Raw genomic sequence first — 72,089 nt, 5'->3', positions numbered from 1 at the left:
AGGCCCCTGTGCCTCGAGAAGGTGTGGCCCGTGCGCCCGTCATCGACCGGCGGCCCGTGCGCCCACACAGAAGAAGTCTGCGCACCTCGAAGGAGCGACGCCGGTGTGCCGAAGAAGAGAGTGAAGAGCGCCGGAGGACCAGAGCGGGCCCGTGCGCCCAGGAGAGAAGCGCCCACGCCGACGAGAAGACTGGCACCGTGACGACCACTTCAAGTAAGGAGGGGGGGAAAAGAAAGCCTCGCGTCTCCCGACTGTGATAGGCTAAAGCAGTCTGGAAAGACCGCACCTGCGGGAAGGAACCCCGTGCCCCCCCACACGTGACACTCACAAAGACCACGGGAGAAGAAGAACCCCGTGTCTCCCCATGTGACATTTACAGTTGATACGCGGAAACCACAATCTACACAAGGAGGCTCCCACAAAAGAACCCAGTGTCCTCCCACGTGACATTTACAGTTGATACGCGGAAACCGCAATTTACACAAGGAGGCTCCCACAAAAGAACTCCGTGTCTCCCCATGTGACATTTACAGTTGATACGCGGAAACCGCAATTTACACAAGGAGGCTCCCACAAAAGAACCCCGTGTCTTCCCACGTGACATTTCCAAAAAAAAAAGAAACAAATCAACGAGAAGACACGATTACCGTGCCACGCAGGAAAAGGAAACCTGCACCCACGTGGAAACGGTACAAAAGGACCATAACGCCATAGTTAACCACCACATGCACCCAAGTGCCACCAACCAACAAAAGGAATTTTAGTGACACCATCATGTCGGCTTCAGACGCCGCAGACCCCAATGCACAGCCAGCACCACTAGAGGTACCATCCTCATACGCCAGCCTAATGAGGAGACCCGCGCCGTTCACTCTAAACCCACACCATGACCAGGGCCAACAATGGGAAGAGTGGATGGAAGAATGTGAGGATTTTGTAGGTGCCATAGGAACGCAACAACCACCCAACATACTAAGCATCTTCGCAAATGTAGCTGGCAGAGAAATTAAGAACATCATACGCACGATCCCGTTACAGGACCGTTCCACATATGCAAAATTACGACAAGCCATCAATGACAAAATTGTCATCTCACCCAATCGCGACTACGAGAGATACACGTTCAACCAATGCAGTCAATTACCCCACGAGTCAATGGGGGAATTTGTCATTCGCCTTCAGAGGAAAATATCGAAGTGCAACTTCGCCAACTTTAATGATGAGGAAGCCATCAGGCTACGTATAATAGAAGGCTGTGTATCGTCGATGTTCCGGAAACACCTCCTAAAGAAGCCCTTATCCCTAAAGGAGGTATTAGACCTAGCCAGAGTTTACGAGAGAGTGGACATCCAAGCAGCGGCCATCGAGAACCCCAAGAAGGGTGAAGTAATAGCAGCAGTACATCCCTATGCCGGAAACACAGCACAACAAACAAGGATGAACACGAGGTACCCGTCACAACGGACGCAAAGTGACCGCCAATGTTATTGCTGTGGATTTGAATACCCACACAGAGGTCCCTGTCCGGCCATCGGCCAACGCTGCATGAGATGCGGCATGGAAAATCACTTCCAAGTGATGTGTAAAGAACTACTACCGGAAGGAGGATCATCACGCCCGAGACCTGTCACTCGCACGATGGAAACCCACACAGACCAACCGCGCCAGACGGACAGAAACACGCCAACCTCCCCGAGTGGTTATCAACGCCCAAACACTATAAGAGCCCTCGAAGGTCTCCAGATCGAGCCAGACAAAAAAAATCATGAACTATATGACACGCACAGGAGTAACATCATGCAAAACGTGGAGTATGAAGTGACCCACAGGGGAGAGACCACAAGTTTATGTGAGCAAGACAGAGACCCATACCTAAACTCCCCCCCCCAACATCACTCAGGAGAGAATGACCACACTCAATACCTGCAAGATGGCTACGACAGAGAGTACGTATGTCTCCTCAGTGTTGAAGATGAAGACACGTCGGCCCCCAGAGTAACGGTCCAACTGGGCAACATCAGAAACAGATTCATCATTGACACGGGAGCGACAGTAAATGTCATGAATGAAGACATCTACCGCAACATAGCGTCATCATACCCCCTACAAGAATCCAGAACACACATTTTTCAATGGGGAGCGACACAACCCATGTCTTCTAAAGGAAAGTTCCAATGCAACCTACGGCACAGAAACATCACAATACCAGCCACGATACACGTCATAAGGAGCCCATCCGTCGGCCGCTGCCTCCTCAGCTACCAAACAGCTAAGGCCCTTGCCCTAATTGACCTACACTATGACCCGTCAGAAGAAATAGAAGGACTACCACTGCCTCACGGACTCATCAGATCAATAACAGACAAGCCCCTATCGAAAGAAGACCTCAAACGCCAATTCCCCAGGCTATTTGAAGGGGTGGGCATGCTAAAAGACTCGTGCATCAAGCTGCACATTGACAACAACATCAGATCGGTCCCACAACACCCGCGTAAAGTGGGTTTTCACCTTCAAGAACAAGTATTAAAAGAAATACAATTTCTTCTCTCAAATGATATCATAGAGAAAGCAGATGGTCCAACACCGTGGGTATCGCCCATAGTCATCGTCCCCAAGGATAACGGCCATCTCCGCATATGCGTTGACATGCGCATCCCAAACACCGCTATCCAAAGGGAAAGGCACCCGGGCCCAAGCTTAGAAGACATGCTGATCAGGCTTAACCAAGCCAGATTCTTCTCGAAGCTTGACCTCAACCAAGGATAAAACCAACTTGTTCTGGATCCAGAGTCACGGCCCATCACTACATTTGCAACGCACGATGGGCTATTCCGATACAAAAGGTTAAATTTTGGCATATCGTCCGCCGCAGAGATCTTTCAGGAGACCATCAGACGGCTCATAGCATCGGAGTTGAATGCACTAAACTATAGTGACGACATCTTGATATTTGGGAGAGATCAGGACCAGCACGACAAAGCCCTAAGAACCGTCTGCTCCATCCTACAAGACGCGGGACTGACCCTCAACGAGCCCAAGTGCGACATTAACAAGACAAGCTTAAAGTTCTTCGGGCACACTTTCTCGAACAAGGGCATAACAGCCGACCCGGACAAAATAAAAGCAATAACCGAACTCCAAGCACCTACGACCGCTGCTGAACTACGCTCCCTGTTGGGAATGGCAGGATACTGCGCGCGCTACCTCCCAAACTATGCTTCAACAACTGACCCGCTCCGCAACCTCCTAAAGAAAAATACACCATTCACCTGGACGCACCTTGCCAGGAAGCGTTCATGGCGATTAAGGAAGGCCTCTCCAACAACCGTCAACTGGCATATTTTCATCCAGACTGGCATACCATTATTACGGTCGATGCGAGCCCGGTGGGACTAGGAGCCATCCTATCCCAGACCGACCCCTCGGACAGTACTCATCACGCAATAGTTGCATATGCCAGCCGTGCCCTGTCACACACTGAAAAAGCTTACTCTCAAGCGGAGAGAGAAAGCCTAGCCGCTGTATGGGCATGCGAAAAGTACCACCATTTCATCATCGGTCGAAACTTCACTCTGGTCACGGACCACCAAGCCCTGCTGTCAATCTTTGGAAACCCCAGGACGAAAATGCCTCCCCGCATTGAACGGTGGGGGATAAGACTACAAGAGTACGATTACTCCATTATCCACAAACCAGGGGGAGGTGCCAATCCAGCGGACTACCTATCCAGGCATCCTCTAAGGGACAAAAAGGACACACTAGAACACGAAGCCACTGAATACATCTCATACCTGTCAGCAAATGCCACGCCACCCACCATCTCCTTAACAACATTTGAGGAAAGAAGCAAAGCGGACCCGACAATCAGAGCCGCGATCTCCCTCACCCGCTCCAACAAATGGAGAGAGCATCGCACAAGGAGAACGGAAATGGAGGAGGTAGACCAGAAAGAACTCGACCGGCTGTCCAAGATACACGAAGAACTCATAGCAATCGACCAAGGACTCCTGTTACGGGGGAAGAGACTAGTAGCACCCAGAGACCTGAGAAAGACCCTAGCAACCCTAGCTCACGAAGGCCACAGAGGCATAGAGAACACCAAACGATTCCTCAGGAACTACATTTGGTTCCCATACATGGATGTGATAGTAGAAGACATGCTTAAGCACTGCAGACCCTGCCAACTAGCAGCGCAAGGACCGAACCCAAATCCTCTGCAACTAACAACGCTCCCGACAAGACCGTGGCAAAGAGTCGCAATGGACTTCTACGGACCCCTAGAAGAAGGGGGCTATCTACTAGTAATAATAGATGAGTATTCAAGATTCCCCTTTGTCAAACAAACGATGTCAACATCATTCAAGGAAACCGCACCCATAGTGGATGAACTGTTCAGCGAATGGGGCATCCCCAACGTTGTCAAAACCGACAACGGGTCTCCATTCCAAGGAAGGGAATTCGCAAACTTTGCAAGCCACCTAGGATTCCACCACCAAAAGATCACCCCGCTGTGGCCCCAAGCCAACGGGATGGTGGAACGATTTATGGCTACCATCAAACTGACAAGACAAAAGGCAGTGGCAGAGCAGACGCCACATCCGAAGGCCATCTGCAGCATGCTCCGGGGCTATCGGAATACCCAACATGACGCGACAGGAAAACCACCAGCCGAACTCATGGTGAGATACCAACCCAGAACGCATATTCCCCGGTGGGGAGATTATACACCTGAAGAAGACCTAGCCATCAGAGAACGAGACGCCGAAAAGAAGAGGAAAGCAAAGCAATGGGCCGACACGAGAAGGAGAGCGAAAGAACAACAGCTAGAGATCGGACAAACTGTCCTCGTGCGACAAAAGCAGCGCAAGAAAACAGACACCCGGTACAGTCCCGAACCGCGAATAATCACGGCCATCAAGGGACCCATGGTCACAGCAACTGGAGACCTAGGAGACATTACCCGCAATCCCTCATTCTTCAAGAAACTGTATCTAGAGGAACCCGAGACACAAGGAACACCTACCGAGGACCGCAGTGAAGAAGAAGAAACAGAGCCCCCAGTGGAATCAACTGGCGAGAGCCGCGAATCACCAGGAAGACCCCCTCGGACAATAAAGAAGCCAATGAGACTCGTCGAACAGATGTAATTGGGCTTTCATGTTAAGCACGGGGGAGGTGTTGTATAGGGAAAGGGACATGGCCCCTTTAAGAGGACCAAGGCGAGGGAAGCGGGAGAAAGGCGGAAGGGGAGGGGTAGAGGGGGAGAAGGCAGAACGTGTGAGAGTGGGAATAAAGGAGGTTGACAGGACCCCAGGCTCCATGTCTTTATTCCGGCGTATGCATGAGCGGGTGTACGGCAGGCCTAACAGGTTCCTTCGGTTCCACAGAGCTCCTGCTCATGGGCCTCTCTTCCCTGAACAATAAACGTGTTGTACACAGAAAGTGCCTTGCTGTTCTTCTTGGCCTCTCTGCTGCAAATTCACCATTACTGCTCCTGTCACCATTCCCTCCTTCAAACTCATTTGGTGGGGCTTTCTATACACTTGTAACAGGCTGCAGGTGTGAGTTCACAATTAGCCCTGCCTGACCATCATTAAAGGGACATGCCTGACCTATATTTCTCTCAGTAGGCCTCTTCGTCCCAATACCTAAGTGGTGAAAGCAACTAGTCCTCATTGCTCTTGGTTGCCTCTTCCTCATCTCAGTACTTTTTGTGGTCATGTGTGAAAAATGCATGGAAGTTGTTTTGTAATACCGCATAAAGAAGAGAGATGGGTTGGTTTGGACTTTATTAGTGAAAGAGGGATACCATGTCTCTCCCAAGTCACTTTTAGCCCACACAGACCCTCCACCCATGTGATCCTCCCTTGCTTGTCCAACCCTAGGGTCGGGATCCAAGAGCGCTGGCCTTTCCCTGGCCACCTGCGCAGAGGATCCATGGGAAATAGGAGTGAGAACACCCTCAGGTTTCTCACAGAGGAAATGTTGTCCTCGGCTTTGTCATTGTCCTTCCTTTGTGATAAGAGGAGGAATCAGATGAAGTAATGAATCATTTTGTAGCACAGTTCCCTGAGCAGTCCCGCAGGGGTCTGCAACCTTTGGCTCCCAGATGTGTTTGGACTACCATTCCCATCCGGCCTGTACAGCATAGTCAATGTCAGGAGATCATGGGAATGGTAGTCCAAACACATCTGGGAGCCAAAGGTTGCAGACCCCTGCGTGGTGCTTGAGAGTCAAGAGGGACTCCGGGAGCATCTTCGTCTCCCCAGTGGGGGCCGGATGAAGAGTATAAAGAAAGCGAAATGTGTTGATACTTCCTTGAAGGGACTGCAAGTTTTGCTGAAAACTATGAGGAACATTGGGGAACCTGCTAGGAGAAGGGAGTCATTCTCCTAGCACCATGAGGATCCTGTAAAGGTGTTTGTTTGTTACAAAAAGCTTGGAACCTTAATGTAATTTTTACTTTGAGAAGACTGGCGTCTTTGCAACACTTTGTGTTCATGAGAAGGAAGTAATTCTCCTAGGTCACGATCAGAACCCAAACTGTATCATTGTTTATTTGTAGTGACAGGGATAGCGTAGGGGATTTTGGATTTGGACGGTGCCTTTTAGATTTGGACCTTCACGTATTCCTGACGAGTACCCAAGTTTATCTAGTTTAGGTAGGGAAACCCCATTAGAGTTAAGGACTGATAGGTTTATCTTTTTTTGTTAAAAAGTGTAAAACAATCACAATTGTGTCTATCCTTCCCTGCCTGCAGTCTGCTGTCCTTTGGATATTACTACCAGCTCTACCACCAGCCAGGCACCTGTTGGAGTAGCAAGTCTGCCTTCATCATGAACCTTTTTCATCAACGTTCATCAACTTATTGGCTCCACTGCCAGTGTTTTACACTCTGCCAAGGCTACAGGAGAAGCCAAACCATGGTACTGGGAGGGGTCCCAGGAGGATCCTGAGTCCTCATTCAATCAGGAGCCCTTTTCGGGGACTCCTCTTAGTGCCGTCATCATGACAACCGAATCGGAAAGATCCTGGTGATCCATTGCCAAAGAAAAAGGTAAACAACACAAGCTTGATACAGTCCTCGACAGATTGAGATGCCTTAACGAAGAACCAGTAATGGATCCACTTAAGGAACTTCATTAACAAGTACAGGCCCTTTGACTGGAAATTGCTGTCCTGCAATAAGAAAATACTGTCTCACGGCAAGCCCTGCATCATGGATCAGCCTTAGAGGTTTCCAAAGCTGCTGTGCCTCCTACAGCATCCTTAATAATTGATGGGGACCCACATCGTGTATCTGAATTCTGCAACCATTGCAAGTATATTTCATGTTCCAACCTATGCACTTTAAACTAGAAAAAGCCAAAATTAGGCACATACTGGGGAATCTTACAAGGAGCACCCTGGCTGGGCTGCACCTTACATTTCTTCAAATAGTCCCATCTTATATGATTTCACTGAATTCGAGAAGACATTTCTGGAGGCTTTCTGATCACCGAATCTGGATCGCTTGTGCACAAAACCAGCTGGTAGACATTTCAGAGGGTTCCTAGGACCTACTTATGTATAACAAGCAGGTTTTTACAATTGGCTACGGACTCACAATGGCCAGAGATCTGTTTCGGTGTGGCCCGTTCAGTACCAGGATTTCAGCACAGTGTTTGCAGATCCTGCTCTCATCCTGTTACCTCGACATTGCAGCATGATTGCACCATCAAGCTCATTCCTGGATCTAAAGTACTGCATGGCAAGATATATCACGTGACTCTGCGAGAACGTCTGGAACTCTGTTGGTACTTGGATGACAGTCTTGAAAAAGGATCCATCGCTCTATCTGGCTCTCCGGAGGGGGCACCTCTGTTTTTTGGCTCAAATAGGAAGCGCGCTTAGACCATGCACAGATTACACAGGTCTCAACAACATAACCGAAAAGGATCAGTACCCAATTTGATATAACATGGAATCACTCCACACTACAGCAGTCTTCACTAATCTTGATTTGTCAGGGGCTTACTATCCGGTGTGGATAAGGCCCAGTGATGAATGGAAGACCGCGTTTAAAACACCCCTCGGATACTGCGAATATCGTGTAATGACCTTTAATCTGGGTAATGCCCCTGCTAGAAAAAAGTGCCTTTTTTTACCAGACACAAGGTGAATTTCTGGGTTATGTAATTGGGAAAGTTGGCATACACACGGATCGCGCGAAAAATACAAGCCATCCACGAGTGGCATGCACCTTAGTCAGTGAAAGCATTACAATGATTCATTGGCTTTGCTAATTTCTTTCGTTTTGCTCATCCTTCAGTTGACTTGACAAGGCTTGTTAGTACCAAGCACCCCTTTTTATGGGATCAAAAGGGGGAATATGTTTTCTGATCTCTGAAGGCTGCGTTTACCAAAGCTTCAGTGCTATGTCACGGCAAACTGTTCTTGATCGAGACCGATGCTTCCAACACAGCCATAGGAGTGGTGCTGTTGCAGGAAGGTGACATTACACATGATGAGCATCCGCAAGCATATTACTCCAGCAAGATGTCTACTAGTGAACTAAATTATGCGATCATCGAGAAGGAGTTGCTGGCCATAAAGGAAGCTTTTACAGAGTGAAGACATCACCTTTTCGGGGAGCCTATATGGCCGGAGGTGCGTAGTCACCACTGGAATTTACAGTACATCCATTCCTTGCAATGCAAATCCAGCCGTCATGCCAGATGGGTGTACTTCTTCGGCCAGTTTAACTTTCACATAACCTATATCTCTGGTACCAACAACATCTGTGCTGACACGCTATCCCGTTCCCTGGGGAACAGTGATGTCAAAGAGAGGACTTTGGGTCCCATCATTTCGGCCTGTCACTTCGCTGTACTATAGCAGTATGATCTACATGCCATCCAGTGGCAAACGCCGACCAATCCTACATTTCCTCTTTTGACTAAATGTGATGATATCGTCAACAAGGACGGTTTACTTTTCTTTGCTAACAGGCTGTGTCTCCCCACAACAGAAATGTGAACTCAAGCACTGGCTGAATACCATGATTTGTATCCAGGAGGTCATAGAGGGCAAAAAGCAACACAGCAACTTCTTGCCAGACAATATTTATGGCCTGGTATGGCCAAGCAAATCAAACAATATGTGTCCCCTTGTCCTGTCTGTGCTCAGGTGAAGGTTGGGAGACGAAGGCCCGTTGGATTATTGCATCAACCCGAATTACCATCTCGGCCCTGGCATACCAACGCCACAAATTTCATCACAGACTTGCCTGCTTCTCGAGGGAATACCAGTATTATGGTAGTTGTGGACTGTTTTACTTTTTATACTGCTGACGAAACTGCCTACAGCGGTACATATGGCTTGATCATTTTTTCATGAGATCTATCGACTGCATGGCTTTCTGGAGAAGATCATCTCAGATCATGGCTCTCAGGAGGTCTCCTGTTTTTGGTCAGCCTTATGCCGACTCATTAGGATCCTGTGAGCTTTGAGTTTGGGTAACCATCCTCAAAGCAATGGCCAAACCAAGAAGACAAACCAGACCTTAGAACATTATCTGTGCCTTTCCATCTGCACTGTTATGCCAACGCCAGGCAGGATAACTGTGCCCAGTTTCTGGACATTGATCAGGTTACTTACAATAACACCACTCATTCAGCCATCATATTCAGTCCTTTTTTCTGTTTTTATGGTCAGCACTCTACCCTGATCCATGGACAGATCTCGGCTAGTTCTGTTCCATTGGCCGATGTCCTGCTCACGTGTCTACAAGTGCAGCATCAGATGGCAGCCTGACTGTTGTAGGAGGCACAGGATGGCTACAAGACACAGACTGATGTGAAACTGACCCCCAAATCCACCTTTCAGATGGACTCCCAAGTCCGGCTTTCCTCTAAGAACCTGCCTTTGTCTAACCTGCCTACTAAACTCCCCCCTCGCTACCTAGATCCAATTCACATTACCCACTGCATCTCCTCTGTGGCTTTCCATCTGCACCTTCCTGTGTTTCATGTGTCCCTTTTTCAGCCTTATCTCCCAGACACTTATGGTCGCTCTCCTCCACTCCTAATCCAGGACCACCCAGAATCCAGGCCGTGTGTGATTCACAACAGCACAGAGGGTGTCAACTGTCTTATCGACTAGAAGGGTTACACCCCCTGTGATCACTCCTCGGAACAAGCTTCCCTTGTCCATACTCCCTGTTTGGTCCGGCTTTTCCATCTACATTATCCCTGGAAAACTAGGGCCCTTGGGAGTGGATGTAGTGTCATGCCCGCCACACTGTGCACGGGAGTCCACCTACCTGCTGCGGGTGGCGCCTGTACTCTCACTGTCGTTTTTGCCGAGAGGCTTCTGCTCCTCACAGGAGCACACAGACTTAGTTGAGGGATGCCGGGTGTAGTGCTGCCGGTTGCTCTGTGGCAGACATGTTCGTGGAAGCACAGCAAGGGAGAGGCCAACCAACCGTCATAAAAAAAAAAAACCATTGGACAGGCACTCCTTACTCTGAACATGGTTCTCCCCGTTGTTCTGACCCTCAGACTAGTGTTTGTCCTATCTGCCTTATTCTTGTCCTGCTCCCTGGTGTAGCTTTCCCTTGTCATTTTTGGTCCTATTCTGCATTCCCTTGCCTGCCCTTTGGCCTTCTTCTGCTTAATGACTGTTCTTATCTCCTTCTCTGTCTGCCTGCATGTAATCTGCCTTGTCCCACCCTGCATCCTGCCTGCAGTCCAGCCAGGCACCTGTTGGACCGAGTCTGCCTTCATCATGAACCATCTTCACTGTTGATCGGAATCGGAAAGAGCCGGGTGATCCATTACTGAAGATAAAAGGTAAACAACACAAACGTGATACAGTCCTCGACAGTGGAGTGAGCTTCTCCTCCGCACTTCACCTCCCAGACTGCGCCTGACATGCACAAGCCGGAAGGACATTTTATAAGGGCCTGCCTCGCTGGCCACAAAGTGGGCCATCAGATGCAGGCAACCTGGTCTTAGCCTCCCCCCATAAGCAGCCCAGGTTGGGCTGATCTTCATTGGTCCAGGCAGCACCTGGCACGCTGCCTGGACCCTGGATACTGCTGGGTCCATCTGGTCTGGCCCCAGGTGGGCCGACAGGTGCCACGGCTCAGGGCGGCCAAGCTGCCCCTTGCATTAGCAGCTCGGTCCTCTTGCTCTCTCTCTGGGGGCAGCTCCCCACAAACCGTCTGGCACCGTTGTTGGAATGTAGGCCCTGGGTGGGCTGTTCGAGGCAGCAACCTCCCAGGTAAGTATCTCTCTTCTGTATGTTTCAACTGATTCTTTTCTCCCCTTCCCATCCCATTCTTGGGCATGGGAGTTCTGTCCTATTGTTCCTTTCTTCTTTTCTTTTATTTTAACATTCCATTCAGCCCCATGGTGGGATGGATGGATTCCTCCAAAACACACACACAGGACATATAAATGAATAAAACACATACTATACATTTAATTAAAACCTTTTTTATCCCTGATGTCTGCCTCTTTATTTGTAGGTGTTCCTTCAGGAGCCAAGCATGTTGCCACAATAACCAGGCTATTTGGTGCCATGGGCTACTCTGCACCCATATATGCTAGTTTTACTATATGAGGACTCCTAGTCAGTAAATAATGCCAAGACACAGATAGAAGTATATCCAGACTGGCCATTCCAAGATAGGCCAGTGTACCAAGTAATCACACTTATGTTTCCTTGTACCCTTGATGCAAAGTACAAAAATGCCATTACATACAAACAATATCTGGCTTGACCTGAGCCACCAATGTAAGCCAGTCTAGCTACATAATAACACTTGTCATGTTTTCTTTACCCCTGATGTTGTGTAAAAAGTAACAAATGCAGTGCCACTGTAAGAAAGTAAATGCACACTGACACCATAGGCCAAGCCAGCCACATAATATGCCCCAGGCCCCGGAGGGCCTGGGACTTTAGGCGCGGGGTGGGGGGAAACGGCGCGAAAGCAGTAGGGAGGGGCGTCCGAACGGCGCCACAAGAAACAAAAGCCCATGAAAGGGCAAGAAACAGCACCTGGGGAAGGTGCGAAATATAACAGCAATGGGCCGGTGGGGAAACCCGGCCCCCAAGAAGGAACAAAAGGTCTTGGGTGTATAAGTAAGCCAGGAAAAGGAGAGGCGGCATAAACCAGGTAAAGAGCTCACCTCTCTCGGGTAGGCTCTTAGTGCCTGGATAAAGGGGAAGGAAAAATGTTTGCCACCCTACCCACCCTACAAGAATAACGGAAGAAGAAGGGAGCAGGCAGGAGCCGGAACGCCGAGTACTCTTTCGGTACACGGTCCAAAAAGAAGGAGCAGGCAGGAGTGGGAACGCCGAGTACTCTTTTGGTACACGGTCCAAAGCATATCGTAGGCGGCATGTGCTCAGGAATGAAGGCCCAAGGGTAACAAGGACTCGGGAGGAGCCTTGGGCAACTTCGAGACTGGACACAAGGTTCCCAAAAGCATATGGCAGTGTATTGATTTTTGTTGTTTTGTATTTTCTGTAAGAAAATAAAATGCCTACGGCCTACAACTTTTCCATAAACATAATTGGTCCGTGATTTATTATTTAGGTAGGGATCTGGTAAGAAGAGCAAAGCGAGCCCACACTACTCAGCCTAACACTTATCATGTTTGCTTTACATTCCAAGTAATAAATGTCATGCACATTAAGAAAGTTAATGCTAAGTGTAATGATAAGTGTTACTTTGTGGCTAGACTGGCCTACATTCATTGTAGTAGGAAAGTAGACAAAGGACTCCCCATTCCCTAAGTTATATATGGGGAATACATTAGACATCAAAACCCAAACAATTATTCAAACCTATCAATTCATACTACTTATGAAAAATCTTGACAATTCAAGTTATTAAATTCATTCCAAACTTTTAACAGCTATCCCTAACTTTCCCTACATAGTAAAAATATACATAAAACACAAAAAATATTAAATTTCAATTCATATATATAAACAATTCTTCACATTAATTTTCCACAAATATATCCATATGAATGAATCATTCAACTTATGTGCACACATCTAGTCCCCTCTTTTGACGTATTCTCCAATTACTCCTACGTCCTGGCCCCTTTCCCCTATACTGTGTGGGCGTCCCAGTGCAGGGATGGGACCAGTACCATTTTGCCTTGTAAAAATGCTTCCCCTTTAAATTTAGAGCTTGCTGGGATACGGCTGTGGGTGTAACCATGCACTGCTAGCCCCACCCACCAGTGCCTCACCTCAGTCCTCTTTTCAACCCGGACGGGATAGGACCTACCTCATGCAGCATGTACATTTTTTACTGTGTAAACGTTTTTCCCAAAATAATTTTGTCTCTTCTCTGGCTTCCGGTGCCAGGCTCCCCTGGCGTATGTCGGCATAGAGTGGGTTCTCAAGATGCTAATCCTGCGAGAGGTCCTTCCCGGCTTCAGACTCTCCTTTGGTCTGTTTAGAGTGCCTGGGACCTGAACAGGTATGTTGACCATATAAACGGACACATTGGGGCGTGCCCCAGGGGAAGACTCACAATGGTCAGTGTGTTCCTTTCCCTCAGAACGGGCCTCACAGCCAGGCAGTCATCCACCTTTAGGGATTCATGAGAAAGGCCTCCTTTGGTGTGGTGTACAGCATATCCATGGCCATCCAGGCATTGGGCTGAGTATGCAGGTTATGACTCAATGCAAACTTCTGACAGGCCCGCTGCCACCTATACTCCAATGTCTACACCCATTTACCCACCAACGGCTTCCACCACTTATACTCCAGCAGCTGTGACAGAAGCGTCATAGATCCATTTGGCATTTCAGGTAGCATCTCAGGAGTGATTCTTTGATAATTTGATGTTATTGATGAAGTCCCCGCAGTTGAAGCGCATATTAAAGAATTTGATCAAGGAGGTGGTTCCTCAGGGTCAACGACCAGTTACTCCTTTAGATCCAATGTCCCTTGTTCATCCACCTCTGCCTCATCCTGCATCTCCTCCGCCTCATCTGCATCCACCTACACTGCCACCACCTCCTCAGGAACCGTTTGCAGCTCCAGTACCACAACCTGCGCTTTCTGCGCCCATTGATCACCTGATTCGCAAGGGGTAAATTCTCCCCACAGAGATACAGATGAGTAGGATGAAGAAGACATGTCAAGCTCTGTAAAGTGTAAAGGCATTTCATGACCGCATGGCTGGTCTTGCAGAATTTGTAGGGGTACATGTACCTCTCCAGGAGCAGCAAGAGGCAGGGGTTATGTTAGAGATCTTATCCCTTCATCAAACAAATCGTTTGGGCATTCCTTTACAAAAGGATATCTTAGCACAGGCAAAGAAGCTGTGGCTTAAGCCCCAGTCCGCCTTGGCTACCAACAAGCGTTTGGACACCAGGTTCAGACAATTGGAAGGTAACACTGTGTTGTTGGCCTAGCACCCCCAGCCACATTCTTCGGTGGTAGCCAACGCCTCCTTGTATTCAAAACCATCAGCAGGAACCTCTTCATCAGCAGCTCAGCTACAGCCTGCTTATCCAGAGAGGATAAGATTCTGAAATCTTTTGGTAAAAAGGTTTATTTAAATGCAGGTCTGCACATCAGGCAAGACGCATTGCTTGTTGCAGCCAACCAGAAGCTATGGCGGCAAATAGGAGACTTCCTCACTGATCTGCCAGTAGAACAGAAAGCCTCATTTAAAGCAGGTCTTTCTGAGTCTAAGGTGATTGCCCAGGATATGCTTGAGGTATCGGTATTGCACATCGATACCAACAGCAGCGCCATGTGTCTGGCTTCAGATATGAAGCACGCCACACAATTCACCACTGATGTGCAGGACAGGATTTCAGATCTCTCTTTTGAGGGAACATACCTATTCCATTCCTCACCAGATGCAGGATTGACTAATAAAATAGCAAGTGCCTTCACAATTATTCTAACATCAGTCACTATTCACAATTCATTATTAAAGCTCACATCCATGATCTCAATCTGTAAAAAACAACTAGCACCAGTGGTATATTACAAAATTCTTTGCACCCATTAAAACAACATACAGTGTTTTTTTTACTGATTGAGTTCCTGGATGTGAGCTTTAATACTGAATTATGAATAGTGATTGATGTTAGAATAATTGTGTAGGAATTTTCTTTGAATTTGAATTGATGTGTATATTAGACATATTATACATTTGATTGTATATGATCAATCGGAGAGTTATGATATTTCCCTACTGCACATATTGATAATGATCCAGGCCCTTTTGCAGTTGGTTGTAAGTAGTGAGTCCGGTGTAGGACTGGATCAATAACATAACTTTATTTGTAGTGCTCTCCCGGGTGTCTCGCTTTGAGTATCATGTTATTGCGGCAGGATTTGTTGCGACACATTTGTTTTCTGATTTCACTGAACCAATCCAAGCCAGGATGTCAGATAAAAGAAATCTGGCCTTTAGTGAAGACTATGAAATGACATTAATGTCCACTGTCTCCATTGTGAATGATAATGACTCTTTAAATACTGCTCTTGGGCCAAATGACTGGGATAAAATCACTCATCTTAAAAAAGGATAGATCCGTACTGAATTGCACGGAACAATCATGCTCGAGTGTTTGAAAAACAAGGCACTTCCACGGGGGCTCTTGGTTAGAAATGAGCCAAGAGTATTTTTAGACAACGAGAAGTTCGAATTTAAATAGAGCTATGTGGCCAACAAGTGCGCTAGGGACAGTCCCATCCTCATTATAGATACGGCTAAAGAAGAAGTCCAAAAAATTGAATTGGACCTTACAGAAAATGGAAGAAGACATTAAGAATATGAACTTATTTGAAATATTCAGAAAAAGATTAGGCGAGATCCAACAGGGGAGCTCTGATTGTAAACAATTTACCACGGCAGATAGGATTAAAAGTTTTCGAAAAGATTTCAGTTAAAGAGGGTTACCAGAGAGATTTTGGACAATCATTGCGAGGGCAAACAACAGGTTCGATTGCGCAATACATCCTACAGCACAAGTGAACATAGCAGTGAGGCAGAAATAGTGGTTGAGGGATCCTCTAACAGTAGAGCACATGCCAATAGAGGTTGGCCCCCTCACAAAGGGGACTAAGTAGTAGAAATAGAGGCAGAGCAAATAGGCCTTTTTTACAGCAGGGCCAAACTCGAGGAGAGTGGTAATTCAAACCGAGACAGACTCGGAGTGGGATGCACTCTTAGTCAACATCTTGAACTACACCTTCTCCAATATAGAAGCCAAAGCCTTCAATAAAGGTTTGGGATATGTTATCACAAAACACCATGACCCTCTTGAATTTCACATTCAGTTCAAGGAATTCACGAAAAAACTACATATAAAAGAATTATTTGCCAAGGAAGATTCACATTTTAAAGAGAATCCTATGGGACTCAGGAGACTTTCCACTTTTTGCCCTCTACCCCATTCTTTCTCACCAGAATCCTTGATTTTTGAGAAAAGAGTTTTGTTTTAGGTGGCCAAATTGGAAAAGACTCATTTAAGTCCTATTGTTACCATAGTCGTGAAGGGAGACTTGCCCTAAATCATGATGATTATGGTGATGACTATGACACTGAATGCCATCGCCAACTACAGGATCTGAACAGCTATAGACAAGTAGAAAAAGACCCCACAGAGGATTTGAAACATGTATTAAGATGAAGGTCCAAAATACAGCAGAAATAAAGTGGATAACAAAACAAGAATCTGACTTTCTTGTGAATGACAATTCAAGTATACCCTACTTGTATTGTCTGGCAAAAATCCATAAGAAAATGATTTTGAGTTCATGGGTCCTTTTTTTCACCATGTGGAAAGTACCGCCATGGGCGCCACTATGGCTCCCAGTTTGGTGAACCTGTATGTTGAAAACTTTGAAAAGGCTATGATTTATCCAGAGACCAACTCATATTGCAAAAACATTATGAAGTAGAGGCGATATATTGACAACATGATCACCATTTGGAAAGGCACACAAGAGGAAGCAGAGGCCTTCATTGAATGGCTCAATGTACAAAATGTACACTTGAAATTCACACATACCCTTAACAATGATCACCTTCATTTCATTGATGTCACGATCTACCAACAAGACGGTTGTCTATTCATCAATCCATTCCATAAAATTACCAACAAAAACTCCCTTCTTCATTATTCAAGTCATCATATTAAACATCTTTGTGATAACTTGCCATTTAGCCAATTTCTCTGACAAAAAAGAAACAGCAGTAGCAAAAATACATTTGAAAGTGAAGCAAATATTTTCACTGAGAAATTATCCTAGAAAAAGGTTCGAAAATCAGCCAAAAGGGCATATAATAACAACAGGGACGCACTGTTGGATCAATGCCAGAAGGAACACACAACTGCCCAGTTGGTTTGCATTACAACCTTCACGGATTTGAGTTGGCGCATTAAAAACATCATATGCAAAAATGTGAGAATCTTCCATAAAGAAGGGGAGGAGAACAATAGACCAATTTTCGCTTATTTAAAATAATCCATCAATTGGTAACAAGGTTAGAAAAACCAAATTGAGAAAGAAAAAACAATTGGATGTATCTTTACCACAGATGTGGGGGTTTCCAAGTATCACAGGACATGACCCCTGTGATAAATGCAGTGTATGCAAATTCACAAAAAAATCCTCAGTGGTGGACCTGAGACTAGACAAACCATGAGTACCAGTAGACTTTACAAATTGCAATACGGAATGCATTGTAATACATGATTAGGTGTCCGTGCAATCGTCAGTATATTGGTAAAACGAACAAAAAAGTTAAAACACAGCTAATAGAGCATAGAAGCTGTGTAAAAAACAAATTTAAAACAGCCCAGTTGTTCAAACGTTTTAGAAAAATGAACCATAGATTTGAAGAGTTTACATGGACTGTTCTACAGAAAATACATGGGGATATGAAAAAAGAGAAAGACAGCAATTTGATAAGGGCTGACCAAAAACTAATTTTTCCTCACAAAAAGCCAAAATAAGGGTTTAAATGAAGAGGTTGTAATGGCATAAAATGAGGCCCTGATATCAAGATATGTGTACTTTACATCATCCTTTAAAAAAAAAAACATCTGAACCTTCTACTAACACTAACTGCACAGTGGTCAATGTAAGATGTCTGCCAGAGACCATAATAGCATAGGTTTGTGAGTTATAGATAATCCCATAGGAAGTAGCCATCAAAACTTTAAACTTGTTCTCTCTTGCTACACGGTATGAGGTAACAGGGAGAACTATTCAACAGGTTAAGATGGCTGCCGTACAAACCGACCGGGTCTGCATGTCCAAACAAACATAAGAATGAAGAAGGACTCAGTCTTTATACATTGGAGTACCTTTGCCGAATTGAGGAGAACGCGAGCAAAGAGAGCGCGTCTGGCTCGAGTTGAGGAGCTAAATCAGTGTTAATGCGCAGTTTTACGCTATCAAAGTATTTCCCCTCCCAAATTAAGGATAACTAGACTGTGACTATTCCTGTAGCATTTGTCGTTATGATAAGTGACACTGTACTACCTGTTTTTTTGCATGGCTGAAGTAAGAACCGATAAGGGATGCTTTTTGTCACATGGTGCACAGTGTTAATTAATTACAGGTCAGTTTCACTTGGTCATTATCTGGACATCTTTGAATAGTAAGGAAATTAGAAGCTTTTTGGCTTGTGGATGTGGATTCGTGATTTTCGGAATTAACAGAGCACATTTTGTGCTTTCTTACAGATGCATGATTAATACTTGCTCCGTATGTGTACCTATTTGGAGACACTCTTTCTTCCAAACTTAGAAAGGAAAATAGGGGATGATTTGTGTGGGAGGTTGGACATACATTCTAATGTTTAAAGGCATTAATGACTATCTCTTGGCTTATGTTGCATATTTGCTTATTGATCTTTTGCTATCCTCTCAGAAAACATAAATTGGAGTGCCCGCTTTCAGTGAAACTGTGCACAAAATGTAATTAGACCCTGGGTTAGAACAATTTTTTGGTTGTGTACACTTCACTGTATTTTGTTTTAATGGGTGAAAAGAATTTTGTAATATATCACTGGTGCTAGTGTGTTTTTACTGATTGAGTTCATGGATGTGAGCTTTAATAATGAGTTGTGAATAGTGATTGATGTTAGAATAATTGGGTAGGCATTTTTTTGCATTAGTGCTGTGTGGGATTCAGAGACGCAGACATCAGGTGTTCGGGGTGTAAGCTTTTTTAAAACAAAAACACTTCTGGGGTTAAAAAAAGAAATGGGATAGTCTGGGGCTCCTTGTATCATCAGGAACTCCCCATCTACTTCGTTGCTTCATAAGGATGTGTTCTTCTATGGACATGGTTCCTTGTCGCTCCCTTGACCGCCCAGTGAAATACACTGTCGTCCATCTCGGCATCCGACTTCTAGAGAGATTAGAATCAAAAAGACACTTAGTATCAGTCTCGTTGCAATTTATCTTATTGTCCTGCATCCGTAACCAATTCATGGGTGCATATACTTGTTGGGTCAGGTGGCATTATTAGCTTAGCCGTGCCCCCTCGAGTCCGCCGCCTGATCCATGGCCGCCATAATGCCCATATGCCTTCCCCGTCCAGCACGGCTAGGTTTTGTTTGTTTTATTTATTTATATAGCGCTCCAGACCCAGAGGTAAAAGGGCGCTTTGGGACACGGTTATATAGTACATTATATACAGTTTACAGTTATGCATTTATACAGTTTGCAGGTAAAGAGCACAATTAAAGTATAGGCAGTGTCGTCAGGCATGGGAGAGAGAAGATTGTCAATGCTAGTTTTTATCCAGTAACCATCTAATAACCTGTTTCCTAAAAGACTGAAAGGACTCGATGGATTTGATGTTAAGTGGTAAGGTGTTCCAAAGTTGGGCGGCAAAGAACCGTGAAGCTGGATCCTCCAGCTCTTTTTAGGGTGAATCTGGGCACTGTTAGGCATAAGGTATTAGAGGATCTAGTAATTCTGGTAGCAGATTTCAAGGTGAATTTGTTGGTGAGATAAGGTGGGGCTAGATGGTTTAAGGCGTTGTATGTGAGACAGATGGTTTTTAAGTCGATTTTTTGTTGTATAGAGAGCCATTTGCATGATTTTCTGGTGGTGGAGATGTGCTCTCGCCTGAGGATGTTTAATGCTGCTCGTAACGCATTGTTTTGGAGTACCTGTAATTTATTAATTATGGATTGGTTTGTGCCTAGGTAAAGACTGTTACAGGAGTCCTGTTTGGACTGTTTAAGAGCCCTGGCCAGCGTAAGGATGCTATTAGAGGACAAGAACTGTCTACATGCCCTGATCAGCTTACCCATGTAGGCAGTGGCAGAGGCAGTCATGTAAATTTGTTTGGAAAGGTTAGTGTTGGCATCAAGATACAAGCCAAGGGTTTTCACACTTTTGACAATGGGAATAGTGTTACCATCGATGATGATGCTATTGTAATTGGGGCTGAGTTTCAACAGGTTATTGGGTGAACCGACAAGGAGAAGCTCAGTTTTCTCATCATTCAGGCAGAGGCTGTGTATGGCCATCCATGCCTGAATGATGAAGAAGATTTCATTAATCCGGATGATGTCAACATTGTAGTTACCTGAGACGGTAAGGAGTATCTGGGTGTCATCTGCATAATTAGTGTAGGTGACACCCAGATGCTCCAGTTTGTCAAAGAGTGGCTTTGTAAATATATTGTACAAAGTGGGCGAAACGCAAGAGCCTTGTGGAACACCGCAGGTGATAGGGATAGGGTCTGCTGCGGCTGCTGGTGAGAAAACCCTCATGCTTCTATTAGCCAAGAAGGATTGTATCCACATGACGGCAGAGGAGGAGAAGTCCGCTGAGGAAGATAGGTGGTTGCAGAGGATTTTGTGATCGACCAAGTCGAAGGCCGCTGAAAGGTCTTAAAGGAGTAGGATGGCGACGTTACCTTTGTCTTTGATTTAATCAATCTGGTTTTTAAGGTCAACAAGGGCATATTCTGTTCCGTGTTGAGGTCTAAAGCCAGATTGACGTATTCCTAAAAGTTTGTTTGTCTCTAGGTAGTACTAAATTTGCAGGTAGACAACTCTGTAAAGGATTTTTAGCAAGAATGGGACCGTGGTGATGGGTCTGTAATTAGTGGGTATGGCCGGGTCTAAAGATTGTTTTTTTAAAAGTGGGAGAACCCATAATTGTTTCAGGTTGCTAGGGACTGAATTAGTGGAGATTGACAGGTTTATTAGTTTAGTAATGAAAGGGTATAGATCTCTGGCTGTGTATTTTATAATCTGGGCAGGACAGCTGTCCCTTTTGCAGTTGAATGGTTTTAGAGAGGCTATAATTTTCTGTACTTCCGTTATAGTTACCTTTTTGAATGTGAAGCCTAAGTTAGTGTCAATGGGCCGTGGTGTACTAGGGCTGGTAGACTTGCTACTGGTAAGTTGTTGTTGTTTATCCTCTATTTTGGTTTGGAGCCCTGTGATTTTGTTGGCGAGGGCGTTCTGGATACTGGTTCACCAGAGTTTGTCTTTCGTGCAAGTGTCTGTGGGTGGATTAGGATTTTCTAATTCCTTTAGTATATTGAATAGTTCTTTGGTGCAGGATTATCTCCTTTTTATATAAGGAGGAGATATTCGTAAGATTAGGTTTGTTTTCAGCAAATGGTGCCATTTCCATAGTATTTCTAGTTTAGCTTTCTTTTTTCTCAGTATTTTGAGTTCGGGGGGTGTACCAGGAGTTCAAATGAGCTCTAGGTTTTCCTTTGCGCAGTTTCAATGGGGCGATGGTATCAATGGTAATGGCCATGGAGTCATTATAGGTGTTGACCAATAGGTTAAGGTCAGCGGTGGCCGGAAGTGCGTTGAGAGTGGGAAGGACCAATGGTATTAGGGCTTCAGCAGTGATGTTACGCTTGTTCCTGGTCGGACAGGCTGGTGCAGTAGGGCACATTTTAGGATGTAGGTTATTGATATTAATATCTAATGGAATGAGGTGGTGGTCAGTCCATGCGAGAGGTTGGGGGGCTTTGCAAGTAATATTGCAGTTGAGATCCGCTACCCAGTCGATGATTCTACCTTTCTGATGAGTAGGTTGAGAGCTAAGTTGTATGAAACCATGCTCAGCTAGAGCGTTAGTTAAGGAGGAGGCTGGAGAGTCATTGGGGCCATTGTACGCAAGGTTAAAATCTCTGAGGATGATAGTTTGTGCTGATGGCTTAGAGTTCTAAGCTATTAGAGAGGTGATGTCTTCTTCAAAGGCTCCAGGATGACCTGGGGGTCTATATATCAAGTGACTGGAGATCGTGCTCTTGGGAGAAGTTTGCAACTTGATTGTAAGATGCTCACATGATTTTAGTAGCGAGGAAGTGACTGATCTGAAGTCTAAGGATGGTTTAAAGATGATAGCTACACCTCCTCCCCGAGCAATAGGTCTGTCGGCTCTGAGGATGGAGTATTTGTCAAGAATAGCTAAGCTAAGGTACGGTCCTGCTGCCTCATGTAGCCAAGTTTCTGTTATGGCGAAGAAGTCAAGATCGTTAGTTAGGATGATGTCAGCGATTTCTGTGGGATGGGCAACAAGGGACCAAACATTTAGTAGAGCTCCTTTTAGGGGGAGTGATTTGGGCTTGTTGGAGGCTGTGTCCTTATTGTTAGTCTTAGTGTGGGGTTCGGCAAAAAGATTACTAATCGTGATGGGGAGTCTGGTGCCTAGTCTACTGTTACGGGCTGTAAGGTTGGGATTGACTGTGGGTGTGTTACCTGGTGGCTTAGTTGTAGGGTATTTAGTACTGTGTTTAGTGTGGTTGGGCTTAATACTAGGATTGGCGCCCCCTATCAAACATGGAACACTTGGTCTAAGGTGACACAAAGTTCTATCAAAGATAGTGTTGGCTAGGGTGTCAACTGGGCGGTCATTGTCTTTGGTGGTGTGGTTTTGTTGGTAACTAGGTGGGAATGGTGACATGGTAGGCAGGAAGGGTGTGGGATAGGGGATGGGGGAGTGTCTCAGGCGTCCAAGTTTGGCTAGGCCATTACTGAAAGCTATGTAGTTATTACCGCTGCAAGGTACACTATCTTGCATGATACAGAAGGGGAACATGATGAGTCTGAACCAGGTGAGCATGGTCTTGGCTGCAATGTGGTCTAGGTTGTAGGGCTAAAATAGGCAGATTCAACTTTGGCTATGTACACGCAAATAGGCAGAATCAACTTTAGCTAGAGGCTCACAAATATACAGATTCAACTTTGGCTAGAGGCTCACAAATAGGCAGATTCAACTTTGGCTAGAGGCTCACAAATAGGCAGATTCAACTTTAGCTGGAGGCTCACAAATTGGCAGAATCAACCTAGGTAGGTGAACACAGGTAGGCAAACTAGGTGCACACAGGTAGGCAGAATCAACATTGGCTAAGGATTATACAGATGGGGATGAATACCTGCTATGGTTGCTATTAGAATCACTGTATCCAGGATGCAAGAATCTGGATACCCCCATGGGAGGGAATCAGAAAGCAGTAATGCATAGTAGCCTGATAAGGCATGAATTTAGGCTCAGTGCAGCAGAATTCTAAGCAATACTGTAGAAATAGCATAAGAATAGGGCGCACAGTGGATGGGTATCAAAGGAACAGTGGTACATAAGGACCTGGCATGTCGGGGGACTATGTAACACAATGAGTGGGGATTAATATGTGCAAGATATGCAGGTGGCATATTTAAATGCAGCGCAGTCCCAGCATATGCCCATTGTTAAATGCGGGCGGCCATTTTGGAGTGTCGGGGTCCTCGTGGTCTCCAATGGTGGCTGTTGCACTTCAGTGTACTCCAGTACACTGGGGGCAGAAACGAGTGTCAATTTGTGGCAGTTTGTACAGGCTAATGCTACTGAACAGACAATGAGGTGAGCAGGCATGTGAAAAGCAAGCATGAGACAGTGGGTTCGTGGGCAGGTTAGCGAGTCACATGAGCAATTTGTAAAGGATAATGTGGTAGTGACATTACTGTGAGGCGGAGATGAGTGCATAAGAGGCGCCTTAATATAGTCTTGTAACAATGGTTGAATTGCACAATACAGTGGTACATGCTGTACTGAGAGTGCAACCAAGACTCAGCATGTATGCCTTGGAGCGGCGATCTTAAAAGCTGGATAGGTCTCTGTGGAGAGCCACGTGAGTCAAGGGTACTTACAAGTTGCGCGACTACTGGTCATCAGGTACAGGGGTCCTGGCCGACGGTCCGTAAGGCTCCGGACAGGCTTGGACAGGCATCAGCCTTAGATCTGTGTGCCTTGTATCATGTGGGCCGTCTTACGCCATCCGACACCTGATTGGGGCTTAATGCAACAATGCAGCCATTCAAGGTAGGGCGGCTGGGAGCAGCGTGGAAAACGAAGTCAGGATAGTTTCAGGGTAACGAGGCGGCCGTTTTCGAATGGAGCCTACCTCGCGCTCAGCAATGGAGTCACTGGGAGTTTCTGGTGACGGCACAGTGCAGCACTACAATCCTGTGCTGGAGTAGCAGTAGGGCAGTATTAAAATGACTATTGTGAAAATAGGTTGCAATCTCGTGCAACAGAGACGGATGCAGGTCTGGGCCACAGGGGGCAGAGGTGAAGCCAGCTGGCTTACCTTAAGCGGATGGTGCGGGCAGGACCATGTCGGGCCACTGCTCCGGCAGTGGTTGGGGAGCTCCTGCTCCTCCTGGGGTCGGAATGAAGATTACATGGTTTCACACATGTGGGTTTCAGCCTCCCTTCCAACGTTGGTGGCTCAGGTGAGATTGACACGCTCTGCTGTTTGTCAGTGATCACTCCTGTACTCACATCTACTCTTCCTTTCATGGGGACCCGTCCTGACCCTGCAGTGCTCAAATGAGACACTTCTGCGGTCACCCTCTGTCTCGGAACACTGTTCTGACCCCATTGCTCTATCGCTGTTATGCCGCTCTCTTGAGTGTGGGGCCGTCGCTGTGACACCCCCTTAAAAGCTGATATGTATGTTAGACATAAAATACATTTGTTATGAGCTATGATGAAATTTCCCTACTGCACACATTGGTAATGAGCCAGGCCCTTTTGTGGTTGGTTGTAAGTAGTGAGTCCAGGATAGGACAGGATCAACTTTATTTGTGTTACTCTCCCGAGTGTCTCCCTTTGATTAGCATGATATTAATAGTCCCACATTGTCCAACGAGAGTTTAGTTCTCAGATCTCCTGCAGTTAGCTGCCCAACAACCTGCGCTGTTACTGACCGAGCTTCTTCACCTAATAATCCAAAAGAAAGGGCAGTGATTCATCCAGACAGGTTAGCCCTCAGTGCTTGGTTCCTGAGAAGTTAACATTAGGTCACTTGGGGATTTTGCAACAAAACTAGCAAACATTTCAGCAAGCCAGAAAACCATCTACTAGGACAAATATAAATGTAAATGGTCTAGATTTTGCTACTGGACTAAAGACAACAATACGACCCATTACAGTGTTCCTTGGACAATGTTTTATCTATTTCATCTCACATTACCCAGTCTGGTGTGCAGGTGGCTACACGTAGGACATTCTTAGCGGCTATTGGCGCGTACAGAAACTCTGGCCAGCTGCTTATATCATCAGCTAAGCCAGTAGTAAAAATGCATATACAGTGCCTTACGAGAATGTTTCCAGAAGTATCTTATCCAAATCCAGTATGGGACCTCAACGTGGTGCTGGCGGCCCTGGCTCACAAGCCATTTGAGGCAATGGTGGCTATTGACATTAAGTTTGTCACGTGGAAAACCACTGTTTTAGTAGCCCTTACGTCTGCTCACAGGTTCAATGAGATCGAAGCATTAGCGGCTAAAGAGCCATACACTGTTTTTCATAGAGACACCGTGGTGCTTCGAACCCACCCAGGTTGCCTGCCTACAGTGGTATCCCTGTTTTAAGAACAGGGATTCGTTATTTTAAGGATCCCGAACTACAACTCAATAGGGGCCTCCAGACCCTATCTATGGTAAACAAGCGACCACAGGAGGAATTCATGATCCCGCAGACATTTAGTTCAGTGGGCAGTATCAACAACACGGAAAACAGCCTTGATATGGTCCTGTGTGAAAATACCATGACAAACACAGACAAGAAGCTGGACACAAACCCCATCCAGGAAGTATTTGTGTCTTCAGTATGCAGTAACGACTTCCCTCGAAGTGAAACAAACTCGACACCTACTCCAAAGGAATCATCGATCACAAATGAACTACAACGGAGGACACCGGTTAGAGCTTCACGGGAAGGGAGTAGCTGTGTGGAAAAGCACACAAAGAATAAAGAGCAGGGAGTGAACAACACAACCGGTATTCAGTTGCCTTCCCCGTTGCGAAGCAGAAGATCTTCAATTATGATTTCCAGCATCGAGAAAGAAACTCCCACAAAAAAAGTGGATATGTTCTCAGTGATGTCAGCTATAACCATTGCCTTCGCTCCCTTTTGCAAACTATATGAATCGATTCACGACACCTTAAAGGATCAAACAACTCTGGCGGCAATTCTTCATACAAAAATGATTTACATTGAAGGGTATATTACAGCTTTGGAAGCCAGGGGAGGGGGGCCTGATTTAAACAACAAATCACAGAGTAAGAATACAGGAAGTTCAGCAAAACAATTGCCGGGAGAGGGGAATAAGCTGACCTCACAGAACCCCTTGATTGCTGTTCAGACAGAGGAGCTATTTAAAACAGCTTCAACCAGCAGTGCTGTAGAGGGCGGTCAACCATCGATAGAACATCGGAATAAAACAGTTCAACTGCCTCCCCTAGGGGAAACCGGGGAAGCCTCTAAATCAGTCCTTACAACAAAACTATGGAAACAACACAGGGCTCACCCCCACCCCGCCTCTTGACCTCTACCAAGAAACAACAACCTAACGGATGTGTAATTATGCCCGTGGAAATCAGCACATTTGCCACGGTAGAAATTGATGATGAACTGGAAACTGAGTCGCAAATAAAACACAGAGGGGCTAATCCCTCGGGACTCTCCAACCAAAGAGACTCTGACAATCGAGGGCCGACCTCAAAACTATATCCGCTCTTTGCAAAGGGTAAAAGATCTACAAAAAACCAAGGAGATTGTGTGGTAACAGCAGAAGATCAGCCCTCAAAATCGGCCCTAACAAAGGGCCAAACAGACACCCAGAGAATTAAAGCTGGTAAAGGAAACGAGGTAAGAAACAGATCAGTGGTCTTTCAGGCCACGGATCCACCTAGTCAAGGAAACCAGAGACCAGCTAACAGACCAGTAAGGAAACATCAGGAGTTTGATGACTCTGAAGAGAGAATTGATCTACTAGACCTAGCGGTATACTCAGTAGAGAGCTCAGAGACTGATTCCCCACAAGAGATCCAAAAAGCAAAGGTCTGGGGCAAAGACTGTGGAAATGAAGTAAACCGAGATATTCAACAACTAAGTCCATACCTCACTTTGGCAGAAAGAAGGGAAAAAGTAATAAAAGCTGATGGTGGAAAGAATGCTTCGAGCCTGCACCCATTGGAAAGTGAGAACTTAGAGAATGATTACAAAAGGAGCAGACGGATCACCTTGGTAATAAAACTAAGGCACACATCTCCACCCACTACCAGAGAGATCAATAACCAGAGCAGAGAGAAGGCCCGCCTACCAACCTACAACAAAAAAGAGGAAGAGAGAAGATCTATACCAGATCAAATCAGAGGACAAACCGTAAGAGATGACAGAAAACAACTTACAACTAAAGAAAAAACCACCCATATCCGTACAGTAAAAAATTAGGGAGTGAAAGGACCTTTAAGCTGGAACGGGTAGGGGAGATTCGAGATAACTTGATCCTGAACTGGAAACACATTATGGCATTAATCAACTGTATTCCAAAACTGAGACAGATCAATACGGATGGCATCAAGATTGTGGAGTTCAGCTCCACTGGCAAAAGAGATTGTGTCTACTTGCACATTCCATCACCTATAATCAGACTAATGCTGATAGGTTATGACCTACGGGACTGTCGAACAAGCAGTGTCAACTTAGAACAAGAACAGCGAATACCGACACAAATTGGCAACCTGCGATCAACACAAAGAGGCTGGCCTACTCGACAGGATGATACCGCACCACGTCCAACTAAAAGGCTGACTCCAAGAAAGGAAGTCAACATTGAAGAGACCACCTTAGCTCCCTAGAAAGGGTAGTCCAAAGAGAGAAATCAAACAAACTGATCGAAGATGGAAACATCCACCATGACGAAGTGAACAATGATAGATATCCAAGAGGCTCCCTGAGGAGGATAAGAATCACATTCGCTCAAGAAGCCATTGAAACAGGGAACGGTGGAACGGCCGTTAACATAAATCTCGGAGAAGGAGAAGAAGCTGTGCAAGCAAGAGGGGCTGGGACTTTTAAAGCCTTAGAAGAAAGAAGCTAGCCATGCAAGGCACAGAAGGATACCATGAAGGACGCCAGGGCTGAAGGCTCGAAGGCCTCAGAAAGCGACTATATTACCGGAATACACGAGGGTTTAGCCACCTTCAGGAAAAAAGTGATGTCAACTTGGGAGAGTTTGACATCATTTGCCTCCAGGAGACGTGGCTTACGAAGAAGCCTTACCTGGAGGGATACGAAATCTACCTGGTTCCAGCTGTCTGTTCAGGGAAAGGCCGACCTTCCTCAGGTTTGCTGACCGCTATTAGATCGGGATCAGGAATACAATATGCAGAATCAGTAATTACAAACATTCATTTCCAAGTGTCTTGTCTCAACTGATCAAGACAGTTGCCAGAAACAAGCCAACATAAACCAAAGGATGAACTAATAATTGTACTGAACACATATTGGAACCCTGCAGTGATTAAAAATGAGGACTACCTGGACATGGCAGTTAACATCTTGGAAAGAATAGACATGGAGTGGACACCGAAATATATACCCTAAATCAAAACAGACGCACAAGACCGACAAAAAGGTGCCATTGAACATGGTACATGGCCATCTCTGGATTAAGATAATGTCCTCTTGGGACCTTCAGAGCCTAGAAACATCAATATACAAGAACACCCCGAGAACACCGACATGGGAAAGAAATAATTGGACAGCAAACTTAAGGATCATAACTGAGTACGAAGTGGTGAGAACAGTCAATAGTGACCACAACCTCTTAAAGGTTAGATGGACTACCACAAGAAAAGTCAGATCGATAATGGCAGCAGAGATCGAGACGTGTGAGGGTGGCACAAAGTTAAGACTATCGGCCAATGCAGTCGTAGAACTTATGGACTCATACATAAACATCTGCAGAATAAATCAGTAACTAGGCTTGGAAAATAATATCGACTACCAACCTCTGCTAGAAGTCTACGAAGTTAAAAGAAAGACTTGGCCAAATTACAAGCTAAAAACCTACCAACTCGAATTCAAAAAAAGTGTTGTTGAGGAGAGAAAAAAATTAAGGAAACTAAAGCGTCAAGCAAACAAAACATCTACCCCTGAATTGGTAAACAAATTAAAAGTAGCAACTAGGAATTACAAAAGCTGGCTAAAACAGCACAAAGAGTATATGAATCAAGCTGATGCCGCAGGCATTCTGAAGACAGTCTGTAGTAAGAAAACTAGAGATTTCTGGACTCTAATCAGAACTACCTCAGACTCACAAAATAATGTAATAAACAATTTTGTGGGAGAAGTAGCCTGGACGGCCCACTTTACAAAGTTATTCCAGAAAGTGAGATATCCCTATGTGCCCAAACAAGAATGGGTAAACATATCCCAAAACCAAGATCTGTCAAAACCATCATGGGATAACACCTGGGATTTGGAGGACATAAAAAGAAAACTCGTCCGACTGAAAAACTCAAGAGCCCCAGGGCCCGACGGGATTACCAATGCATATTTGAAGGAACACCTCCCAGAATGGACAACCTTCATCCATGAGGTAATTAAAAATTGTATCAATACAAGATTAACACCTGCTTCATGGACTACAGCAATGATAGTGCCGATTTATAAACTGGGGCTCAGAGATCAACCTAAGAACTATTGCCCAATTGCACTATTAGATGTAGTTGGGAAAGTGTTTGGATCACTGTTGCTGGAAAATTTCCAAAAATGGTCGAGGACTATGGGACACGAGGACCCTCTACAATCAGGCTTCGTGAAAGATGGGGGAACTGCACCAAATATTCTCCTACTAACCACTCCAAAAAGTAAGATCCAAGAAGGCAGCCCAAAGATTTATCTTGCTTTCATTGACCTGGTCCAGGCTTTCGACCAGGTCAATCGTGAAATTCTTTGGGAAAAACTAATAATAAGAAATTGCCCGGAAAGCATCTTAGGCCCTATTAGAGCATTTCATGAAGACACTTCCATCAGAGTGCGTTTAAATCAAGGGGGGATGTTGTCTGAGTCAATTCCAACGGCAAGAGGAGTGAAACAGGGCTGCCCTCTTGCACCAACTCTGTTTAACTCATACCTGTGGGACATTGAAGAAACTGACCAGATGATTCTGACTTTTCCACCTGCAGTAGGGAAGGTTAAGATCCCAAGACTGCTCTACGCGGACAACCTCATTCTGATGGACTACACCCTGATTGGTCTTCAATGCCAATTAAACAAGCTGGGGTTATACATAAGACGAACAACTTGGAGATCAATAAGGCCAAAACCAAAGTCATGGTCATGGAGAAACAAAATACCCGTAACGATAACTTTAGTTGGACCTTGGAAGGGGAGAAAATAGAACAAGTGGTGAATTTCAAATATACTGAGTAATAACAAAAAGGAGCGACCAATGCAAGTCCATCTATTGGAAAAGGCAAGAAAACTGGCAAATCAAGCGAAAGTAATCGACAGAAGATTTGGCTGATTCACAGCAATCCCCTTGATTCAATTCTACAAGGGTAAGGTAGTTCCCTCTTTGATTTATGGAGCAGAAGCAATGCCAACTATACTGCAAGACTTCTGGAAACATCTAGAAAGTGTGTTCGGGAAACACACATTGAATTTACCGCAGTCAACACCAATAAAGACCATACGCCATGAACTTTGTCTACAATCACTGGAATCAATGGTAGTCAGAAATTCATTAATGTTATACAGGAAGTCTTTGATCACCACCTGCTTAAATGTAATGTCTATCATTCGCACGGAAACGAAAGAACAGAAAAGTAAAATTCTGATGTGTTGGATGAAAGAACACCAAACAACCTTAGTAAAACTAAATAGTTCTGAAGAAGAACTCATTCAAAACTCAAACAAAGTAAAACAAAAACTGCAGGAACAAGACTGGATATAGACGACATCTCTGGACCAGAGAAGCAAATTGATAAGCCATTTGCCACCAACAACAAGAGGCTTAAACGACTTACCAAATTACCTAAAACAATTCCCAAGTAAGATACTTCGAGACACCTTCTTACGAGTGTGAATGAATCTCCTGCCCACGAATGAGATCAGAACTATAAGGAAACTAACCCACGACACTAGCTGTCGGTTCTGTAAAATCAAGACACATACAGGGTCACTTCGACATCTACTACTGACTTGTCCTTCTTTGTCAAGTTTGAAAACAGCACACTTGGGAAATTTATTCAAGGAGTCAAGAATCTGCGATGAAGAGGATTGGTGGAACCGCTTAATAGAGGGGGACAACGTCTCCAACGTAATAGCGGTCTCGCAGTTCTTCATGAACCTGAAGCTCCAAGACCATATTTGGGAATCAGCCCGGGGGCTGCAAAAGATGTAAAAAAACCTTGAAAGATAGGCTTACCTGGTCTTCATATACTACAGTCAAATGAGAAACCTGGAGGGAGGGAGCGGAGCTGAGAACAGTACTCTCTCATTTTTTGTCTTTTCTTGTAATTTATTTTTGTAAATTGTAACAAGTAAAAAAAAAAATAACACATGGGGGAATTTGCTGCCTGCTACTCACGGCACGGGGCAGCAACACCTTGCCCATAGGGGTGGGCCACCACTGGCTGACGTTGAAGCCACGCTTTAAAGCCCTGTCAAGCTTTTCAGATTTCGTTCTTTACAAATATCTTTCTGTGACACTTTACAGTCATTAATTTCTAAGGAGCTTTTTTTTTTAAATTAAAGTCTGATCATTTTGTTTGTGCACATCTGTATTTGAACACAGGAGTGCAAGAATATGTGTTCATGTTATTACTTATTTTAAAACAAAGAACTGAGTTCAAACACATTTTATTAAACTAGTTAAAATGTTTTTCAAACATATTAAAAAGTGAATATTAGTGTTTTTTTTCATCTGTACAGATTCTATTTTGATTATATTTACCAACAACTTGTACTTGTACAACTTGTTGTATTCTACAACAAGATCTATTGCATAGTGTAACCAAGAGACCAAGTATTCAAGGGGATAATGGTGCAATATTGTAATGAATAAAATGCCCTCGACCATACAAGTATTTTGCAAGTCACCTTGGAGTTCTTCTGTGACCTTGTAAAGCATTTGGCCAGATACACTGACCTGCATATCCTTATAACGTTCATAAGGCCGTATTTTATCTAATATATTGTGCTCCTGTCTGCATCACTCTTCTAAATACTTGTTCTACTAATTAGCTTTTTGAGTGCTCCTTTGACGTCATTGTTCCTCAAGCTGTATATGAATGGGTTCAACATTGGAGTTAGAATGGTGTACACCACAGTCACTACCCGCTCCTGATCCAACGTTTCCACTGAGAAAGGACGGAAGTAGTTGAAGAAGATAGTTCCGAAGAATAAAGTCACCACAGTGAGGTGGGAGGAGCAGGTGGAGAAAGCCTTGTGCCTCCCCTCCGCTGAGTTGAGCTTCAGAATCCGGGAGATAATGAATATGTAAGAGATAACAGTGAACACAAAGGGGCTCATGGTGACGAAGGAGCCCTCAGTGAAGACCAGCCACTCGTATGCAGTTGTGTCAGAGCAGGTCAACTTCAGGAGTGGTGGGAGGTCACAGAAGAAATTGCGGATGAGATTTGAAGCACAGAACTCAAAGCTAGAAACAATGCAGATGTGCAGTAGGGAATGCATGGAAGTAAAGAGCCAGGAGCCTGCCACCAGGGCTGTACACAGGTTTGTGGTCATCACAGAGGTGTACCGCAGTGGGTTACAGATGGCGACATAGCGGTCAAAACCCATGACGGCCAGGAGGAAGCACTCCATGCTGGCAGTACAAAACAAGGAGTAGAGCTGGGCCATGCATCCAGGAAGAGAGATGATTCTGACTTTGGAGAGCATGTTCTGCAGCATCTTCGGGACAGTAACAGACGTGAAACAGATATCCACAAAAGACAGGTTACAAATGAAAAAGTACATTGGGGTGTGAAGGTGTTGGTCCATGGTGATGGCTGTAACAATTAGAGCATTCCCCATCAGAGCGGTCACGTACATGGCCAGGAACAGCACAAAAAGGCCATTCTGCAGATCTGCACGGTCTGACAATCCCAAAAGGATGAAGCTTGTTACAGATGTCCTGTTATTTCTTTCCATCGGTCTTTTGTTATTAGGTATGAGTATTCCTTTCTGTGAACAAAATATATATTGTGTTAAGATTCAACCGAGTTAAAGCAACAGGGAAAGCATACAATATACCAATGAACACGTTGAATCACTCATGAAACTACCAATCCTTGCGCTAGAACTCATTTGAATATGAATTGGAGACTACAAGATAGAGGATTTGGTGATGGGGGACAGTTACAGCCAGAATAGCCAGTGCCAACTGACCTGGAATTCTGCTCCAATTGTGTGGAACTGGTTAAAAAATCAAGACTTGGTGGGCGATAGAGTGCAGTAACGAATGTAGTCACAGGCTGCAGTGGCCCCTCTAGACCCGGTCAAATGTCCTCAAAATGTACAGCGATCAGCCTTTTAAAAAAATATATCCCACCCTCTTGGGAGTGGCAGCAAGGGGCGACACTGGAATAGGGAGCACAGCGAAGGAAGTTGGTGGTCGGTGCTGATACAACATGACGGCCTGCGGTGACCTGGAAACCACAGTGCAGCAGTTACCACCACGCTGGGTGTAACAGACGAGATCTGCCTTGGAGGAGGCTAATGTTGGCAGCAAAAGGAGCAGAGCATCGTGGCATTGGACGGGCCTGACAACAGGAGACTGATAGGTAAAAGAGAGGTGGTGAGCCGCCCACACAGGTTAGATTACCACTTGGGCCACATGGCTGCAGGCTTCCTCTCCCTTCCCACACCCGTGTAAGTGCAGTGAATGGTCTTGTGAAGCCAATTCTTAGTTTGTAAATAAATAAGTGCCAGGGCACAAATATTTTCTAGCACACCTGTACCGCCTAAGGTTTCACTGTCCACTGCTGCTCCCACCCACTGTTGCTCCCCACAGTGACAACTTAATTAGGGTCACAATGGCGCTGGTGGCTGTGCAGCACCATTTGCAGCCATTTGTGGGTTTAAGACTCAGTGATTTGGTGGCCTGGCACATGCCTTCGTATTGGTGACCCCTTGCTGACTGTATACCAAAAGAAAAAGGGGAGGTTTCCAGTTTAACAAGCCCAATGTATGTGCCTGCTAAGTGTCCCCACCTTCAGAGCCACAGCAAAACCAGAGCAAAAATGTACACTGGCACATATGCACATATACATGTGTGTGCCAGAATGCCTACTGAACTAGTGAGCTGTTTCTGGTGCCCTGGCTGCCTGGCTGCTACCTGCTCCCTGCTCCAAACGCCTGAGCTATTCACTCTGCTACATCAGTGGAGTAACAGCACCAATGTCATTTAGGCTGACCACAGCAGTGTGCTTGCAGGACCAGCTCAAGTGCCCCTTGCTGTCCCGTTCTAGGTCTTTGTTATTCATGAAACTAGGCATCTAGCATAGCAGTACCCGCGTGGCTCTCATTGCTGTTGCTTGTTGTTTGACTAAGACCGACCAACAGTTATAAAAACAATTTGCCAAAATACCATATCATAATTCAACTCAGACTGAGACAATAAGTGCAGGATCCCAGAAATATGTTTTGCCCTAGCAAAACCCCCCACAAGTTAAGCACTGTTAAAGATCAATGGCGAGAAACCAAATCTGCATACAGTCTTCAGGTGAAAATCTTGCAAGACAATTTGTCACACAGGGAGGCCAGAGGTGCCGCTGGAGTTCAGACTCTAAAGCAACAAGGCCCATTCATAGAAATGCTCATGGCAAAATGGGAAGGAGGATGCAAATCTCCCCTTCCCCCACATGCCATCATCAAAGACGAAGCTTGGTGCAACAGCATCCAATCTGCCATGCTTAGCAAACTTGACACTCTGCACAGCAAAATCCAAGCCAGCCAACAGACACTGAGCCACCCTGTGCAAAACCTCCCATCCCACACCACCAGTGAGGCACCCCTCTTCTCCTTCAAGGAAGTCAACAAACAGGATGTCATCGCCCTCATGAACACCATTAAACCCTCTAATTGTAAAGGGGACATTTGCCAAGCCCCTCTCATCAAACACTGCGCTTCCACCCTCACCCCCTTCCTCAATGCCTTTATTAACGCCTCTTTCTCCACCAGGCTTGTCCCAGCCTGCCTCAAAGAAGCATGGGTGCGCCCTCTCCTAAAGAAACCCACTCTTGACCCAACCTCTCCCGGGAACTACAGACCCATTACCACGGTTCCATTTCTGTTAAAGATCCTTGACAAAGCAGCTTACCAGCAAGTCCACAGTTCCTCAAAGGCAATAGCCTCCTCGGCCTCCGCCAGTCAGGCTTTTGCCCAGGCCACTGAACAGAATCAGCCTTACTTGACCTAAAGAACCAAATGGACGACATTAGAGACTCGGGCAAACCAGCCCTACTCCTCCTCCTAGACCTATCAGCGGATTTTGACCTTGTCGACCACAAAACCCTCTGACGCCACCGCTCATCCTCCGCACACTTCTCCCCTAACGCCACAGCTTGGATTCCCTCAGTACCTCAAGGTAGAGCCATGAGAGTTTTCTCAGAACAAGCCTGCACGCAGCCCAACATTATCCAGTGTGGAGTACCACAGGGCTCATGCATATCCCCTAGTCTATATAACATCTTCACTAGGCCACTCTTAAACATTCTTGACTCACTAGGCATCACATATACAAACTACGCCGATGACACACAAGTCCTCTTGCCCTTGTCCGGTGACTATGAGTCCGACACTAAAACCCTCAATGCTGCCTACCCCATCATCCAAACCTGGATGGCAGAGAATTGGCTGTGCCTAAACAGAGACAAAAGAGAGCTACTCCTAATTTGATCATCCGAAACATTAAAGAAACTCGACAATCAATACCGATTCTTCACCATAGACAACACCCAAATCACAGTCTCCCAGGCCGTTAAAACCCTTAGGATTTACCTTGACTCCAACCTCTCCATTGCTAGGCAGGTAAACGCTATTGCGCCCTCCGCAGCATTGCACTCTAGTATGCTTAACGCATCTAGACCATTCCTGACTAAGCAAAGCTGCCTCACCATAGCCATAGCCATAATTGGTGCCCGACTAGACTACTGAAACATCCTCTTTGTTGGCACCTCTACAAAAATAACAAATAACTCCAAACCTTCCAAAATAATGCACTCCGGGCTGACAGCATTCCCAGAAGGAAACAAGCCCACTGGCTTGCCATCAAAGAACGTGTCATCTTTAAAACCCTGGCCCTTACACACAAATGCATCAACTATATAGCCGCCAAAACCTAACACAAAGAATTACCAGACCATCCTCAGATAGACCAACCAGAATCCCCTAGACCAACTTACTCACAGTGCTCAAGGTCATGCGAGCAAGGGCCGTTGGTTCCAGCTTCCCAGTCAGTGCTGCTACTTAGTGGAACTCCCTGCCACCTCACCTTAGATGACTATCATCCCACATAGCCTTCCGCAAAACAATCAAAACCTTGCTGTTTGTCTGAACCTGCCGGTGGCTAGTCCTCGGGATACCCAATGTATAGTAATTTCTTGCTGGTAACACTGGTACGCCTCATGTAACTAAGGCATTTGTACGTAACACATGTTCTGTCCCCTGTAATTAAGTTATCTTCTTGTAACAGCGCCTAGATACCCTCGGGCTGCCAGAGTGCTTTATAAATGCAAAAAATAAATAAAATGAATAGATCGTCCACACGGGTGAAATACTTTAGGAGAACACAGGAGCCACAGTGTATGGAAAGAGTAAGGAACCAGAGAAAGAACTCTGAGGGAGTTACATGTCAGAATATCAGAAACCCATAGGAGTTCAGTATTTAACACAATGTGCCTAGTTTCAGGTATAAGGAAAGAAGCAAGAAGCAAATAACACTGTACTCTTAGAAATGGAATACCACAGTGTTAAATTAATGAGTAAGACATTCCAAATTAAGAGTAACTCTGCATTGTGGGAATTGAAGTCCCAAGGACAATGGTGCATACTGGGAGGGGGAGCCTTAAGGTTTCTAACCAATAAGAAAGAGAGCACACCTACTCATGAAAATGCTGCATTGCAGGAAGTGATGCCCCAAAGCATATAATATATGCCGAAGTGTTGGAAAACCAGAACACAAAGCTTCAGTCTGGGAAGTGAGGTCCCAAAGCATTCTGTGAATGAGAAAGCAATTGCGCATAATAAAAAGTGCTGCATCCTGAAGACAATGTGGAATTCTGGGATACAAAAAAAAAATCCCTAAGTGCTTTTTTGCATGACAAAAAAACTATCCATTGAGAGGAATGCTGCATTCTGAGAAGTGAAGGCCTTTTATTGAATGAGTAGGAAGTCTACAGTGTGTTTGGAATGAGAAAGACAGTGAATATAAGAGTACCACAGTGTCCGAGAACTTACATATTCCAACAACTTTTCATGTGTGTGTATTAGCGTGTTATAAATGCCATATCATATCATATCATTTTGGAGACTGAGGTATAAATACCGAAGAATTCAAAAAATACGAAAGCCACTGTGGATAAAATGGAAGTGCTTTGAATGGTCCCGTGTGAAGGCCTGATATGGGTTAGGGTTGGGGCTGCTGAGGTGTAGCATATGACCCGCTACACTGTGAAGACTCTCTTGTTGGCAGCTTGAATATACTTACTTACAGGAGGAACCCCACCTTGCATGGTTCCAGCCGAATGACTGCCACACACATGCATTGGACCTTTGTGTTTTTGTACCCCTCCTGGCGACTGAAACCTAGCTGAATACCATCTTCCAGGGTGCAACATGATGAAAGATAAACCAAGTAAGCACTCCCTACAATGTTAAATGGAGGCCTATGCTTCTGCACCTGTCCCATGGGGACCGTCTCAAAAGCTGGATAAAGTAGTTTTGGAGGCTGTGACAAATCAAGGGAATTCACCCCTTCTCCCCAGGGGGGAATCCCCCATTGTGAGGATAGGGAGGTGAGCCTGCTCCGCAATACCCTTTCTAGGGTTAGAGGCAAGTGGGACCTCATCAGAGAGCCTCACCCTCAGGGGACAAGGACTGTCGTTCCCATGAGGAACTCCCTAACCTGTACACATGATGGCTTACATGGGATGCTCGCAAATATCTTAAACCGTTTTACAGCAAAACTGGGATCAAGAAACTCTACAGAGATGCTATCATGTTATTGAAAGCAAATATGTCCCTTTTAATTAAGTTAAGCAATATACTGAGACGAGTATGTTGATTAATGTAGCTGCAAAAGCCCACAGTGAGAGAAGAGAGAGAGAGGAAAAGAGACTTCGTCCCAGGGAGTTCCTGAGCCATATAACACCTGCGGGAAGCAGGGATCAGAGAGCCTGTGGGTTTCGTACTCGCACAAGTGCAGTGAACAGAACGCCCGGGCGAAGGCATCGCCGCAGCCTGAGAAACCAGATGGGCAGCAACACAGGAATAGGTGGTGTTGAGTCTGCGGTCGAGAACCCGTGGTGGACTACTGGTCTGATGAATTTCGTTGATACCATAGTGTATGTAAAGCCCCAGGAGACCCATTCCCCTAACCGAGTACTAGGGGGAAGCGAAGGGAACCAAATGGAGAGGCGACACTGTGGTAAAGCCAATGCAAGTGAAGGAAAGGCACTGGCAACCCCAGCTAAGCAAAAAGGAATCTGACTTCGTAAGATGAACTCTGTCGGGGAAGAAGGTAACGCAGAGTATATAAGTCGCGGGTGGCCTCAAGAGGGAAATCAGTATATCACATAACAAACTCGTCTCAGTGTTAATCTTGAAAGGAAGTTAATCCTAAAACAAAGTGAGATAAAGTCTGATAACACGAAAGAACAAGCTATTGGGAACCTGAACAAAGGAAGAGAAAGTCCAGTGATCACAATTCCCTAGGAGAAGGGAAAAGAGTTTAAATAAAACATGAAACAAAGTGATAAAAAGTCTGATGACACGAAAGAACAAGCTATTGGGAAACTGAACAAAGGAAGAGAAAGTCCAGTGATCACAATTCCCTGGGAGAAGTGAAAAGAGTTTAAATCACAGTTACCACCACTTGGTCCTGTGGATTTATTACAGGATTACAAGTGGTGGTAGGTGTGTAAATCCCCATTTTCTGGAGTCTATGGTGGAATTACCACTGGTGGAATTACAAGTGGTAATTTCTCTGATATTTTGGAGGAAAAGTGGAGGATTCACCTGCAGCATCATACTGGAAGGACACCCCCCACTTTCCCTCCAGAAATCGGTGGAACAACCACTGGTGGTAATTCTGTTAAAACTTGTAATTTGGTGGTGTGGGAAAAATGGAGGTAACAGAATTACCTCAACTTTTTTCCCACACCCCACCAAACTCGTAATGAGGCCTGCTAACATGAACGAGCAAACCATTGAAAAGCTTAACAATGCGACTAGGAAGCCAGTAATAATAACACCCTGGAAAAGAGCACAAACAGTACAGGGATTCAAGGTCGGATAGAGCTAAATACTCTCAGAGGGGTCGACAGCCCAGACCATAAGGGAATCCTAGAATGCACTGAGAAACCCAAACCAGAGGCTAAGTGGTGTAAGAAAACCATGAGAGAACATTTTAAACAAAGAAGAATATTCACAAGCTCCATTGACGAATTACAGAGACTAATCAAAGAAGTAATGAAAGGATATTTAAGAATCCCGTATTGATTCATATACTGATTGTAGAAGTATCCTAAGGAGAAGGGAGTCCTTCCCCAAACCTATTTTAGTTTATATAGTGTTAAGGTCAGCTAGGGTCGTTTTGGACAGAGGACTTCATTATTTGGACTTTCACGACTGACTGATAAGCACCTTAGCTAGTAAAATAGGTAGGGACCACCCATAGGGCTAGGGAAAGTTAGGCCTTATAAGTCTTATTTTAATAAATCATCCTGGGAAATGTCACATAATAGTCTGTCTTTCTTCTTACCTGCCACCGTGCGCAGACCCCACCTGGTGCACCCTCAATCAAGAGATTATGCAGGCAATTAATGCCTCCAAGCCATCAATGGAAGGTAAAATTGACTACCTTGGGATTGACTTTGGCCTGCTCAGGCAAGATCTTTTTTTAAAATATTACTATTATTTTTTTCTTTGGTTTAGCTGTACATTACAACTTCTCAAATAATATTGGCCGAACATGTAAGACAAAATGAAATATAAGCAAAAATACAACAAGATGAGGAAACAAATTATTAAAAAAGAAATAAGAAATACAAAGATCAGGTTAAAACATATTACATCTTAAAAGCTAATAAGTATCAATAGACGGTAAAAAGCTTGCAGAGCATCTTCATTTGATCTGGTATTTTCTATCAAAATATCTATTAGATGATGCAATCTAAATTCATCTTGGTACAGTGTCTCGCATTTGCATCCTTCTTAGTATATTGTTGCACATTTGCATCATATATGATTAATGTTCAGTTTTAAGCAAGAGTCTCATATTTCCGTCATGTCAGGAGGATAGCTCAGGGGCAACATGCTCGCCTTGGAAGCAAGACGACATGGAGAAACACAGGTTCGATCCCCGGGTCCGTGCTTAAAAAGCTCTGGGTATTAAGCGTGTTATAAATAACTAATCATATCACATTCACTGCGTCTTAAGGTCATCAGCAAAATTACATCACACTGTTTTCCATTCATTTCCCGGGTTACAAATTTAGTTTTTGAAGAATGTCTATTGTGGCAATAATGAACAATATTTGATGTGCATTTACAATCATGGTCCACATGGCATTTGACGTTAAGGTACGATAATCGTCAAGGAATTTATGAAAATGCCCTTTCCTCATAGAAGATAATGCACTGCATTCAACAATTATATGTTCTAGAGTTTCTGGTTGGCTTTCCAGGTTGCAAAATATACATGCAGTTATATGCCCTTGGTGCTTATTTCTCCTTGCCAGTACCATTCTTGTCGATCAGAGGTCAAAGCGTACTCTCATTATTTGATTGCAGTATATTTTATCAGGGAATTTTTATAGGTATTTCCGAATTTTATTAAACATTTTGGAATGTTATTAATTGTCATCGATGTCAGCTTCCATTATATTTGTTTTGTATCTTTCATGCCATATGTTTACCAGATTATTAATCTTACATCCCAAGTTATTAGCGATTATTGGTATTTGAGTTTGCTTAAATGTATCTTTCATTAAGCATTTTCTGTGAGTGATATTGCATTCCATGATGCCACCGTGCTCAAAGATATCAAACCTAGCTCATGGCGAAGTACAGCAATAGGAAAGCTTTTAGGGACCAGCATTAAGGCTTTACAAAATACACCTTATGATATGATATGGCATTTATAATGCACCTATACACAAGTGTTTCAAGGCGCGACAAGATAATCCCAGTTTGGATGAGACTCCAGCCTTTTTGACTCCGCGCCATAAATTAAAGCAGGGATAACTTTTTGCTTATAAAACATCAGCAATGGGATATAAGAGAATTTGTCATATTTATAGTGAATCACTTTAGCTTGCGAACACAATGATTGTATTTTATGCTTCATTTCGATTTTATAAGGTGTTTCACTTTTGTTATCATTAATGTTTAGGCCCAAATATTTATATTCGTGTATGATGGATAGAGTATTCGTACCAATTGTCCAAGTGAATCTAGAGTTTTTATTTTTTGCTTTACTGTTGTGGATTATTAATATGTTAGTTTTAGTAGCATTGATACTTAAGCTAGTATATGCAGCGAAACTCTCAAGGGCAGCAAGTTGTCTCTGAAGTCCGATTGGAGTTTGATCGATCAGAATAAGATCATCAGCATAGGGCAACCAGTTTATCGGGTACTCGCCTAATTTAGGGGGAAAGGCCCTAACTGGGGATATGTATTTATAAATATCTTTGATGTAAAAGTTGAAAAGGGTGGCTGCAAGGATACATCCTGTTTTAGCCGACAATTTGTATTTGTAGGGCGAGATAGTAAGCCTTGTTGGTTTGATTTCACACAAACAGTTGTGTTGGTTTAGAACTGTTGAAGCAGATTTACAATATATAGTGGACAGCCCGCTACTTTTAGCTTTTGCCATAAGAGTGTGCGCAACACTGAATCAAACACTTGTTTGAAATCTATTATAGCCATATATATTGGCTGATTGGTTGTTATGGCTTTCTTTTTCAAGGCAGCTACTGTAAGTAGAGTTGGTGCTTTACCCACAGCATTGATGAATCCTGATCGAACGTTATCCAGCATGTTTGATCTTTTTAGCCATTTTGTCAGGTCTCTCAAGACTAGTCTTTCATTGATTTTCCCTGGGGTATGCAGGAGAGCAAGGGGCCAATAATTTGTTGGTATATTCTGATCGCTCTTTTTATAGATCAGTTTTCATCTGGATTGCTTCCATGAGAGAGATATAACACCCCAAAGGGTCACCATTTCGTATTTAGCAAGAAGGATTTGGGACCATTGATTAAGATGTTCTTTATTATTGCTATTAGATATTCCATCAGGGCTGGGAGCTCTTGACGAGCTTAGTTTTTTTAATTTGCAGAAGAATGTCATCTATATCGAACTTCATTTCTTCAGCATGATTAATATGCATTTCGCAGTCAGTGGCAGAAACTGTCAGGTCCGCAACGAGGTTTGAGAAGTGGTTCATCCATTCCAACTCACCTATTGCATTCAATAGTAGCGATGGTGTGCCTGTGTTGGCTCCTTCTTTAAGTAGGTTCCAAATTTGAGCACAGGACTGAGTTGTGAGAGCAGTAAGCATTTTTTCATTTCCTTTTTGTGTTTTCATTACTTTATGTTGAGTTAGAACGTTCTTATAAGATGTTTGAATATTTGCAATCTTTTTCATATGCTCCTGTAAAGATGGAGCTTTAACATTTCTTATCTTAAGTCTCATCTTTCTTTTTCTCTCACTAATTACAGGGTCATTTATACGTATCTTTTGGTAGATAGGATGACAAGTGTAGCTACTTTTTGGATAGAATAGGGTTAGAGCTTTAGTGTACGAATTTAGTGTGTTAAAGGAAGTACAATTTTCCTCGTTCGCTTGAACCTCATGTAGTTTATCTAGTAAGTTGTTTAATTTTGGTTTTGTCCATTTAATTCGATTTCTGCCCTCCGTTAGTTGTGTGTTTGGTACATAATATTGTCGTGGCTGACATTTACTAGGAATCCGGGTGGTTTCCAATATATTATGATCATTTTGTACAGTAGGGATGGCAGAGAACGATGCAACTTGGTTTATTGTTTGAGTGGAGATGAAAACATAATCTATGATGGTCGAGGATCGATTTCTATTCCACGTATGACTGGGCTGAATATCACCCACGATCGCACCGCTAAGTAAAGTTAAATTTTTTTCTGTCATAAGATTGATCCATATGGATGCTTTTGATGTAAGAGGTACATCATTGTAACAGGTGCATCTTATTTTTAGGTCCCTCATTTCAATTGGAAGACATTTTGTCCAATTCAATAGTAAGCGTAGGCTCCTCTGAGATTATTTCGCTTAGCCCGAAAGAATTGACTGTAAGGGAGGTGTCCCTTAAATGTTTTGGGTGTTGGCTCATGTAGTGCAGACTGTTGTTTACATCCATCGGTTTATGTAACAAATTGGTGTCTTCCAAATATACAGAAAGGGCATATCCAAAGAGAGTGATCAAAGCAGCAAAGTACAGATCTACCTTAACTACTCCTGAGGAACTCCTGAAGCACAAAACACAGAAATTCCATTCCTATATAAGTTGAAATATTCAAGTCAAAGTCATCAGATAACATGCTTGATCAAGAAAAAATGGGAACTAATACAATTGGTTTGCTGTATAATATTTCAGACTTAGACTATCTTTGTAACTTTGTTACATAGAGAAAGTACAGAAAAGCCAGGCCATACTGACGAGAAGCTGTTTTCCGACATTTAAGTTGGAATTACAGTGTAATAATCGCACTGAACGCAACATTCCTTTCACACCGCACCTGCCCAAAAGGTTGGCTCCATATTTTCTTTATAAACATAATAACAAATACCATTGTTGATATTGAGCTAAGTGATACTGGGGATCACCATACTCTTATAAAAACTACCAATTCTTTTAGGGCATTAGAAGCTGGGTGATACCACGCCCCTCCCACGGAAGAAGATTTAGGAACCCATCCTTGGCAATTATATTGTGACTTCCAGACGGCACCAGGAGAGGTCGGACTACACAAATGTACAGAGTATAATGTAAAATATGAAGAATTCAAAATAAGAAGACAGTAGCTAATGAACTCTATGTTAATTGTCTTCTCTCACCCCATCATACAGACCTTACAGACAGAGTTATGAAAATGAATAAGAGGACTAGATGAATTTTTGCTCCTGACGAAGGGATCCAAATCCCGAAACGAGTTGAGCTCATTATTGTTAATACTTTTTTTTTATTTCTTTGATGATTTTTGCATTAAAGATTGTGATATGCATTATGAACAATATGAATGAAATATTGTAATATGAACTCACCAAAAAAACCTATTACTATACATTTCTATATAATCTGAAAATAGAATCTATGAAATAATTTGTGTTGGAATAAGATAAGTGTATACTCCACTTTTTATTTATTATTGGCTATACGAATCTTAGTAGTTTACAAGCATTGTTTTTTACAAAACCCAGAGTGTACATGGGACGCAGGTGTTCCACTGACCGTGGACACCATTGCTTTTTGTTTTGGGACAACTAAGGAGATAGTATCCATCTTTCTGGAGTTGTAGATATATAAAGATTCAATATTGTAAATTTCGATAGTCTTTAAATTTAGGAATCATTTTAAAGGGGGCAAATATTATAGATTGATTGGGATAGGTGTCTCTACGATGTCTATCTCTCATTGTTAACATGAGCATGTCTGTTCATCTTAAGTTGGTATCTCTTGATTTCGAAGATCCACCATTCGGAGATATAGGTGCATTTAGTTCCACATGGTTTTTGTTTTTTGTGATTGAGACGCTAAGGTGTCCCTGTTGATTATTACTTTCGAACTAACCTCGTTACTTTTAGGTTTATTGTTTCGAATAGCGCAAGTTCTTCTTTGCTTCAAAGTTAGGAACATTTTATTTTTTAACACTCTGATTAAACATGAGGGGTCTTGTTATATCATTTGATATTTATCGATAGGCCGCCATTTGGGAGATACTATCGATTGTTAGCGAGGAGACAGAGTAAGTTGAATAGTTTAACATATAATGTTCTTCTTCATCATGGGCTCTATTTGTCTCCAAGAGAGGAGAGTTAATATCACAAGTAGGGGTATCAGTCTCTATAATCTGAGATTCTTGGATAATTGGCTCCTTTAGGGTGATTGAGTTGGTTTTATCCTCATAGGTGCAGGTTATTTGTCGAAGGGGGGGGCGGGTAGTTAAGGCACCAATACATTTCTTTGCTTTTGAATTGGAGGCTTTTTTAATAGTTTTCTTCCTTACATCCGGCATTTTGCCTCGTTTTGATTTCTTTTTTGTCCTTGATTTTCTGGAACACCTCAAACATCAGTTCTTGTGTTATTTTGTTTTCCACTATGATAGTTTCAGTTTCTGTAGTTGTCTGGTCACCAATGTGCACAACTTGACATTTTTGTGTATCTTCAATTTCCACAATGATTGGTATGTCAAGCGTTTTACCCAATGTTATGGGAGGACCAGCCTCCTCATTCTCAACAAGTATAGGTGATGCCTGACCATCCCCCAGTGTGGTTGGAACAGAGGAAAAAGATTGGGACGTATTGCAACCAATTTCTTGTAATTAACATTTTTGTTGGCTTACAGCATAAGCAATGTAGCCTATTTTTTTTAAATAACGCTTTTAGCAAATCTGTATGCTGGTCAGATTTTTTTTCCTGTATCTCATATAATTTAGTTAGACTAAAAAGTCCATTATTCATGGCTGCTAATGTAATTTCATATGCAGGAATGGGCAGTTGCTTTAAACTAAACGATGGCCTCGGGGTAGGTCTCAAAAAAGACATTGATGAAGATGCTGCCGAGTTTAATGGAGAATTAGGCGATATGGGATACATGATAAGAGAATGAGACAGGTCAGCCACCTGTGTATTAGATGCAATCAGCTGGGTTTCTGGTACTAAATGACACAAAGCGTCATCCATTTTGTTTTCTGTTACAGGTGTTTCATTGGTGAGAGGCATTGATATACTATTTGCCACCATAGAGGGTTTTGGAAGTGAGTAATTCAGTAACTCACTCATTTAAATTATTCATAAGTATTTGTGAGTATAATGCTGGTATGCAGGAATGATCTATTTTGTGTATTTGAGTATGGATCATAATAGGTGAGATTGCTTTTTCAGCCATGCGAGAGTCAAACTCATTTGCTTGTGCTCTGGAATTGTTAGTTAAACAGAGCTGAGTCTGCCAAGTCAATTGATCTTCATCAGATATTTGTAAGGACGATAATCCGTCGTCCTTCAGCAATGGTATCAGTATCATCAAACCTGGTTGTTTATTAATGATTAAACTGGAGGGTGAAGATTGTGCTGTGTTACCTTTGCCATGTGTTTGTAATGACGATAAAAAGTCATCATTCGGCAGGACTGCAGGCTACGTTGAGGTCGTTTCAGGCACCGTCAAGCATGTTTGTTTGTTAAGCATTGGCATGGAAGGTAAGGTTGGTGCCCTATTATCTTGGATTTCAGCTGACTTCATCTGGGTAGCCGGCAAACGCATTGGCCAAAACAATCTTACGTCAGCGCCGACGGATTTGATGCAATCAATTTTACTTTTAATACGCAACACCCTTCATCTGTTAGTGTCCTCTTCAATGGAAGCAGGCACGTATCTTAAAGAAATATTTCAGCGTCGGAGGGCATTTTCGTTTTCAGAGTTTATACGGCCATAATTTAAATAATGGAGGAATGTATGCAAACAGTAAAGCAAAAAAAAACTATCGTTGTCGGGGGAGCGCAAGTGCTGTTTGCTGAGCAGCTGAACAGCTAAACAGCACTCACTCAAATGAACGCGCGAGGGTTCCAGTATTTGTGGGGCAGCTGGGAAAAGGGGGCAGAGCCTAGTCAAAATCTACCAAATAAATAATATACATTTAGTTTTACAAAGCGTTTTATTATAAAATATTCAGTAGCGTTCTTAGGTGTAATATGAGCAGCGTACCAAAGTCCAATAGTAAATGCCCCAGTTTGATTCTCTTGACAGTCTGTGAGGATCCAACAATAGCGGTGCAGTCTCTCCAGCTAAAAAGCACTCGCAAAAAGCTCTGACTCAAATGCGTGCAAGATCTCCATAAAATAACAGGCCGGATGGGCGAGGTAGAAACCAGAGTGTCAGATGTCGAGGAATAGTAAAGGGCCCAGTTTGATTCTCATGACAGTCTGTGAGGGTGCAAAAATAGCAGTGCAGTCTCTCCAGCTAAACAGCACTCTCAAAAAGCACTCACTCAAATGCGCGTGCAAATGCACGTGGGGCAGCTGGGAAATGGAGGTGGAGCCCAAAAATCCCCAAAAAGCCCCAAAATCTACAAAATTAATAATATAAATTTAGTTTTACAAAGCGTTTTTGTTATGAAATATTCAGTAGCGTCCTTAGGTGTAATATGAGCAGCGTACCAAAGTCCAATAATAAAGGCCCCAGTTTTATTCTCTTGACAGTCTGTGAGGATCCAACAATAGCAGTGCAGTCTCTCCAACTAAACAGCACTCGCAAAAAGCACTCACTCAAATGCACGCAAGCAAATGTGCGTGGGTCCCAGTATTTGTTGGGCTGCTGGGAAATGGAGGAGGAGCCTAGTCAAAATCTGCAAAATAAATAATATGAATTTAGTTTTACAAAGCATTCTGTTATAAAATATTCAGTGGCGTTCTTAGGTGTAATATGAGCAGCGTACCAAAGTCCAATAGTAAATGCTCCAGTTTGATTCTCTTGACAGTCTGTGAGGATCCAACAATAGCGGTTCAGTCTCTCCAGCTAAACAGCACTCACAAAAAGTACTCAGTTAAATGCGCGCGCGTAAATGCAGGCAGGTCCCAGTATTTGTGGGGCAGCTGGAAAATGGAGGCGGAGCCTAGACAAAATCTACAAAATAAATAATATGAATTTAGTTTTACAAAGTGTTTTGTTATAAAATATTCAGTAGCGTTCTTAGGTGTAATATGAGCAGCGTACCAAAGTCCAATAGTAAAGGCCCCAATTTGATTCTCTTGACAGTCTGTGAGGATCCAGCAATAGCGGTGCAGTCTCTCCAGCTAAACAGCACTTGCAAAAAGCTCTCATTCAAATGCGTGCGTGCAAATGAGCGCGGCTCCCAGTATTTGTGGGGCAGCTGGGAAATAGAGGCAGAGTCTAGTCAAAATCTACAAAATAAATAATATAAATTTTGTTTTACAAAGCGTTTTTGTTATAAAATATTCAGTAGCGTTCTTAGGTGTAATATGAGCAGCGTACCAGAGTTCAATAGTAAAGGTCCTAGTTTGGTTCTCTTGACAGAGTCTGTGAGGATCCAACAATAGCAGTGCAGTCTCTCCAGCTAAACAGCACTCGCATAAAGCACTCACTCAAAAGCACGCGTGCACAAATGCGTGCGGGTGCCAGTATTTGTGGGGCAGCTGGGAAATGGAGGCGGAGCCTAGTCAAAATCAAAGTCCAATAGTAAAGGCCCCAGTTTGATTCTCTTGACAGTCTGTGAGGATCCAACAAAAGCAGTGCAGTTTCTCGAGCTAAACAGCACTCACAAAAAGCACTCACACAAATGCGCGCGTGCAAATACACGTGGGTCCCAGTATTTGTGTGGCAGCTGGGAAATGGAGGCGCAGCCTAGTCAAAATCTACAAAATAAATAATATAAATTTAGTTTTACAAAGCATTCTGTTATAAAATATTCAGTGGTGTTCTTAGGTGTAATATGAGCAGCGTACCAAAGTCCAATAGTAAATGCCCCAGTTTGATTCTCTTGACAGTCTGTGAGGATCCAACAATAGCGGTGCAGTCTCTCCAGCTAAAAAGCACTCGCAAAAAGCTCTGACTCAAATGCGTGCAAGATCTCCATAAAATAACAGGCCGGATGGGCGAGGTAGAAACCAGAGTGTCAGATGTCGAGGAAGCTTTAACCACCATTCGCAGTCAGCTGCTGGATTCCATGCTCGCTAACTTGGTAGAGGCCACCCAGCATGACTGAGTCGGTAATAACTGGGTTCAATCCCAAGCTGCAAATAGCCTTGTCGCGTCCCGCGTCCTGCCGAAATGACGCCATTTTCGGCAGGATGCGGGACGCGGCAAGGCTATTTGCAGCTTGGGATTGAACCCAGTTATTACCTACTCAGTCATGCTCATGACAAACATCAATGGAAATGCCCTGATTTGATAAAGGCACTATGCCGAAACACGTGTTATCTATAGGGCAAAGTTAATTAAACTTCCCCTTTACACAACTTCATTCTGATCCAGCAATTCTTGTTCATTATTTTTTTCTGGCGCAGTAAGATGGTATGGTCATAGGAGCTTGCCTTTACTTTGCAAAGTTGTATGGGGTGCCTGCTGATCAAAATGAACCACGATACATGGACCTCTTGAAAGAGCTTTCTATTCCCTCTCTCACAGTCTCCCAGTGGTGTGTCCTAGTATGGAGGAGGAAGTTGCAGCAGCGATAATGTCGCTATAATTGGCTAAGTTCGTGGGACTTAATGGATTATCTATCTATCTATCTATCTATCTATCTATCTATCTATCTATCTATCTATCTATCTATCTATCTATCTATCTATCTATCTATCTATCTATCTATCTACCTTTCTATCTATCTGTCTATCTATCTATCTATCTATCTATCTATCTATCTATCTATCTATCTATCTATCTATCTATCTAGTTTTTTCTATTGCATCACTAACCCGAAGGCCTCGGGGGTGCCCACAGGAGAATCACATAGAAGACAGTTATAGGAGAGGCAAGTAATGAAACCCTAAAAAGCAGGTAACATTTTGGAGAGAAAAAGTATATGAAGGAGGCTTATTAGGGAATAAAGGGGTGAGATAGAGTCAATCAACCGCATTCAGCATCAAACAAGAACATTTTCAGGTGCTTCTTAAATGGGACTGTTGAATCACTGTCAGCTAGGTTTTTGGGGATTGCATTCCATAGAGAGGGTGCCCAGGAATTGAAACGGGCACCGCCAATTTTCTTGAGGGTGGAGCGTGGTTGCGTGGTGTCATAAGAACGCAGAGAACATTCGATAGGTTCCTTTGTAATCCTGGTAATCAAGTAGGAGGGAGCTTCGTCAAGAAGACACTTGAATACTGTGACTGAGCCCTTGTGCTGGAAGTCGGTGTTGAATAGCCAGCCAGTGTAAGCACCTTCTGGCTTCCGTAACGTGTTCCTTGCGTTTAAGACCACAGGCAGCACGTACAGCCCCATTTTGGATTACCTGCAATTTTCTTACGTTTGTCTGAGAGGTGCCTATTAAAAGGCTGTTGCAAAAATCTAGTTTTCAATATATAATAGCGGTTGCTATCATAGTGAGATTTATTTTAGACAAGAAAGGGCGGATATGCAGAGTAACTGTATATAATAGCAGCAAGATGATTTTAGATAACTGACTTGATGATTGAATGATAATTGGGGGTGGGGGGAAACACCCAAAGGCTTGACAGTTTTTGAAACAGAAATAAAGTGTTGAGCAATGATACATTTGTTGTAGCTAGCGTCAAGATTTTTCAGTTTTTGTGGGGTGCTCAAAATAAGAAGCTCGGTTTTTGCATTCCCTGTGAAACTGATATCCAAACCTAGCGTCTCCATGATTGGGGGAAGCAAGGAGAACAGTGAACTCCCCCTTGATCTGCATCAAGCGCATATAGTCATTCTTTCCAAGAAAGACAAGCCACTGGATGATTGTGCCTTTATAGGTGATATCTTTCATTAACATAGAAGCGAAAGTACTGGCTAGACCTCTTGCCAGAAGATTGCTGAATGTTTTGCCTTGATTGATTCACCCTGATCAGAACAACAGGCTACTCATATGAATATATGCAGGCTACATATTGCCCTAGATCGAGCAGGGCACATTCTGGACCCTCTTGCTGTGGTGGGAATCCATTTTGAACAGGCGTTCGATACGGTCTGGTTGGAATTTACCTGGGCAGTGCTGGCTACAATGGTATTTGGACCAATATTTTTGCAATGGGTCGAGTTGTTGTATAAGCACCCCATGGAATTAATGGTCGGGCTTCCCATTGCTTCCGTATGGAGCGTGGAACGTGACAGGGCTGCCCCTCTCTCAGTTGCTTTTTATCTTGGCTATGAAACCCCTAGTGATCTGGATATAGGGGTATCTCATACTGGAAGGATTGGCCATCGGAATGCGAGGGTCGAATATCATTGTACAAAGATGATTTATTATTGTATATGGTTGAACCACGGATGTTTAGCCCCAGAGTTATCAAAATTGTGTAAATCTAAGAACGATTCCGCATGCTCTGTGTCAACAGGAATGAATCATTAGTGTTCCCGATCCAGGAAGGACCGGAGGCAATACCGTTGGATTGTAGATTTTTACCTCCCACAGACTCGTTGAAATATCTCGGCATCAGATATGCCAGGACCCATGCACCTTCCTTAAAGATCACCTAACAGCAAACACAAATCGATTTCTCGCTGATATTACATGTTGGGTGGTTCTCCCTCTTACTTTGCTTGGGTGTGCATCTATGTTTAAGATGATGACTCTCCCTAGATGTCTGTATATTCTTCAGAATACCCTGGTCACAGGGTGAATTTAATAAAATAAGTGGGCTCTGAGACAGCTTCCCTGGCGCGGATCACAGCCTAGGATTGCATTCCACGCTTTCTATAGCTCTATGTGGGAGGGCGGAATGGGTATCCCCTATCTCCAGAAATAGTACTGAGAATCCCATCTGGCAATTGCTAACAAATGGCTACACAGTGATCACTCATAGCAGAATAGAACTTGACTGGCTATCACAAACTGCCCCTCTCCAGACACTTTATAATAATAATAATTATATTGCAAGCATGCCAATTGACTCACAGCAGGTGGTCTGAGTAAACAAGGCTGCTACCAAAGCAGTGGGATGGGTGGGACCCAGTCATCCTGGAAGCCCTCTCTTGAATAATAGCAACCTGCCTGAGCTCAGGAAATAAGAATCTGCTAACTAATGGCTGGGGAAAGGTATATGCCTCGTCAGGGAGGTGATCCTTAGGGCCCACCTGCAAACATTCATGGAAATGCAGCACAGCTTTGGGTTGACACTTATAGATGACTTATGATATTCTCAATTTAGACACGCTATGCAAACATCAGGTTGTGCCTAATTTTAGCCAAATCCCTTTTAAGGAAACATAAGCAGAAATGGCAACTTGATATCAGCCCCATTGAGGCAGGGGACTGGCGAGAGGCTTTGATGGTGCCATGGGAAATAGCTGTCACCGTCTGATTCCTGCCGATCCAGTTAAAAATCTTCCACATGGTTTATTATACCCTGTACCTGCTGTTTAGATGTGGTCGGGTGTGGAACCCTAATTGTTTACGTTGCCACGTTGCAATTGGTACCATCTATCAAACCATTTAGCTTTGCCCAAAGTTCGCAGATGTTTGTGTACAATTCATATGCATATCCCACACGCTGGACGAACCTATCCCGGATGACCCGAAACTCGCTTTGCTTATGTGGTGAATCAGAAGGGGGACACTGACACTTGGAGGACATTTCAATGATGTATCCATTAAAGAATAAATATAACGCCTAGCTGTCACCGTCACTATGGGGCGTTCCCTGCCTATTAAGCTAACTAAGGTGCTCATAAGTCGTCTTGTGAATGTCCAAAAGAAAAGTGTCCATGGTCCAAACTAAGTCTAACTGACCCTACCGCTATTCTAACAACTAAAGTTAGGAGAATGCCTCACTTCCCCTTGAGATTGTTTCTTGCTGGTTTCTTCTTCTCAGTTCTCATTAAAAGTCCTTCCACCTGTTACCCCTGGCCCATTTGGGGTTGGGTTTAAACACTTGCTTAAGTATTTATTTAATACATGTGGGGAGGAATAATTGCAACACACACACACTAGCTCACACACACACACTCTTATGCTTACACTCTTACCCTCACTCTCACAGTTTCAATTCCACCCTCACTCTCAATCACATTGTCTCACACTCTCTCACAATCTCCCACTCTCTCACACTCTCATACTCATACACTCTCTCACTCACACACTCACTCACAAATTCTCACACTCACTCTCAGAGACTCTCACTCACACTCTCACACTCACTCACACACTCACTCACACACTCAAATACTCACACACTCACACACACTCTTACTCTCACACTCTCTCTCACACTGTCACTTACAGTCACACACTCTCACGCCCTCACTCTCACACTCACTCTCTCACACTCTCTCTCACACACTCTCACATGCACATGCACACACTCACACACTCTCACACACACTCATACTCACTCACACTCTCTCACTCTCACTCACACACCCTCACACGTACATTCACATACTCTCACACTCTCACATACATGCTCACTCACTCTCACTCTCACATTCTCTCTTTCACTCTCTCATACTCTTGCACACTCTCACACCCTCACACTCACACACTCTCACACTCACTCACCCTCACTCTCACATTCTCACACTCTCACACACTCTCACACTCACAAGCACACTCTCTCACATACACACACACACTAACACTCTCACACACACACACTCTGACTCACACTCTCACACACACCCTCACACTTACACTTGCTCACCCACTCTCAAGATCCCCACTCTTACACTCACTCACCCAAACTCTCACATTCTCATACTCTCACACACCCTCACACTCACACACACACACACTCACACACACACACACTCTCCCCCACTCTCACACACTCTCAGAAACTCTTACATGCTCTCACACAGTCACACACTCTTACACACTCTCTCACTCTCACACACACTCTCACACACTCACACTCTCACACCCACACATCCTCACACTTACACACACATTCTCATACTTGCTTACATACTCAGAATCTCACTTTCACTCTCTCGTACTCTCACACACTCACATGCACTCACAATTACGCTCACACACTCTCACACACACTCTCTCACTTTTACTCACTCACACTCACACACTCACACTCACTCTCATATACTCACTCACTCTCACACTCACTCTCACTCTAACACTCTGTCCTAAACATACTTTGTTTAGTAGGTAGATGTTTTTTGTGCTCTCAGAACTATACTTACCTGACAAAGGACTCACCATTCTGCACTAGGGGGGTGTGTGATGCTGGGAATGCATTGGAGGGACAGGACTTCCATATCCTTGTCCTTTGTGGCTTTGTCATGTATGTTCTATCTTGTTTTCGCCACAGGTGTTCATGTGGGACTCCTGGCAGTGTAGCTCTTCTTCTTTTTGGTTCTTGTGAACAGACCCATGGGATACCCTTATGGCACCCATGGGTAGGGGTACAACCCTGTACTCCTAGTGTATGTTTGTGGGCACCTGTGTGTGGCCCCCAGAGCAGGGTATGGGCTGGTGGCAGCTCCATACTGAATTTGAAAGTGAAAGGTGCTCTGAGTATCCTCCATTTTGGGGATACCCAGGCGCTGCCATTGGAATCAGTTGATTCCTGATTGGAAACAAGATGACCCCTGTGGCCTTTTGCTCTTTATCGCCTGTTACCTTATGTTTTCCGAAGTCCCGGGAAACCATGACTCTGTCCCTTCCCCCTGACTAGCTGTTGGGTGGAAGTACCATATACAGTAGTGTGGGGAAGTCCAGGCCAGTCTAGCTGGAGCCTTTCCACTGACTGTATGATGTGGGTACGCCCGTGGGGTGGGACCTGGGTGAATGGAGTGTGTGACAAATACGCATTTCATGTTATGGATGTCTAGTATCTGGTGTTCGACACAATGACTGATTGGCTGCCTGACTGCCTGAATGCCCTTCTGAGTGATTGGTTGCCTGAGTGTGACCCAGTAGAATGAATGAGAGACCAAACATTATATCTGGTGCCTCTCACTGCTAGAATTCGTTCAGAACCTGAAGTTGATACTTGATGCTTACTCTCGAAGCCGAGCCGGAAGAAGAAGGTGAAACGCTGTTCCCTCTGCTGAATCTGAAAGCTGCTGTGCCTTCAGGAAACTGATCCAAGAGAGGACCTGGCTAGGAGACAACTCCCCGAGCTACGAGGGACCATCGTGCACCAGCTGATGTTTTCCAAAGCTCCCTGGAAGTCAGACCCTGGAAAGGCTGCCGACCTGAGACAGGAACCGCTGCGGAATCACGAAGTGAAGCACCCAGAAATTGAAGTCCATCACTGTCGACAACCACCGTTGCCGACCAGAGCCGCAGTGCTTATTTGCCTAAGAACATTGAAACAAGGACTTCCTTGCTAATCATTGTCGACCGCTTTCATCCTGCCGGACAAAGTCAAGGCCGCCGACGACTGAGGAGAATCTGCTGGTGTGTTTCTCGCCATCCGAAAACCGCAGAGATGCTGATCACTCGACACCCTTGCTGGGCCAAAGTTCTTCATTAACTCTTTGCTGCAACGACGTTTCGACCGATCGTCAACGAGCACCACAAGAACCAAAGCTGCTGCTGCAATTACAGTGTTCCCCCTTTTCTTAACTGACTCTCGACGACCCGTGGCTCCTGCCTTAAAGGAAGGACACTCAAGAAGGGCCTGTTGATAACTGATCAAAGGACTCTACGAAACCAGGCACTTTGGGGTTGTAGAACATTTTAGAAGGAATCGAGACTATATTGAGCATAATTGGACTGGGCTTGTCAAATACGATTTATTTACAGGTTTAGCATGTGGGGGGATCCTCGCACAGAACCGTCTCATGGTAGTGAGATAGACTGTTCTGCCATTGCTTTATTAAACCTGCTTTCTTTCTGTGGTCTATCGTTGATTCATCTTATAATCTGATTCGTATGCCATATGACTAGCTAGTAGTTGATGCATTTCAAAGAAATCAATAGTTAAGAGTGGTACCATGTAGACCTGTATATACTTGCCATTATAGTACAAATTGTGTTATTGTGATTGTGCACATAACGTGAACCTTATTTATATAAAGACTGTGTTTTCACTAACATAGTGTGTGGACATACCTTTTTGGGTCCTTGGGGACTACGCTGTACTTAAGAACCAGCCTGCATCACCTCCTGAGAGCCAAGCCTTGATTGCTCGACTATGTTACCAATAATAGAGAATCTTGGCTGGGGTGCTCTGTGCCTCTCCTCTGCCATATAGAGAGCAGGAGTACAGACTCCCCCCTCCGGTGCTTCACACTGGTGGCAGCAGTGGTACACTAATGGTTTTAAGAATCAGTGTCTAACCTTGCCACTTACAAAATATGTACACTTTGTTAAATTGAGGTTTATGTGTACTAGATAACTACATTACAAGCAATGGAATCTATTGCAAATGGTAAATTGACTAGGATGAGCTTAGATGCTCTCCAGAGTGCTTGTGAAGCCAGGGAGTTAGACTTTGAGGATAAGTCTAGGGCTGAGCTGATAGCTGCCCTGGTGTACTACCAGACTAATTGTGAAACTCTTGATGAAGAAGGGGATGCAACCATTGAGGCCCCTGCCCCTAGGGTTTTTACTGAATCTGTTTCTGGGAATGCCACCACTCCTGCTACCTCTGTTCAGAACCCCAGCAACGTTTCTTCAGGGAATTCCTTGGAACTTTAATTACTAAGGATGAAATTGGCCTTTGAATATAGAAAGTTGGAAACTGAAGCGGAACCTAAGAAAGAGGAGTTGGCACAGCAAGTGATACTCAAAGAAAAAGATCTTGAACTCAAAAACAAGGACACTAAATGTCAGAAAATCCAGCTAGAGAAAGCTTCAGTGGAGACTTTAGCAAAACCAGTTGAGAGTGTTAGGTCCCCAGCCACCAAGTTTATGAAAGATTTGGTTGGTGTGTATGTGGAGGGTTCTGATATCCTCCAATGGATTGAAGCGTTTGAAATGGCTTGTGCAATTCATGATGTTGATAAAAGAGATTGGGCTAAGTGTTTGTTAAGCAGAGTGCCTCAGACACACAAGCAGCTACCTCGAGGAGAGGGCAGGAGCCCTTCCTTCCTCCGCAAACAGCAGTTCACAGCCGGAGCGCGAGACGACCCATGCCGATGCCCACCCACGGCATCTAGCCACACCACGACATCCTGGAGAGCCATCCGCCGTGGTAAGCCTCCCTTGCCCATGACCACCCTTGCCTGCACAAAGAAACCCAAATTTGCACAGACCATTGAGCACACGACCACGACATTGCTTTGCCTGACCTCCTCTGCCTGTATCTGTGATGCCCGGCGCAGTGCGGCGCCATATCGAGGCTGGTGCCTCGTTGCTAGGTCACTAGCAGCCTTTTGAATAGGCCATATCCCCCGGCAGGCGGAAACGCCGGCGGCCTCTCCCAAAGGCCCATACTAAAGCCCCTGTTTGCCCCCTGTTCGCATCCTGGAGCGAGACGGAGCGCCCTACTCTGCTCTTCTTTTACACAAAGGATGCTCACTGCACCAGCATCTCCACCTGAAGCCTGGAGGAGCAGGAGGTCCCTCCACCCACTGCAGGAGCAGCAGGCTACAAAGTTAGGAACATTTTGTTTTTTAACACTGTGATTAAACATGAGGGGTCTTGTTATATCATTTGATATTTATCGATAGGCCGCCATTTGGGAGATACTATTGATTGTTAGCGAGGAGACAGAGTAAGTTGAATAGTTTAACATATAATGTTCTTCTTCATCATGGGCTCTATTTGTCTCCAAGAGAGGAGAGTTAATATCACAAGTAGGGGTATCAGTCTCTATAATCTGAGATTCTTGGATAATTGGCTCCTTTAGGGTGATTGAGTTGGTTTTATCCTCAGAGGTGCAGGTTATTTGTCGAGGGGGGGGGCGGGTAGTTAAGGCACCAATACGTTTCTTTGCTTTTGAATTGGAGGCTTTTTTAATAGTTTTCTTCCTTACATTGGGCATTTTGCCTCGTTTTGATTTCTTTTTTGTCCTTGATTTTCTGGAACACCTCAAACATCAGTTCTTGTGTTATTTTGTTTTCCACTCTGATAGTTTCAGTTTCTGTAGTTGTCTGGTCACCAATGTGCACAACTTGAGATTTTTGTGTATCTTCAATTTCCACAATGATTGGTATGTCAAGCGTTTTACCCAATGTTATGGGAGGACCAGCCTCCTCATTCTCAACAAGTATAGGTGATGCCTGACCAGTCCCCAGTGTGCTTGGAACAGAGTAAAAAGATTGGGACGTATTGCAACCAATTTCTTGTAATTAACATTTTTGTTGGCTTACATCATAAGCAATGTAGCCTATTTTTTTTAAATAACGCTTTTAGCAAATCTGTATGCTGGTCAGATTTTTTTTCCTGTATCTCATATAATTTAGTTAGACTAAAAAGTCCATTATTCATGGCTGCTAATGTAATTTCATATGCAGGAATGGGCAGTTGCTTTAAACCAAATGATGGCCTTGGGGTAGGTCTCACAAAAGACATTGATGAAGATGCTGCCGAGTTTAATGGAGAATTAGGCGATATGGGATACATGATAAGAGAATGAGACAGGTCAGCCACCTGTGTATTAGATGCAATCAGCTGGGTTTCTGGTACTAAATGACACAAAGCGTCATCCATTTTGTTTTCTGTTACCGGTGTTTCATTGGTGAGAGGCATTGATATACTATTTGCCACCATAGAGGGTTTGGAAGTGAGTAATTCAGTAACTCACTCATTTAAATTATTCATAAGTATTTGTGAGTATAATGCTGGTATGCAGGAATGATCTATTTTGTGTATTTGAGCATGTATCATAATAGGTGAGATTGCTTTTTCAGCCATGCGAGAGTCAAACTCATTTGCTTGTGCACTGGAATTGTTAGTTAAACAGAGCTGAGTCTGCAAAGTCAATTGATCTTCATCAGATATTTGTAAGGACGATAATCCGTCGTCCTTCAGCAATGGTATCAGTATCATCAAACCTGGTTGTTTATTAATGATTAAACTGGAGGGTGAAGATTGTGCTGTGTTACCTTTGCCATGTGTTTGTAATGACGATAAAAAGTCATCATTCGGCAGGACTGCAGGCTACGTTGAGGTCGTTTCATGCGCCGTCAAGCATGTTTGTTTGTTAAGCATTGGCATGGTGCCCTATTATCTTGGATTTCAGCTGACTTCATCTGGGTAGCGGGCAAACGCATTGGCCAAAACAATCTTACGTCAGCGCCGACGGATTTGATGCAATCAATTTTACTTTTGATACGCAACGCCCTTCATCTGTTAGTGTCCTCTTCAATGGAAGCAGGCACGTATCTTAAAGAAATATTTCAGCGTCGGAGGGCATTTTCGTTTTCAGGGTTTATACGGCCATAATTTAAATAATGGAGGAATGTATGCAAACAGTAAAGCAAAAAAAAAAACGATCATTGTCGGGGGAGTGCAAGTGCTGTTTGCTGAGCAGCTGAACAGCTAAACAGCACTCACTCAAATGAACGCGCGCGGGTTCCAGTATTTGTGGGGCAGCTGGGAAAAGGGGGCAGAGCCTAGTCAAAATCTACCAAATAAATAATATACATTTAGTTTTACAAAGCGTTTTATTATAAAATATTCAGTAGCGTTCTTAGGTGTAATATGAGCAGCGTACCAAAGTCCAATAGTAAAGAGCCCAGTTTGATTCTCATGACAGTCTGTGAGGGTCCAAAAATAGCGGTGCAGTCTCTCCAGCTAAACAGCACTCTCAAAAAGCACTCACTCAAATGCGCGTGTGCAAATGCACGTGGGTCCCATTATTTGTGGGGCAGCTGGGAAATGGAGGTGGAGCCCAAAAATCCCCAAAAAGCCCCAAAATCTACAAAATTAATAATATAAATTTAGTTTTACAAAGCGTTTTTGTTATGAAATATTCAGTAGCGTCCTTAGGTGTAATATGAGCAGCGTACCAAAGTCCAATAATAAAGGCCCCAGTTTTATTCTCTTGACAGTCTGTGAGGATCCAACAATAGCAGTGCAGTCTCTCCAACTAAACAGCACTCGCAAAAAGCACTCACTCAAATGCACGCAAGCAAATGTGCGTGGGTCCCAGTATTTGTTGGGCTGCTGGGAAATGGAGGAGGAGCCTAGTCAAAATCTACAAAATAAATAATATGAATTTAGTTTTACAAAGCATTCTGTTATAAAATATTCAGTAGCGTTCTTAGGTGTAATATGAGCAGCGTACCAAAGTCCAATAGTAAATGCCCCAGTTTGATTCTCTTGACAGTCTGTGAGGATCCAACAATAGCGGTGCAGTCTCTCCAGCTAAACAGCACTCACAAAAAGTACTCAGTTAAATGCGCGCGCCTAAATGCAGGCAGGTCCCAGTATTTGTGGGGCAGCTGGAAAATGGAGGCGGAGCCTAGACAAAATCTACAAAATAAATAATATGAATTTAGTTTTACAAAGTGTTTTGTTATAAAATATTCAGTAGCGTTCTTAGGTGTAATATGAGCAGCGTACCAAAGTCCAATAGTAAAGGCCCCAATTTGATTCTCTTGACAGTCTGTGAGGATCCAGCAATAGCGGTGCAGTCTCTCCAGCTAAACAGCACTCGCATAAAGCACTCACTCAAAAGCGCGCGTGCACAAATGCGTGCGGGTGCCAGTATTTGTGGGGCAGCTGGGAAATGGAGGCGGAGCCTAGTCAAAATCAAAGTCCAATAGTAAAGGCCCCAGTTTGATTCTCTTGACAGTCTGTGAGTATCCAACAATAGCGGTGCAGTCTCTCCAGCTAAAAAGCACTCGCAAAAAGCACTGACTCAAATGCGTGCAAGATCTCCATAAAATAACAGGCCGGATGGACGAGGTAGAAACCAGAGTGTCAGATGTCGAGGAAGCTTTAACCACCATTCGCAGTCAGCTGCTGGATTCCATGCTCGCTAACTTGGTAGAGGCCACCCAGCATGACTGAGTCGGTAATAACTGGGTTCAATCCCAAGCTGCAAATAGCCTTGTCGCGTCCCGCGTCCTGCCAAAATGACGCCATTTTCGGCAGGATGCGGGACGCGGCAAGGCTATTTGCAGCTTGGGATTGAACCCAGTTATTACCTACTCAGTCATGCTCATGACAAACATCAATGGAAATGCCCTGATTTGATAAAGGCACTATGCCGAAACACGTGTTATCTATAGGGCAAAGTTAATTAAACTTCCCCTTTACATAACTTCATTCTGATCCAGCAATTCTTGTTCATTATTTTTTTCTGGCGCAGTAAGATGGTATGGTCATAGGAGCTTGCCTTTACTTTGCAAAGTTGTATGGGGTGCCTGCTGATCAAAATGAACCACGATACATGGACCTGTTGAAAGAGCTTTCTATTCCCTGTCTCACAGTCTCCCAGTGGTGTGTCCTAGTATGGAGGAGGAGCAGCGATAATGTCGCTATAATTGGCTAAATCCGTGGGACTTAATGGATTATCTATCTATCTATCTATCTATCTATCTATCTATCTATCTATCTATCTATCTATCTATCTATCTATCTATCTATCTATCTATCTATCTATCTATCTATCTATCTATCTATCTATCTACCTTTCTATCTATCTGTCTATCTATCTATCTATCTATCTATCTATCTATCTATCTATCTATCTATCTATCTATCTATCTATCTAGTTTTTTCTATTGCATCACTAACCCGAAGGCCTCGGGGGCGCCCACAGGAGAATCACATAGAAGACAGTTATAGGAGAGACAAGTAATGAAACCCTAAAAAGCAGGTAACATTTTGGAGAGAAAAAGTATATGAAGGAGGCTTATTAGGGAATAAAGGGGTGCGATAGAGTCAATCAACCGCATTCAGCATCAAACAAGAACATTTTCAGGTGCTTCTTAAATGGGACTGTTGATTCACTGTCAGCTAGGTTTTTGGGGATTGCATTGCATAGAGAGGGTGCCCAGGAATTGAAACTGGCACCGCCAATTTTCTTGAGGGTGGAGCGTGGTTGCGTGGTGTCATAAGAACGCAGAGAACGTTCGATAGGTTCCTTTGTAATCCTGGTAATCAAGTAGGAGGGAGCTTCGTCAAGAAGACACTTGAATACTGTGACTGAGCCCTTGTGCTGGAAGTCTGTGTTGAATAGGCAGCCAGTGTAAGCACCTTCTGGCTTCCGTAACGTGTTCCTTGCGTTTAAGACCACAGGCAGCACGTACAGCCCCATTTTGGATTACCTGCAATTTCCTTACGTTTGTCTGAGAGGTGCTTATTAAAAGGCTATTTCAAAAATCTAGTTTTCAATATATGATAGCAGTTGCTATCATAGTGAGATTTATTTTAGACAAGAAAGGGCGGATATGCAGAGTAACTGTATTTAATAGCAGCAAGATGATTTTAGATAACTGACTTGATGATTGAATGATAATTGGGGGTGGGGGGAAACACCCAAAGGCTTGACAGTTTTTGAAACAGAAATAGCGTGTTGAGCAATGATACATTTGTCTTAGCTAGCGTCAAGATTTTTCAGTTTTTGTGGGGTGCTCAAAATAAGAAGCTCGGTTTTTGCATTCCCTGTGAAACTGATATCCAAACCTATCGTCTCCATGATTGGGGGAAGCAAGGAGAACAGTGAACTCCCCCTTGATCTGCATCAAGCGCATATAGTCATTCTTTCCAAGAAAGACAAGCCACTGGATGATTGCGCCTTTATAGGTGATATCTTTCATTAACATAGAAGCGAAAGTACTGGCTAGACCTCTTGCCAGAAGATTGCTGAATGTTTTGCCTTGATTGATTCACCCTGATCAGAACAACAGGCTACTCATATGAATATATGCAGGCTACATATTGCCCTAGATCGAGCAGGGCACATTCTAGACCCTCTTGCTGTGGTGGGAATTCATTTCGAACAGGCGTTCGATACGGTCTGGTTGGAATTTACCTGGGCAGTGCTGGCTACAATGGTATTTGGACCAATATTTTTGCAATGGGTCGAGTTGTTGTATAAGCACCCCATGGAATTTATGGTCGGGCTTCCCATTGCTTCCGTATGGAGCGTGGAACGTGACAGGGCTGCCCCTCTCTCAGTTGCTTTTTATCTTGGCTATGAAACCCCTAGTGATCTGGATATAGGGGTATCTCCTACTGGAAGGATTGGCCATCAGAATGCGAGGGTCGAATATCGTTGTACAAAGATGATTTATTATTGTATATGGTTGAACCACGGATGTTTAGCCCCAGAGTTATCAAAATTGTGTAAATCTAAGAACGATTCAGCATGCTCTGTGTCAACAGGAATGAATCATTAGTGTTCCCGATCCAGGAAGGACCGGAGGCAATACCGTTGGATTGTAGATTTTTACCTCCCACAGACTCGTTGAAATATCTCGGCATCAGATATGCCAGGACCCATGCACCTTCCTTAAAGATCACCTAACAGCAATCCTAAATCGATTTCTCGCTGATATTACATGTTGGGTGGTTCTCCCTCTTACTTTGCTTGGGTGTGCATCTATGTTTAAGATGATGACTCTCCCTAGATGTCTGTATATTCTTCAGAATACACTGGTCACAGGGTGAATTTAATAAAATAAGTGGGCTCTGAGGCAGCTTCCCTGGCGCGGATCACAGCCTAGGATTGCATTCCACACTTTCTATAGCTCTATGTGGGAGGGCGGAATGGGTATCCCCTATCTCCAGAAATAGTACTGAGAATCCCATCTGGCAATTGCTAACAAATGGCGACACAGTGATCACTCATAGCAGAATAGAACTTGACTGGCTATCACAAACTGCCCCTCTCCAGACACTTTATAATAATAATAATTATATTGCAAGCATGCCAATTGACTCACAGCAGGTGGTCTGAGTAAACAAGGCTGCTACCAAAGCAGTGGGATGGGTGGGACCCAGTCATCCTGGAAGCCCTCTCTTGAATAATAGCAACCTGCCTGAGCTCAGGAAATAAGAATCTGCAAACTAATGGCTGGGGAAAGGTATATGCCTCGTCAGGGAGGTGATCCTTGGGGCCCGCCTGCAAACATTCATGGAAATGCAGCACAGCTTTGGGTTGGCACTTATAGATGACTTATGATATTCTCAATTTAGACACGCTATGCAAACATCAGGTTGTGCTTAATTTTAGCCAAATCCCTTTTAAGGAAACATAAGCAGAAATGGCAACTTGATATCAGCCCCATTGAGGCAGGGGACTGGCGAGAGGCTTTGATGGTGCCATGGGAAATAGCTGTCACCGTCTGATTCCTGCCGATCCAGTTAAAAATCTTCCACATGGTTTATTATACCCAGTACCTGCTGTTTAGATGTGGTCGGGTGTGGAACCCTAATTGTTTACGTTGCCACGTTGCAATTGGTACCATCTATCAAACCATTTAGCTTTGCCCAAAGTTCGCAGATGTTTGTGGACAATTCATATGCATATCCCACACGCTGGACGAACCTATCCCGGATGACCCGAAACTCGCTTTGCTTATGTGGTGAATCAGAAGGGGGACACTGACACTTGGAGGACATTTCAATGGTGTATCCATTAAAGAATAAATATAACGCCTAGCTGTCACTGTCACTTTGGGGCGTTCCCTGCCTATTAAGCTAACTAAGGTGCTCATAAGTCGTCTTGTGGATGTCCAAAAGAAAAGTGTCCATGGTCCAAACTAAGTCTAACTGACCCTACCACTATTCTAACAACTAAAGTTAGGAGAATGCCTCCCTTCCCCTTGAGATTGTTTCTTGCTGGTTTCTTCTTCTCAGTTCTCATTAAAAGTCCTTCCACCTGTTACCCCTGGCCCAGTTGGGGTTGGGTTTAAACACTTGCTTAAGTATTTATTTAATACATGTGGGGAGGAATAATTGCAAAACACACACACTAGCTCACACGCACACACTCTTATGCTTACACTCTCACCCTCACTCTCACAGTTTCAATTCCACCCTCACTCTCAATCACATTCTGTCTCACACTCTCTCACACTCTCCCACTCTCTCACACTCTCATACTCATACACTCTCTCACTCACACACTCACTCACAAATTCTCACACTCACTCTCAGAGACTCTCACTCACACTCTCACACTCACTCACACACTCACTCACACACTCAAATACTCACACACTCACACACACTCTTACTCTCACACTCTCTCTCACACTGTCACTTAAACTCACACACTCTCACGCCCTCACTCTCACACTCACTCTCTCACACTCTCTCTCACACACTCTCACATGCACATGCACACACTCACACACACACACACTCATACTCACTCACACTCTCTCACTCTCACTAACACACCCTCACACGTATATTCACATACTCTCACACTCTCACAGACATGCTCACTCACTCTCACATTCTCTCTTTCACTCTCTCATACTCTTGCACACTCTCACACCCTCACACTCACACACTCTAACACTCACTCACCCTCACATTCTCACACTCTCACACACTCTCACACTCACAAGCACACTCTCTCACATGCACACACACACTAACACTCTCACACACACACACACTCTCACTCACACTCTCACACACACCCTCACACTTACACTTGCTCACCCACTCTCAAGATCACCCACTCTTACACTCACTCACCCAAACTCTCACATTCTCATACTAGCACACACCCTCACACTCACACACACACACACACACACTCACACTCACACACACACACACTCTCCCCCACTCTCACACACTCTCAGAAACTCTCACACGCTCTCACACAGTCACACACTCTTACACACTCTCTCACTCTCACACTCACTCTCACACACTCACACACCCACACATCCTCACACTTACACACACATTCTCATACTTGCTTACACACTCAGAATCTCACTTTCACTCTCTCGTACTCTCACACACTCACATGCACTCACAATTACGCTCACACACTCTCACACACACTCTCTCACTTTTACTCACTCACACTCACACACTCACTCTCATATACTCACTCACTCTCACTCTCACTCTAACCTAAACATACTTTGTTTAGTAGGTAGATGTTTTTTGTGCTCTCAGAACTATACTTACCTGACAAAGGACTCACCATTCTGCACAAGGGGAGTGTGTGATGCTGGGAATGCATTGGGGGGACAGGGCTTCCATATCCTTGTCCTTTGTGGCTTTGTCATGTATGTTCTATCTTGTTTTCACCACAGGAGTTCATGTGGGACTCCTGGCAGTGTAGCTCTTCTTCTTTTTGGTTCTTGTGAACAGACCCATGGGATACCCTTATGGCACCCATGGGTAGGGGTACAACCCTGTACTCCTAGTGTATGTTTTTGGGCACCTGTGTGTGGCCCCCAGAGCAGGGTATGGGCTGGTGGCAGCTCCATACTGAATTTGAAAGTGAAAGGTGCTCTGAGTATCCTCCATTTTGGGGATACCCAGGCGCTGCCATTGGAATCAGTTGATTCCTGATTGGAAACAAGATGACCCCTGTGGCCTTTTGCTCTTTATCGCCTGTTACCTTATTTTTTCCGAAGTCCCGGGAAACCATGACTCTGTCCCTTCCCCCTGACTAGCTGTTGGGTGGAAGTTCCATATACAGTAGTGTGGGGAAGTCCAGGCCAGTCTAGCTGGAGCCTTTCCACTGACTGTATGATGTGGGTACGCCCGTGGGGTGGGACCTGGGTGAATGGAGTGTGTGACGAATACGCATTTCATGTTATGGATGTCTAGTATCTGGTGTTCGACACAATGACTGATTGGCTGCCTGACTGCCTGAATGCCCTTCGAGTGATTGGTTGCCTGAGTGTGACCCAGTAGAATGAATGAGAGACCAAACATTATATCTGGTGTCTCTCACTGCTAGAATTCGTTCAGAACCTGAAGTTGATACTTACTCTCGAAGCCGAGCCGGAAGAAGAAGGTGAAACGCTGTTCCCTCTGCTGAATCTGAAAGCTGCTGAGCCTTCAGGAAACTGATCCAAGAGAGGACCTGGCTAGGAGACCACTCCCCGAGCTACGAGGGACCATCGTGCACCAGCTGATGTTTGCCAAAGCTCCCTGGACGTCAGACCCTGGAAAGGCTGCCGACCTGAGACAGGAACTGCCGCGGAATCACGAAGTGAAGCACCCAGAAATTGAAGTCCATCACCGTCGACAACCGCCGTTGCCGACCAGAGCCGCAGTGCTTATTTGCCTAAGAACATTGAAACAAGGACTTCCTTGCTCATCATCGTTGACCGCTTTCATCCTGCCGGACAAAGTCAAGGCCGCCGACGACTGAGGAGAATCTGCTGGTGTGTTTCTCGCCATCCGAAAACCGCAGAGATGCTGATCACTCGACACCCTTGCTGGGCCAAAGTTCTTCATTAACTCTTTGCTGCAACGAAATCTTGTCGTCGAAGTGCTCCGCATGCCTCAGTTTGCAGGACGTTTTCGACCGATCGTCAACGAGCACCACAAGAACCAAAGCTGCTGCTGCAATTACAGTGTTCACCCTTTTCTTAATTGACTCTCGACGACCCGTGGCTCCTGCCTTAAAGGAAGGGCACTCAAGAAGGGCCTGTCGATAACTCATCAAAGGACTCTACGAAACCAGGTACTTTGGGGTTGTAGAACATTTTAGAAGGAATCGAGACTATATTGAGCATAATTGGACTGGGCTTGTCAAATACGCTTTATTTACAGGTTTAGCATGTGGGGGGATCCTCGCACAGAACCGTCTCATGGTAGTGAGATAGACTGTTCTGCCATTGCTTTATTAAACTTGCTTTCTTTCTGTGGTCTATCGTTGATTCATCTTATAATCTGATTCGTATGCCATATGACTTGCTAGTAGTTGATGCATTTCAAAGAAATCAATAGTTAAGAGTGGTACCATGTAGACCTGTATATACTTGCCATTATAGTACAAATTGTGTTATTGTGATTGTGCACATAACGTGAACCTTATTTATATAAAGACTGTGTTTTCACTAACATAGTGTGTGGACATTCCTTTTTGGGCCCTTGGGGACTACGCTGTACGTAAGAACCGGCCTGCATCACCTCCTGAGAGCCAAGCCTTGATTGCTCGACTATGTTACCAATAATAGAGAATCTTGGCCAGGGTGCTCTGTGCCTCTCCTCTGCCATATAGAGAGCAGGAGTACAGACGCCCCCCTCCGGTGCTTCACACTGGTGGCAGCGGTGGTACGCTAATGGTTTTAAGAATCAGTGTCTAACCTTGCCACTTACAAAATATCTACACTTTGTTAAATTGAGGTTTATGTGTACTAGATAACTACATTACAAGCAATGGAATCTATTGCAAATGGTAAATTGACTAGGATGAGCTTAGATTCTCTCCAGAGTGCCTGTGAAGCCAGGGAGTTAGACTTTGAGGATAAGTCTAGGGCTGAGCTGATAGCTGCCCTGGTGTACTACCAGACTAATTGTGAAACTCTTGATGAAGAAGGGGATGCAACCATTGAGGCCCCTGCCCCTAGGGTTTTTACTGAATCTGTTTCTGGGAATGCCACCACTCCTGCTACCTCTGTTCAGAACCCCAGCAACGTTTCTTCAGGGAATTCCTTGGAACTTTAATTACTAAGGATGAAATTGGCCTTTGAATATAGAAAGTTGGAAACTGAAGCGGAACCTAAGAAAGAGGAGTTGGCACAGCAAGTGATACTCAAAGAAAAAGATCTTGAACTCAAAAACAAGGACACTAAATGTCAGAAAATCCAGCTAGAGAAAGCTTCAGTGGAGACTTTAGCACAACCAGTTGAGAGTGTCAGGTCCCCAGCCACCAAGTTTATGAAAGATTTGGTTGGTGTGTATGTGGAGGGTTCTGATATCCTCCAATGGTTTGAAGCGTTTGAAATGGCATGTGCAATTCATGATGTTGATAAAAGAGATTGGGCTAAGTGTTTGTTAAGCAGAGTGCCTCAGACACACAAGCAGCTACCTCGAGGAGAGGGCAGGAGCCCTTCCTTCCTCCGCAAACAGCAGTTCACAGCCGGAGCGCGAGACGACCCATGCCGATGCCCACCCACGGCATCTAGCCACACCACGACATCCTGGAGAGCCATCCGCCGTGGTAAGCCTCCCTTGCCCATGACCACCCTTGCCTGCACAAAGAAACCCAAATTTGCACAGACCATTGAGCACGCGACCACGACATTGCTTTGCCTGACCTCCTCTGCCTGAACCTGTGATGCCCGGCGCAGTGCGGCGCCATATCGAGGCTGGTGCCTCGTTGCTAGGTCACTAGCAGCCTTTTGAATAGGCCATATCCCCCGGCAGGCGGAAACGCCGGCGGCCTCTCCCAAAGGCCCATACTAAAGCCCCTGTTTGCCCCCTGTTCGCATCCTGGAGCGAGACGGAGCGCCCTACTCTGCTCTTCTTTTACACAAAGGATGCTCACTGCACCAGCATCTCCACCTGAAGCCTGGAGGAGCAGGAGGTCCCTCCACCCACTGCAGGAGCAGCAGGCTACAGGATCGATGCCCGCGTGCCTTGCCAGATGCAAGGTAGGCCATATGCCTCCCCCAGCTGCACTCCAGATTTCGGCAGCATGATTGTTTTCATCTCGTGCCTATAGTTCTTGGGCTCTCACTAGCAAACGGCATCTAGATTGCTTTTTTCTGCCACATTTGGTAATTGTACCCTAGCATTCTAACCTGCCAGCTTGTGCCTTATAGATTTGTGCTCTGACAAACTACTACTGTCTTCGCACATGACACCTTCGTTTTGTAGCTTTAGATACGACGCGGAACTCAGATGCTGCCCCACTGCATTATTAGCTTAAGTGTCATACCTGAACCCAGGCGTTGCCTAACTACATTTCAGCTAATGTACTATTCTGAACTTAGATGCAGCCCCACTGCATTATGTGTTGTGCCTTATGGTCGCTAACAGACCACATCTGATTTGTGTTGTGCCTTATGCACATCTGATTTGTGTTGCGCCTTATGGTCGCTAACAGACCACAGTTGACTGTGTTGCGCCTTATGGTCGCTAACAGACCACAGTTGACTGTGTTGTGCCTTATGGTCGCTAACAGGCCACATTTGACTGTGTTGTGCCTTATAGTCACTAACAGACCACATTTGAATTGTGTTGTGCCTTATGGTCGCTAACAGACCACATCTGATTTGTGTTGTGCCTTATAGTTGCTAGCTAGTTACTACCTGAATCCATATATGAACTATGCCATCCTGGCTAGTATTCATCATGTTCCCTTTCTGCATTATGCCCGATTGCACGCCATGTAGCAGAAATAGTTATATCTCATTCAGTAATGGACTTGCCAGGCTTGGCTGTCCTAGACACCACCACATTCCCTGCCCCACACCCTTCCTGCCCTCCCTACCTTTTTTCCCTCACAGTGCACCTAAAGACCATAGTACTAAAACTAGCATTGCTTTAGGTAACCCTCCACCTAAGCTTGCCACAGCTGAACATCCAGACAACATCCAGAACTCACGTAATTTGCTAGAACATCTCCCTACAGCCTACCCCAACCTCATGACCCGTAACGACAGACTAGGTTGTAGACTCCCAACTTTACTTAGCAAAATGACCAACACTCCTACAACTAAAAACACTAATAAAAACACCACTGCAAACTCAGTGCCATTCAAAGGAGCCTTACTTAATGTTAGATCCCTTGTGGCCCACCCTACGGAAATTGCCGATATCATCCGCTCAGCAGACCTGGACTTCCTCGCCACCACAGAAACTTGGCTTCATGCTGCAGCAGGTCCTCTCTAGCCCTCGCGGTTCCAGACAGCTACTCCATCCTTAGGGCCGACAGACCTACTGCCCATGGAGGAGGTGTAGCACTTATATTCAAATCCTCGCTTGACATTAGATCTGTGACCTCCCTTCCTCTAAATTCCTGTGAACACCTATCCATTCAAATTCAAACTACCCCTAAGAACACTATCACCCTGGAACTAATATACAGACCCCTGGTCCGATAGGCTCCTTCGAGGAAGATATAACTTCCCTCATAGCTGAAAAATCTAAACCTCTATCACAGAATATTATTCTAAGTGACTTTAACTTGGGATACAATGACCCCCACGACACTCCAGCATCCTCCCTTGCTAATGCACTTTGCAAACACAACTACATTCAACTTAACACCTTACCTACACATCAGAAAGGCAGAACCTTAGACTGGCTCACTTCCCACAACTGTAACTCTATCTGCAAGGAGCCCCAACCACTTATATGGACCGACCACTTCCTACTTTCATTTGACATTATCACTAATAACCCACACCACACATAGTGCCCACCTGCACCAGCATGTCTGACGAGAAATAAGCGGAACATCACTGCTGAAGCCCTCATACCACTGGTTCTACCCAACCTAAACATGATCCCCAACACATCGGACCTCAACTTACTAGTAGACAACTACAATAACGCCATGACCAAAGCTATCGACCTTGTTGCCCCTCTAAAACTATGCAAAGGTAAACCCAAAGCACATCTTAATTCCTGGTACGCACCAGAACTTAAAATACTAAGAAATAAAAAGTCCAAATTGGAAACCCTTTGGAAAATGAATCCATCAGAGGAACACAAAATCAATCTCACAAATGCATCCTCCCTTTATAAAAAAGAAATAATTTGCACTAAAAAGGAAGCCTACAATATAAGGATAAGTAATGCCAGATCCAGCACCAAAGAATTATTCACCATCCCGAAGGAGTTAGAAAATCCCAATCCA

General features: G+C 44.4%; 1 protein-coding gene across 1 annotated transcript; it reads right to left on the bottom strand.

Annotated features, from left to right (window-relative positions):
* Nucleotides 1-32,535: 32,535 nt before the first annotated feature.
* On the bottom strand, nucleotides 32,536-33,468 carry LOC138568749 (olfactory receptor 1f45-like). Its single transcript, XM_069646534.1, has one exon. The coding sequence runs from the start codon at nucleotides 33,466-33,468 to the stop codon at nucleotides 32,536-32,538; it is 933 nt and encodes a 310-aa protein (XP_069502635.1).
* Between the last annotated feature and the right edge of the window lie 38,621 nt (nucleotides 33,469-72,089).

Source organism: Ambystoma mexicanum, chromosome 2q (assembly GCF_040938575.1).
Source record: "Ambystoma mexicanum isolate Mex_15411 chromosome 2q, UKY_AmexF1_1, whole genome shotgun sequence".
Taxonomy (NCBI): Eukaryota; Metazoa; Chordata; class Amphibia; order Caudata; family Ambystomatidae; genus Ambystoma; species Ambystoma mexicanum.
The sequence above is the reverse complement of the archived record's forward strand: the minus strand, read 5'-3'. Positions and strand labels throughout refer to the sequence as shown.

Coding starts and splice junctions, on each gene's coding strand:
- LOC138568749 (XM_069646534.1), bottom strand. CDS start 33,468: ATGGAAAGAAATAACAGGACATCTGTAACAAGCTTCATCCTTTTGGGA.